Source organism: Triplophysa dalaica, chromosome 11 (genome assembly GCF_015846415.1).
Source record: "Triplophysa dalaica isolate WHDGS20190420 chromosome 11, ASM1584641v1, whole genome shotgun sequence".
In the NCBI taxonomy this organism is placed as follows: domain Eukaryota; kingdom Metazoa; phylum Chordata; class Actinopteri; order Cypriniformes; family Nemacheilidae; genus Triplophysa; species Triplophysa dalaica.
Window position 1 is genome coordinate 23,684,424 of NC_079552.1, and position 66,740 is coordinate 23,751,163.

General features: G+C 42.6%; 1 protein-coding gene across 4 annotated transcripts; it reads right to left on the minus strand.

Annotated features, from left to right (window-relative positions):
* Positions 1-820: 820 nt before the first annotated feature.
* cfap36 (cilia and flagella associated protein 36) lies at positions 821-33,349 on the minus strand. Of its 4 annotated transcripts, none has more exons than XR_008908223.1 (11): positions 32,978-33,343; positions 31,344-31,408; positions 25,957-26,055; positions 22,769-22,880; positions 22,293-22,380; positions 9,347-9,470; positions 9,193-9,259; positions 6,536-6,645; positions 5,601-5,738; positions 1,232-1,454; positions 821-1,096 (listed from the first exon to the last, which is right to left on the minus strand). XR_008908223.1 is itself a non-coding variant. In XM_056760333.1 (11 exons), the coding sequence occupies exons 1-10, from the start codon at positions 33,078-33,080 to the stop codon at positions 1,371-1,373; spliced, it is 990 nt and encodes a 329-aa protein (XP_056616311.1). In that variant the 5' UTR covers positions 33,081-33,345; the 3' UTR covers positions 821-1,096; positions 1,352-1,370. The 4 variants fall into 4 exon arrangements, 3 of the variants coding, with proteins under 3 accessions (XP_056616311.1, XP_056616310.1, XP_056616312.1); XM_056760333.1 differs by having other exon boundaries at positions 1,352-1,454; positions 32,978-33,345; XM_056760332.1 differs by having other exon boundaries at positions 821-1,454.
* Positions 33,350-66,740: the final 33,391 nt, after the last annotated feature.

The following is a 66,740-nucleotide window of genomic DNA, read 5'->3' on the forward strand; positions in this document are numbered from 1 at the left end:
ATTATATAATATTTATCTTTAATGCAGAAGATGTGTGATTCCCAGAATCAACCAAATACAATAACTCTCAGTAGCATTTATTATAGCTTAAGTGTGTGTCGAGAGTTTTGATTAAAAATATTAATCGCAGTAAACGTTTTGACTGAATAATGGCCTTAATGAGAAACCAATAAGAAATAACTTTAGTAAGGAATGATTTTTAATCTTATTAAAATATAGCAAAACATTTTTTATTTTATCTCTGAGATCCACGAAACGTGTCCCATACATTCTCTGAATGGTTGTATGCAAGAATTTCCTGGTGTAGGTAACTCGTGTGGAGAGTGCGGCAAAATATTGTATGGAGGATACAAAGGGGGCGCCCTCGAGCACACTTCTGATCGCTCAAATGACACATCTTACGAACTTGGTGAGCATATGCACAAACCGCAATTTCATGTGAAGTGCATAATTTTGTGACATTTCCGTGTGAATTAGAATGTTGAATGGCCCTATGTCATAATCTGGGAGTCAAAAAGAACTTCTGGTTCACACAGACTCTGAACACTTGTATCCTGACCTCTGAGAGACAATATCAAAAACCGTCATCAGCATTTGCATATATTTCTCAATGTTAAAGGCATAATTCACCGGGTCCCTCGTATCATTCCAAATCTGTATGAACACAAACTCACAGTTCTCAAAATAGAAATCAGAAATAGTAACAGAGTTTGGATTTTTGGATGAACTGGCCCTATGAAGTTCTAGTGTTTTCATAAACAATATCCAATGCTGTGACATAGTTCTGAACATATATCTGGGATAAAGAAACAATTCCTGATGAAAAAAAAAGGTAATTTATTGACATTTTCAAACAAACAGCTGTCAAGGATTCGTGAAATAACAAAATATGCATATAATGTATAAGAAAAGAAAACACTTTTGTCCTGCCAAACAACATCAGTGAACATCAGAGTGCCGTATATGTACAAACACAACAGATCATGCTTTGGTGAACATTATATTCAACAGCTCTGGTCCAAGCCGTTTGATTGAATATAATTTTCAAAGGTGTTATTGCAGAGGTCTCCGGTGTCTGGCAGAGTTTAGCTCCAACCTTAAATAAACACACCAAAACATTATCATCAAGGTCTTCAGGATCATCTCAAATTTCACAGCAGGTGTGTTGTAGTTGTTTTGGAGTTAAAGTCAGCAGGACAACAGCCCTCCAGGAACTGAGTTTGACACCTACCTCTCTATGACTGTAAGTTCTCTTTTACAGGTGTTCATAGAAGATCATGTCAGACCACTGTCTAATACAAGATTTTTTGATAAAAAAATACAAATGAAATCCTATACAAAACTGAGTAACCTCAAGCTCCACAGCATTATTATTTCTTGATGACTTCCTCTTTGAGTTTTTCTGCCAGGTGTTTTCTTTTCTGCAGCTTCTTCTTCTCTTCAACAGAGATTTCCTTAGAGATGAAGGAAACAGATAGTTTCGTGGAGGTGCTCAGCATGTTTCAAACTAACCAAAATGTTCATGTTTACAGTTTTCAATATACCATAACACAATACAATAAACAGCAAAGCAGCTGAATCGAAACTAGTAGCTTATGGCACTTGAAGTACAAAGTATATGTTTCAAGGGAATCATACAAAGCACTGAAAATAGTGGAGGCTAGGGGTATATCGTAATCTTTATAACAAAGAGTCATGGTCCATGAACTGAACTGGAATATAAAGTATATGGACTTCAATATTTAAACAATTTAAAACATTAAACATTAAAATGCACTAAGAAATTCGTTTTCAAAACAGTAATTAAAACACAAGTGTAAAGAGTGATAGTGGGAATCAGCTGAACACACACCGGTTCCACATATCTCACGGAGGAGATCGGGAGCATAAGAGGAGGAGCGAGAGGACTGCTGACGGGATCGGACCGGACATGTGTTAAGTTTGTATTTATGTTCATGTTGCCGGCAGTTGACCGTGAGGTGGCTGCCGGCCTTTTACTTCTGTGTTATTGCTTGTTTCTTTTGATTAAAGTTTGTTTGAATGTTCGCTGGTTCCCGCCTCCTTCCTTCCCTAGGACTTTAAACTTTGCTACAACAAGTTTTTTATCGATTGCTCTGTCCATTTTTAGAAGTGTACATGTGTTTACTTAGTTTAATTAGTTTCTTTATATGAACTACAATTTCACTATGATAAACTATGATAATAGTTGATAACAAATTGCTATAAATCCAACTACATATGATTGCTACACGTTCTATAGATAATTTTATGGGACGCACATGCCTGCCCCCAAGTTTATTTCCTGTCTATGATTATGATATAGCAATTTATTTTAGATTTAATTCATATTACTATTAAGGTATTTTTAATAATATTTTACGGTATTGTATTAAAATAAATTAAAACTATTCAGAAGCTATTGATTCTTTGTGTTAAAGTGCACCCAATATAGAAATTTGACTTTTAAATGTTGTTTGAACATATCTGTGTGTCAGGCGTGTGTGTACAGAACCATCCAAGAACGATAAAAATCCGCACATTCTTTTTTTTTCAATTTTCATCCCCAATAACCCTTGACTGTCCTATTGAAGGAGCTGTTGACGATACTTGTTCACTTATCCCTGTTAACATGACATCACATTGATAGAGCCCTCCCTATGACTGCTGGTGGACTGTATTGTTGTATTGTAAACAAACAAGGTGTTTTGTTGTTGGATGCAAGACTGAAAACAAGTCTTCATTTACTCCCGACATCTGAGCCTCTGAAGATGCTGTGGATTAGTTTTATTTCTCAACGGAATGTGCAGAAGACATCAGGTGAAGTCACTTTAAACCGGGATGCTTCACAAACGAATAGTAGTTAAATGCTTGATTCAAAATGAGTCCTTTTTCACTTTTTAAAAATGAGACAAATCACTCATTTGTCCTGTAAACTTTCACTTCTAGAAAACAATGTGTTTGTATTTTGTTTATCTGTCATTTGAGAGCCATGTGCCCAACACCTGTAAAATTGCATTTTTCCATTTTAAGAATATATCTAAATTACATCATATGCTGTCACTGTCACAGAGAAATTAATTCATGCATTCATGACATCAAGACTAGATTACTGTAATGCACTTTTAGGTGGTTGCCCTGCAGGCTTATTACAAAAACTCCTACTGGTACAAAACGCGGCAGCTCGAGTTCTTACACGTACAATAAAGTATGAGCATATAACCCCGGTTCTGTCAACCTTGCACTAGTTACCTATAAAGCATCGCATTAACTTTAAGATCTTGCTTATTACCTTTAAAGCCCAACATGGTCTAGCGCCGCAGTATTTGAATGAACTTCTATTGTATTACAATCCTCCACGTGCATTACGCTCTCAGGCGTCCTGTCAGTTGGTAATACCTAGAATTTCAAAATCAAATGAAAGTGGGAGGTCCTTTTCTTATCTAGCGCTTAATTTTGGAATATTCTTCCCTGCACTGTCCGGGAGGCAGACACAGTCTGTCAGTTTAAATCTAGACTAAAGACGCATCTTTTCAATCTTACATACACTACACTTCCATAATAATAATCCTCAGAGGATTTAGGCTGCATTATTTAGATCAACTGGAAATAGGAACACTTTCAACAACAACTGATGGACTGGTTGTATCAAAGAGTGCAGAACAGAACTCTACTCTCAGCCAGTCTTGTCTCATTGTTCCGAGGTTACCACAGCGAGCAGGATGCAGTTCATGCCCAGACCTGATGGAAGTGTGGAGAATGGGAAGCGGCGACCTGACAAGAGCTGGATAAAGAAGGACGTGCTGACTTCACTACAACATTTCAAATGCTATTCGACTATTAATGATGATCTTAAATCTTTAATTTACTTTATTAGTACGTTTATTTAGCGCTGTCATGCAAGCACTGTCGAGCTTGTGCAGAGTCATTAGCTTTTGCCAGAGGGGAGATGGAATCCTCTGGTTGGGCCTGGGTTCGCCTGTGGGTTTTTTTCCATTGGATTTTTGGGTTCCTCGCCACCGTTTTGCACTATTTGCCTGGCCGGGGGTGCTGCTTTAGAATTAGAATTTTAAGTTTTACATAATTAATATTACATATAGGAATTTATAGTCTGTTTAATATTTGACCTGTGTTTCTCTCTCCTTTATCTTAAATGTGTGCTTCTTAGTGATAAATGTGTGTGTGCGTGTCTGTGGGTTCCTGTGTGTGCGTGTCTGTGGGTTCCTGTCTGTGCGTGCGAGTGTCTCTGTGCATTTATGTGTGTACACGTTTGTGTGTGTTGGTGCGTGTGCTTATTGTATGAGTCAGAGAGACTTTTTTCCACTCACTGAAAGTTTAAATGACGCTAGTCCCTATTGCTCTCAGAAGTACAAAATTCTGTAAACACCGCACCACTAGTTTGCGTACGCCTGTGTGTGTTTGAGAGCATGCGACGAGAGGGTCTGATTACATACAATCTGAAAGCGCAAACTCGTGTTATTTATACGCAGATTGATGAGAAAGGTTGCATGACAGATGCATGCAGATTCAGATCCACAAACAATGTTACAGCTCGCTGTGTTATAAAAAGTTCATTAAGATTTTCAGTTCGTTTTGAAACTATGGTGAAACAAATGAAGCTGTGGTGGGCAGTCATAGTGGGCTTCTTTATACACACACCCCTGGCTCTGGGCCGCGAGTCTCCGCTGATCCCACATGGTTTTTTTTAAATGGACGAGGCGTTTATGAGTAGCCTTATGAATAAGAAACGTAAGCATCCCTATGATCACGTTCTGATGAAAGGAAATCATTTGATGCTACCAACCACGACAATAAGGGGAATTACAAACTACCCTCATATGTGTGTCTGTTTTCACCTTTCTTGTTTTTTCTTTCATAACTTTAATTGTTTTGCTTATAGTCAATATGTTTCATGAACAGCTGCTTTGTAACAAAAAAAATTGTAAAAGCGCTTTTTAATTAATGCGTTAAAATATTTAACTCATTTTGACGCAGAAGCAGCTGTTTAGTCATGCTTTGTCTAGCGTTACATTATATAATCACGCTCTTATTCATGTAAAGGCCTTTAAACCATTTAAGCATGATTTGAAAGCGTTGCTTTGATGCGTTCAGTGTAGATAGACAGTTTCTAGCTGTGGGATGCTGCACAACACAATGTGACAGCGGTCCCGTCTGGTGTAAGTTATACAGTCACAAGCTTAAGGCTGCGTCAGTGAATCTCTGTCAGACAGCACAGCATCTGTATTAAGTTCTCGTTTGTGCTTAAATGAACAGAACCACACAAGATTATGCATGAAAGCCTGTTTTGTCGTGCATTTTCTTCAGCACAGATTTCAACATGTTAAATTAAATCTTAAATGAATGCAAAGAGTTGTGATCGAAATGTGCTGCAAGTGGCAAAGACGACAACAAAAGTGTTTCCAACTTGATTACTGTCTGTACTTGACTGTCTATACAGACATTCACTCGCTACGTAAATTATGGACATGTTCAAGGTCGATGCAGTATCAGCCAGCCCAGTGAAGAAGTACAAAATAAGTTTCCACAACTGCTCTTCAGGTTTAAATCAGGAATCTGGACACAGAATGAATAAAGGTAAGTACCTGTGTGTGGTGTCTGGGGTCCGGAGCCACAGGAGCTCTTTCTGTGGGGGTCTTTAGTGTCTGATCTCTCTTCAGAGCATGCAATTTATCTCTCTGCTGCTTCAGATACTCAGTGCGCTGCTGTAGACCCTCCTCGTCCTGCACACAATCATATGTGTAGAACACAATCATTAGCTTAAGGCTCAAGTGTACTACAAGTTGTAATTAAACACATTTTAATACAAATGTTAAAAACACGTGTTAGTTCATATTCATGGTGTCTTAAGATCACTCACATGTTCTAAACATTATCTTTTCTTATCTTTTTTCTCTCTGTTTAGAGTTGAGGGACTACATGCATCATAAGTTGAATGATGCAACTAAACAATATTTAGTAGTGCGTAAGTTGTAAGTTAGTGCCTGTTTAAGTTAAAACTAGACTAAGCTGTAACTTACTCACATCTGGTGCAGCCGGGCCCAGGACCTCAGAAGAGTGTGTCAGATAAGTCACATCAAAAATGTCACTTACAGTTTATTAAAGTATATTTAATTTATAATCACGGTTTTCTATCATTCGATAATGCTTGTATATGTCCTGTTTGTGCCCAAATAGATTTTCTGTAAAACTGCTTTGCAACAAAGTCTGTACGGGGAAGTTTCCCCTCCAACAGAGAATCATCAGTCTTGAATGATTAATGATTGGCTGTTTTTACTGGACAAGCTGCACTGAGCGTTGCAATCTTCCCATTCTAAGGTTTTAGAAGAACAGCATCATGTTAATAACCATTAATAAAAATAGTGAAAAATGCAACAGAAAACAAATTATATGAATTACAACACAACTCAAGTTACATTTGTGAGGAACGTATGATAGTATATTATTAGGTGCCCAAAACCATTTTAAGGTTGTGTGGTTATGAAGAGACCGACAGTAAATGATTGGCTGTGGTTCTCACAGTAAGACGTCTGGAGCTGTCACAGTCGCTCATGATCTCTGAAGTCATATGGTCGGCAGGTTCAGAACCCTTCACAGGTGGCCTTACAGCAGGTAGTGTCTTTCTCTCACCTGTACACACACACACAAACAAGCTCATGATCTTAACAGATCTACACAATCATCCACCAACTAAGACAGCAAACTTCTGAAATGATTGATCAAGAGTAAAGTGCAGAACTTGTCTTAATTTTACCACGGCCACTGATAAACAAACCTCCACATTACCAGAGAGATGTCAGTGAAATAGCACTTCTGTCTCTGCTTGAAAGTTTGTTTCTTCATTGTTACTGTGTAAAAATATTAAAATAACATTATGAAATGTACATCCAAAACCCAATTTGTATGGCAGACTTTCCAATTGATGGACAAAAAACAAAAGCGGTTTTCTCACAACAAATGAAACTTTTACTTGTGCAAAAGTATGTGAACACTTTTATTTCATAGCTTTTGCAGCCTTTGGATCTTATTTCTTTTAAGCAAGCGATTCCCAAGCTCGGTCTCAACATTTAAAATGAACCACTTGTGATGATAAATATAATATAATAAATAATGGAAAACTCTGACCTGCTCAAAGGGTTGACAAACTTACAAGCAGCTCTGTTATACGGGCAGCAGGGAGCAAAGAATCAGTTTGTCAACTATGCAATGCGAGTTGTTTGTTACAATACTTTTTGTTAATGTGATCAAGATGATTGTAATTGTCGGTGTCATCACTCAGCACTCAACATCAACCAGTGCAAGAGCAATAACGGTTATGGCTGTAACGGTATGTGCACTCATACCGAACCATCACGGGCAACATTCCAAATATAGTCATCATTCCTATGTCCTACTCGCTTGCAAGGCCAGAGCCCTTGGAGTTTAGACTTTGGAATGAGTAGGGCATGTGCGTGCCATTATGTAGATGTTTGGAATAGGGCTGCAACAAACGATTATTTTGATGGTCGATTAATCTAACGATTATTGGACCGATTAATTGACTAATTGTATATTATTTCAATGACTAATCGGTACATTTTTAATGATTATTCTGCTTTTGCAACTAGTTCAAACATTGAGTTATAAATCATTTACGTAATGAATAAAATCAATTCAGCTTTTGAAATTTGTTTTAATGAACTTGAACCAACTGGTTACTCTCTTTAAGTTTGCTGATTCTGTCCAACTCGAATCACACAAATACTCTTTACAAACTTTTAAATTAAAATAAAAATGAATAAATAAATCAGGTACATTACAAACCATTTTTTTTTTTATTTAAACAAATCTCTTGACAGAAGCATTAAGCAGCATTTCTATGTCAACATTTCAGTTTAACTCTTTCCCCGCCAGACTTGCCAAAATTGCCAGCCTACACCTACAACATTTTAACCCAAATTTAATGGCTCACAGTACATTTTCTATAAAGAATATATGGACAAACAATATGTCACAGTCTCTGCTTTTAAACAAAGGAAACCGTATTCTTCAATCTTGATTTGTTCTTTTTTTATCACTCCTTATATGTGGGTAGGTTTCTTCAAAGATGCATCAATTTGATTAAAAGAAACTTTTGAGATAATTAATTAACTCTCTTATAATCATTTTCCTCTCATGTGATACCTGATAGCATTATAATAATCAAAAAAGGCTTTATACTTCGCAAAACAAATAATAACATTGATCAAATAATAACATTGATGTAGTTATATGATTATTGTTGTTATTATCATTGCTATTATTATTGCATTCTCTCATAAAAAGATGTACCGCTAAGTTAGTTAGTTAGCTCTAGATGGAGAACACTTACCTCTCTCCTGCTCCGGGATGTTTCCTTTTTAAATACTCCAGCATGCAGGTTGTGCTGATGTGAAAGGCAAGTTCCGCCTTGCTTGCACAACCGCATTTGTTGTTTTCAATTTGGTAAATCTTTCCCAAACTTTACTTGTTCACATTCGTTTGTACTCCGCCATAATTCTTGCTGTGTGTCCTTCTACTGCGATAGCATTCAGGAAGACTGCATTACACTCTAGCGCTACAGTGCCGTAGCGGTCAAATTGTGATTAAATGTGCCCTTAAAGTAAGTCATGTAATCAAACGACTACTCGACAACAAGAATATTTGTAGACAATTTTTGTCAGCCCTAGTTTGGAGTGCACTTGGCAAAGGAAGTGATGTCATTTCCTCATTATCTTCAGCTGCCGATGTCGCTGTTTTAATGGCATAATTTAAGCATTTGCAAATAAACATACATTTTATTTTTAAAAAGTTTTTATAATATGCTATATCATATATAAACACTAATATATATCAAACTTTTCAAAATATAAAATGTATTGTTTATCTGCAAGCAGTTTTATACTTAAATTATGCCATTAGAATAGCGACATCTGCTGACACACACAATGCTTCATTCTCACGTGAACATGTCAGCTGAAGATAATGAGGAAATGACCTCACTTTCTTTGCCAAGTGCATACCAAACATCTAGATAATGGCACACACATCCCCTGCTCACTGCAAAGTCTAAACTCCAAGGGCTCTGGCCTTCCAAGGGAGTAGGACAACTCGTGACTGTTTGGTACGAATACGTATACCGCTACACCCCTAATAACAATAGATGAATTTGATTCTCACATGACGGAGGTGAAGTCTTCAGGACTCCATATTCCTTCAGCTCGTTCTCTTGTGAAGTGCCATTGATCTATAAGGGAAGTGAGAGTTTCATCAGCACACTGTCAGTGCATCAGCAGTATGACCCCACACATGCTCAGTCCTCTCAGTGTCTTACACCGTTCACAGAATCACACGCTGTTCCCAGGAGCGCTTCAGATAAACTGCTGGACGTGGAGGCCGTCTCCTCTTTCTCCTCTATCCTTTCTGCTATCTCCAGCTCATACTCCTCCTTTGACCTCCTGCGGAAGTCCAGCACATTACATCTAACATACCGAAATCACCTATCAAATAATAAGTGGGATTACAATGATCCAAAAAGATTATCAACATGATGAATATATAAAAAATGACTATAAAAGTGAACAAGAAAACGTTCTTAGGTAAAATTACCCCTTTCTGTAAGTAAAAATTGTGTCAGGTTTTTGTGGGCGGGGCTCAGCCGGAGACAGCAAGATCCCCCTGACTGCTTTACAAACACTAGCAAGCACATTTTGTTTGGTTGTTTTTTATGACAATGACTGGAAAAATGAGGATTTAATTTGAATATGTAAGGTCATTCACTGTCTGAGACGGCAATTGTTTTTGAAAAAGTCAACTTTAACGGAAGGAACCAGATTGGCCGACCCATACATGCTCACTCAATGGATGGATGAACCAGTTAAGTGGTCTGCCAGATAGAGAAACCAGGTGTGTATAGTAAAGATGCTTTTGTTATGCTTTTGTTGTACTTTTGTTGTACTTATGCTGTCCCAAATGCTTCCATTGCTTACCCCACCTGTAAGTCACTTTGGATAAAAGCGTCTGCTAAATGACTAAATGTAAAGAGAAGCAGTAGCAACATTAGCAAGAGCATTCTCACTGTTCCCTCTCTCTTTCTACTAATCCACTTAAGGCAACTGAAGAAAAAGGGATTACGAACGTTTTATGTTTAGTTTATGGTTTGATAGATCTGGATAGAAACATACATTGTTTCTTGTTTATTTCATTTTATTATTCTATTTCATTTATCCCATTTATTACAATATTCATCATATGTATTCATTCATTTATTTTATTATTCACTTCTATTCATATTATTTGCTCTTTACTTTCCTGTTGTTTAACCTCATTGGGAGTTGTATTGTGTCTTATGCTGATATGAGTATCCGTTGGTCTCCATCTCAAGGTTCATAATAATGTCATGAGACAATGTTTTGATACTGTAATCTTGAATGTTAAAAACACATATTGAATCTGTTTCTAGTCAGACGAAGTTTGGCAGAGCTTGACTGAGCATCAACACACAACTGAGATTATTCAATAAATCATTTGTCTGTCTATTTAACATCACTTCGTCTCCTGCCTGTTGTTCTTCCCTTTAGCTCTATATCTCCCTGTTGTTTGGGTTAAAGGATTGACTCACAACGGAGTTGATATCTCCAGGTGTAATTTGTTCCTGACGGAGAGAGATCTAGTGAACCTGGACTCAAAGTTTAGATCTATAAGATCTACAAGCCATATCTCATAGTTGGATATATCAGGTTGCTAGCTAACTGCTAGATATATAGCTAACAAAGTTATGTAGTTGCCAATGCGCTAAAGTTAATGTTATGTGAAAATAACTTCCCCAGTTTCTTCCCCAGCACACATGAGATATTTTTAGACATGCAACCAAATCATTATCGATTATGACAAAAGACAGTTGATTTAATCTTGAGTGATGCGCTGCAAACGCAAGCATTTCTGATGATAGTTTCTGTCCAGTCCTCTCGTTTTATTGGGTTAACCGACAGCTGTTGGCAGCATGTGTGTGTTAACATTTCAAATTGTAGCCAGTAGTCCAGGGGTGTCCAATGTTGGTCCTGGTGTGCCACAGTCCTGCAGAGTTTAGCTCCAACTTGGCTCAACACACCTGTTTGGAAGTTTCTATTCTGCTTTGTGAGACCTTGATCAGCTGTTCAGGTGTGTTTGATTAGGGTTGAAGCCAAACTTTGCAGGACACAGGCCCTTCAGGACTGATTTTGGACACCCCTGCTGTATTCCATTGACTTTGGCACTCAAGATATAAAATATCATCTTTTTGTGTTGTCATGTAGCTGACTTTGTTCTGGTTTCGCCAGTTTTCATTTAGTTTTGCCTCCAGCTAATGCCGTGACATAATCATTGTAGTAGAGTAGGCGGGGCGAGACCGTGGTTCGAGTCCGGTGAGTAATTGTGAATTAGCGCCAGCTGTGCGCACACCGGGCTCGAATCACGTAGGAGATGGGAGCATAAAAGGAACGAGCGACCGGACCGTCGAAGAGAGAGGACCGGGCCCGAACTTATGTTATGTTTGTATTTATATTATGTTTTGTTCGCCGGCGGTCGTCCGTGAGGGGCCGCCGCCTGTTATATTACTTTATTAAATGTTTAAATGTTTGCCGGTTCCCGCCTCCTTCCTTCCATTTTATTGAGATTTGTTACAATCATGATGAAGTAGACACTAAAACAGCTGAACGTAAATGAATGAATGTGGTGAACTCAGTGCTTGACATGTTAGATTTCATTGCAATTTCATTACATTTAGATGTATTCTTTAGCAGATGTTTTAATTCAAAGCGACTTGCAGATAAAAGAACATTTAACATTTTATGAGTGCGAGTGAATCTGCTCTACTTCTCTTTCACCTTCGCTTTTTTTTTTACAAGAGTTTCTCAGGTCAAGTGAGCTGTGTCTGCATGTAAACAAAGTGCATTCTCATATATTTCTGAACACAGAACTGAACTGAACTGAACTTCTTCTTTGGCCAGACACCAGACAATGCGCATGAGGTTAAGCCAGTCCTGAGAATTGTGAATGCCAGGAAGGCAACTGAACAAGATGGCATCCCAGGCAGTGATCATTTATTGTTTTTGTTAACGACATGTTTTAAATGACTACCATGAAGAAAATAGTCATAAAAATAAACTGACACTTTCATCAACTAATGAAACGAGAGGAAATATATCCCAGCAAGCAGTTTGCGGAGTAAGCGAAGTCGGAGGCTTCTGTGAATTTTGTTCGAGATGAAACATAAGGTTACACATTCTCTCTAGGGGTCTCAGTATTATCTGGAGACCTCCTGTGATTTATAAGTGACCTCCACACATCAGTATTTCATGTGACGCATTCGTAAGATTTACTCAAATTTACTGACTTATTTCCTGGATGTGATGTTAAGGCTTTGTGTATAGTTTGTATAGCCTATAGTTGTATAGTGTTTAATGATATATAACTTTACCTGTCAGCATTTGAGACCAGTGACCGCAAACTGGACAAAAGATCACGGCGGTTTAGACGCGAAATGTGAATCGGGACTTATGCAGGGGATCGATCTGAACTTTTTTTCAATATGTGGTATTTGAACATCATTTATTAATAGGCTTTATATCACATTGGAAAATCTGTTATTATTGTTCTCTCTCTGATTAATAACAGATAAATATTTCCTGCAGTCTCTGTGACAAAGTTTATTTGTACCATAAAATGCTGTAGTGAAATTTTCTTTGATCACCATTTCTTATGTATTCAATGCATTATGATTTTTCCTTAAAATAAAATTGTTCTTTAAAAAGGATTCTAATGTTATGTGAATTACAATCTAAGCATAATACATAGACTGGACATATATTGAGCTACATTTTGAGGTCATTTTACACAGTAATGTTGATATGGCACAGTGTTTACAGTGGAGCTGGAAATTGAAATAATTATTTTATATAAGATATAACTATGTTTGACTGAATTACAGTGATAGTTCACCCAAAATGGACAATTCTGTCATCATTTACTCGCCCTCTTCTCCTTTCATGACTATTTCTTCCACAGAACACAAAAGAAAATATTTTAAAGAGTGTTGGTCACTGAAAACATCACTGGACCCCATTCACTTCTATTGTATAGACACAAAACCAATGCAAGTCAATGGGGGTCAGAAACAATCCATCCATCCATCCATCCATCCATCCATCCATCTTCTTCCGCTTATCCGTGGCCGGGTCGCGGGGGCAGCAGTCTAAGCAGGGATGCCCAGACTTCCCTCTCCCTAGACACTTCCTCCAGCTCTTCAGGGGGGACACCGAGGCGTTGCCAGGCCAGCCGGGAGACATAGTCCCTCCAGCGTGTCCTAGGTCTTCCCCGGGTGGGACATGCCCGGAACACCTTCCCGGGCAGACGTCCAGGGGGCATCCGGAAAAGATGCCCGAGCCACCTCAGCTGGCCCCTCTTGATGTGGAGGAGCAGCGGATCTACTCTGAGCTCCTCCCGATTGACCGAACTTCTCACCCTATCTCTAAGGGATCGCCCGGCCACCCTGCGGAGAAAGCTCATTTCGGCCCCCTGTATCCGGGATCTTGTCCTTTCGGTCATGACCCACAGCTCATGACCATAGGTAAGAGTAGGAACGTAGATTGACCGGTAAATCGAGAGCTTCGCCTTGCGGCTCAGCTCCTTCTTCACCACGACAGACCGGTACAGCGACCGCATTACTGCAGAAGCTGCCCCGATCCGTCTGTCAATCTCCCGTTCCATCCTTCCCTTACTCGTGAACAAGACCCCCAGATACTTGAACTCCTCCACTTGAGGCAGGAACTCTCCACCTACCTGAAGTGAGCAAGCCACCCTTTTCCGACTGAGAACCATGGCCTCAGATTTGGAGTAAACAACATTCTTTAAAATATCTTGAACTCATACATGTTTGAATTGACAAGAGGGTGAGTAAATGATGACGGAATTGTTATTTTGGGCTGATCCATCATTGTAGAGGACTGTAGGCCCCTGGGCTTGAGTTTATGACTGGGCCCTACTACACTACTCATGACCTTAACTAGAGCATACGGTTATAACAGAGAAAAACCCTAGCCTGGTCTTAGTTAAGGGGGGATATTAATTAGTTACATTGACGTATGGTCTCTCATATTAGAGAGAAGATAAAAACCATGAAAAAATGACAGAGCAACAAAACGAGAGACAAAGTTTTGTCCTATCTGGGTTCTCTTATATGATATTCTTAAATGTAATCAATAAATTCAATCAGAAAAAAAGACTGTATGTCTATATAATCAGTTCAACAAAATCATTCTCTGGATTTACACATACTGATAGGGTTGACCCCTGTCCCCTAAAATACGTCATTGTCCCGTATTTGAGAATGAAATAGCACCTCCCGTTTTGAATCAATACTAAAATTAGCATCCCATTCAAATCATCTCACTCGCATTCTGTGAAGAAGACTCCTGATTGGGTAATACTTGCTGCCATCATTGGTTTTAGGGCCAATCAGAGTTAATGGAAAGCGGTATCTTGGCACAGAGAGTCGAATTAAAACAATAGAGGAGGCAGCTCCAGACACCCATCGCATCCAGGTCTGAAAGTTTTGGAGCTGAAACGAAAGTGGATGCAAAAGTAACTATGAGAATTGGAGGAATGAAATATTTGGGTGTCAACAGCAATGTTCTCTGTCACGCAGAGTGTCGACTCCCAATCCTTCACACCCCAAGCATCTCCTGAGGCAGGTCATGTAATGACAGTAATCACCTCAATGATTTTCACTTTGATTTCGTTGCATGTCATATGCTGTCGATCTTTCACATTAACATTTTGTCAAAGACCTAAACAATAATTGTAGGATATACCAATGTTATAGTATTATCTGTTTCTGAAAGTTGAGGCATACATATTTAAAAGGATTAACTTATTAAGAGACAGTGCCCCATATATAGTGCTATTATGTGAAGAACTTAAAACAGCTGTGTTTTGCTAAACCAATCTAAAAAATTGCACCCTTCAATACTATAGAATAGGCAGAAAGCTATCTAAAAACTGAATAAATACATAACTAGAAATGGTGAAATGTAATGCATGGATTGAACTGATTTTTTATAAGGTAAAGGACTCATTAATCAACAGTACAATACTGCAAATGTTGGTTTGCTTTTAACCATATTTTCAATTTACGTTTGAATGTTAAGTAGTTTGAGCATGCTCTTATTTCAACTGACAAAGTGTTACAGTAATGAATCGCTCCACTTGAAAAAACTGATTAAAACCAAACTTACTGCCTACGTCTCCTTGGTTTAACACAATCATTGAGAAATTGGTATCAATTTGGTATCAATTTACTGAAAATACACTACTAGTACACAATACACATTTCTTAAGCTTAAACCTATATGTGTTTAAATGTCACTTTTGATAAGGATTGTAATGTCAATTGTATTTATATAGCACTAATGAACACAACAATGCGTTAATCAATGTCCTGCACAGTTAAAACAGTTCAAATAATACAATACAAAATAATTACTAAAAGAAAACAAGACAATAAAAGTAGTCAATGATAAAACTCCAGATCAAAAAGGTAAGTTTTTAACATGGATTTAGAAACAGATATTGAAGATGCAAATCTAATACAGAGTGCAGAGCATTCAGAAGTCTAGGTGCAGAAACTGAGAAAGCGTTGTCACCCCTGCATGTCAACTTGGACTTTGGGATGCATAAGAATCTCTGGGTGGACAAACAAAGAGACAAGAGGGGCCGATGTTCAATCAATAGATCATATAGATGGGCAGGGGCCAAACCGTTTAATGATGTAAACACTAAGAGAGGAATTTTTAAATTAACTCGATAGCGCACATGCAACCAGTGTAGAGAACATAGAATATGATCTTGTTGTTTGGTACTTGTTAAAAGCCTTGCAGCTGCATTTTGGACTATCTGCAGACGGGATAGGGCTGATTGACTAATCCAAAAATACAGCGAGTTGCAGTAGTCTAATCTAGAAGTGATAAAAGCATCAATTACTGTGTCACATTTTTTCTAGACAGGATAGGTTTTACTTTCGCTAGAAGTCGAAGCTGAAAAAAGCAGGACTTTTAAGTCCTTTTAAAGATTTTTTAGCCAAGGCTTCACAGAAGAGGTTAAATCGCCAAGGAATTTTGGGCCCAATGACAAAAAATCGAATTGGACCCCTCTGCGCAGCTGTTGTCACAACATCTCAGGACCTAATTGTCCCATCAAAAAAAAATTAAGGATTTGCAACTGTCTTGCTTCTTGTAGTTCAATACTAATACTAGCACAATATTAACAGCCTGTGATTTGTACATGCATGCAAGTCTAGTATGCAGTTCACTATTTGATGCAAGATTAAAAGCAACCATGAAATTGTGCTGAAGGCCATCTTTCACAGTCTCAATGTTTTTCTATTGTAAAATTTAACAAAATGGAAAATTCTCTTAACAAAATTATTATTAATTATTCTTAACAATTATTTTTATAATAATTAATGAAAGATTTTAAAAAAGAAGAAAGAACAATCTTAAATGTATATTTACTTTTCAATCAAAATAAATTAGCATTATCCACTCAAAACAATGAAAAAAGCAGATTTTTTTATTTAGCTGCACATACTGTATATGCCAACAAGAAAATAAAGTGGACATGCAAAATGGAATTTCCACACCAGGGTTATTATACTGTAGTGCTAAACGTTTCCCTGCGCTGATTAAATGGTGATTAAATGTAGGCTAACACTACACTGTTAGATGTCGCTGTAGATTTAGCAGTACATTACTGTAAAAATCCACAGTACAATACTGTATTTATATAATACAGTAAACTACTGCAGTTCATAATGCACTCTGGGTAATTTTGATTGAGCGGGAAACTTTTACAGTATATTTTTGACCTCGCTGTAACCACTGTAGACTTGCTGTAATGTGCCAGGCAAAAAGTGCGCCACAACGTCAAATCACGTCAAATCACACAGAGCACAACCCTGTTTTCAGCAAGAGGAGGATATTCAATTCGATTTCGGGCAGTTCGGTAAGTTTGCAGTCTGATTTATTTTATGTGTTTCATGCAAAGCTATTATTTAGTTTTAGTATTTTGCATTACAGTTTGTCACAATGTTATTTTAAACGTGGAATGAGAGAGAGAAATGTTCTCTCAGAAATTAAACTAGATGTCCACCAACTGCTTAAACCCGATTTACACAACCCACTTAATTAATCATGAGGGTTTTGTCTATCAAAGTCTATCGAAATGTTGAAGTTCGTTTACAATGGCAAGGTAGGGTATGACTTGTATTTGGCAATAGATAAACTCCCGTTAACCAATTTACTCCCGTTAACCCATTGAACCAAGACTCCTCGCGAGCACGGTCTTGGTGTCCCAGCTTAGGGTCGCTTATCTTGGCTTTCCTCTGTTCATTCACGGGCAGGGAGAAGCAGTAGCAGTATTCAGTTCGATCGTATGACAGGCTGACTCGTGAATTAGCTGTGCACGTGCAAAATACAACATTTTCATATCAATCACTAATCGGTATTTGTGTCTTCTTTTAAATGTAAAAATACTATTTGGATATATGAATATCAACATAGTTTGTCTGTTAATAGACCAGACTCGACACACGCTTTCAGGTTCTATCTCACGCTCTCACTCGGCCCAACTCGCATGTGAAATAACAAAGGCACTGTAAGTAGCCTACACAGCACCAAACTGCTCCACACGAAGTGAAACGTAATATTTAACTGAGATGAGTGCGATCTATACAGATTACTGCTGTTTTCATTAAGGTACAATGTGAATAAATGGGTTTGTGGTGTTATTAGTGTTTACTTATTACGGTATCACCAAAAGTAGAGATGATGTTCTTTCGAGTGTTTTACATTCAGTTGGCCAATAAGTATTATATGGTAGCATATTTGTAGCAATGTTGCTTACAACACTTAAAACAAGTTTTCAAAGACTCAAATCATTGCACGTACACTTTGGTAAGGAGCGATGCTGGCTCCTCCTTTACGTAATGACACTTTACGTCGGAAAGAGGAGCGCAATCAGCTTGAAAATGCATTTTCAAAACCACATTGAATTTCGCTACACCCATACTATTTCGCTATGTAACCAAAAATGCAATCCCAAATATCTTTGAAAACTCTTAATATTAATGCATAAAGGGAAAACATTTAAATGATAATTTTGCTTCATTTTTGCTTGGCTATCTTAAATGTATTTAATAAACAGAATGGTTTCAGCAAGTGACATATTTTTTTTCTTACAGCTCTAACGTGACAGTTTGGTCCACTTTTGCATCCTGGATGTATGGGTTTTCTGTAAGTATTGACCATAATAATATAACTTTTAATTCAAATTTGTTTTTGGTTTTACTACTGACTTTTTAGTAACACTTACAATAAGGTTATATTTGTTAACATAGGGTGTTAATACATTTTAACATTTGGCAATACACTTTTAAATCAATCAATTTATCTCTGTTCACATTCATATTTTTTATTATTTATATTATTTGATAACGCATTATGAATTAACTAATGTTGAAAGAGATATTGTTCATTGTTAGTTCATATTAGCTAAACAATTAATACATCTTATGGAACAAAACCTTAAAGCTTTCCTGTAGCTCAGTGGTAAGAGCAAGGTTGTGGGTTCGATCCCAGGGGATTGCAAATACCTATGTAAAATGTATAGGATAAAGCAATGTAAGTCGCTTTGGATAAAAGCGTCTGCCAAATGCCTAAATGTAAAATGTAAATGTTATAGTAAAGTGTTACTGAATTCTCCTTCACCATTTAGTTCACAATTTGTACTTATTTCTATGGCTTACAGGTAAATACCTCTCATAGACTACAGGCTACCCACTTTTCTTGCTTAAAAACTGGGTTGCAGTTTGACACCCTTTCCTTTGTCGTTCCTCTCTCTCTTTTCTTTCTTCCCTTTTTTGAAAACCAGATTTTGATTTAACCTTACAGGGCAACATTGTGGTCACTATAGTTCTGGCGCATCTACTGACTGCAACTAAACAGCGTCACTGAGAGCGCTAAGGCAGGACCAAACCATTTCATGCAGATACTCACTTTTGCGGATGTTCACTTTTTGGTCAATGGGGATTTTTATCTTTTAATGCCAAAAACAAAGAGATCATCAATTTTATTATTATATAAATATATATACTGAATGATGATGGTTTAATAATTTATATTAGTTTTTACCGATTTTTGAGGCCCGTCAGTCATTGGCCCTTGGAATTGTCCTAACTTTCCCCACCTATATGGCGCCCCTGGCTACTTGTATGATTTATGAATAAGATCATCTTTTAATGATACCTGACATACACTTGCAATAGTTTCACTTTAGCACAATCAAATTGCAGTATGCTTAGCATGAAATGAATGTATTTTAGATGAAATTTTAGTAGAAATCGGACATTTGGTCCTTGTGGCCCCCGCTGAGGCAGGCGTGACTTAGTTTTCTGTTTAGAATGTGAAAAGTATAAACAAAGTCGGCACAACAAATTTTTCAGTTTATTAGTTTTTGGTTGAGCACTCTTTTCAAGTTGATTTGTGTGACATCTGTTTAGGTGGCAACCCTACATACTGATCAAAGCAGCTCAGGCATGACATAAATTGATTTACACAGCAATTATATCTGCACACATTAGTTGAGGGGACTCAACTGTTTTAATCTAGAGATGTTAACTGATTGTATAATAGACAACTTTTTAAATATGAAACTAAAACCACCAGTACGTGGAGGCAAGTCACCACATTAATGAATCTAATTCCACATTAAGCCCATTGGTTCAACATGTGGGGACCCTGGCAATTCTATTCAATTCTATTGACACAGCGGGAGGAAGACTGGTTTTCTATCTTGATTGATGCAGACACTTACATAAGTGCTTTGTGTGTTAACACCGTCTTCTCTTGAGAGTGGCTGTTGGACAGTATAAGACCTTACTGACTTTCTCTTTTTGTTTCTTTGCATTGCATATATCATGTTGTTAAAATTATCTTATATCTATTATTTCTTTAATATCCCTAGACTTTTGTTCATCCTGATTATTTTCGCTGTTGTTTAAATTTAGATTAATAAAATAATTTCTATTTATAAGACCTCGTTGTCTAATCCATCTTTTATGTTGCGAATTTGAACAAGCTGTTCGAAACAAGCATGAAAAGTTATTTCATTTCGCCAACACAATGGGTAGCCAAAGTAAATCATTCAAACAGATGCATAGTGATAAAACAAAACATTGCTTAGAGACGCAGTGGTTCTGCTATTCATACTCTTTTTTTCTTTGAAAGACGAAAATAATAACTTTACCCGCTAAATTATTTATTTAACAGTTGTATTAATTACAATTGCGCGTAAGCAATTGTGCAGATGTTCAAAAAAATAGCACTTGTGACAATACCAGTTTTATTTTTCATGTATAAAAATACAGTTTTTTTTTTAAATCATTTTGGTGACATTTCTGCTCTAAAGAGGTGGTCATTCTTAAGATTGCATAATTTAGTAGGAAAATAAAAAGGAATGATTGTACTCTGTAAAAGAAATGATGGACGAACATGACATGCAAAGGAGACTCTAGACGTGTCTCTATCATGTCATAAATTCAAAATAATTTGAATGTTTAGACTAACAAGACTTAAATCAGACTTTTATATGAGCCTAGCACACTGAAAGCATGAGATTCTGGTCGCATTTAATGCTGCTTTCTAGATAACAAGCATCAAAATGACTAAAAGCACAATCTCTCTCAACATCTTGAGCTGAAATATTGAAATGTGTTATTTGGCATTGGGCACTGGGGCCATGGTGGGCCGAGCATCTGATTCCCAGGAGCCGAGCCTGGCGGAGAGCAACATACAAACTGTCTCTTAATATATAAACTCCCTCTTTTTAAAGTTGACCTTAAGGTCTCTGAGTCCTTGTCTACAGAATGAGATGCGGTGGGCAGTTCATGGAGAAGTTGTGTTTGTTGTCATGTTCACAAACGAGACACGTTTATTTATTTTATTGTTTTAATTACCTTGTATGTCCAAAACTGTCACTTAAAGGAATGAAATGAATAATAAACAACCAGCCTGAACAACAATCCCCCCCCCAAAAACACTTTCTCATCAGATCTGCACGAATCTCTTGGGTGAGTTTTCACGGAAGGCTAATGTTTTGTTCCCACCACACGCAAATGAAGCGTTAAGCGTGAGTGATTTACATGTTAAGTCAATGCAAAGACGCGATAGGACATCCTGCGGCACGTTTCGCGCGAATGAGGCGCTGCGAATGACGCAATTCGTGCAAATTGAGCGTTTTGAGCGTAACCAATCATAAACTTGCTCTCGTAGTGACGTGATTATGATGTAGGGAGCGGATGCCGAAATCCAAAACAACAATGGAGGACAAAATCATCGTTGCTGTAAGTGAATACCTGGAGCTGTACAATAGATCTTCTGACTTTTATCGAACTGGAATAAAAAGGATCTTGCTTGGAAGAATGTGAGTGTGGAGGTCGGAAAATCTGATAAGTTGTAAAAAACGATCTTTACTCAATTTGACCTATATTATTTTATATATACAGTATATACGCGAGACTGAAGCCGCCTGGCAGGATCCCCTCACATGACGCAAATTTGGGTCTGTTGTGTAGTGAATTTCACGCGCGAATGAAGCATGTACACTCAAAATGTTCAAGCGCCCAATTACGGGCGAATAGTCCGATTTAGTCGCGCAAGTCTCGTTTGGTGGGACCGCTCCACCAAAGTTTGCATGATTATACACTGTGCAAAAATTTTCTCCTAGTTCTTTGTAAAGATGTTTAACATTGCACTGCAGTGGATGTGTCACGTTTGTATGTTATGTTTGGTTTTTTCCTCCCCTGAATTGTCTCATTATTAGTTAATTGTTTCCTTGCCTGTTTTCACTTGTTTCATTATTAGTTCATTGTTGTCACCTGTCCCTCATCTTTGTTAATAAGTCCCGCACCTCATCCTGTTCTCCCTGAGTGTCTTCCTTTTGTATTTAAGCCCTGTGTGTTCCTTAGTTCCTTGACTAGTATTATTAATGTTGACGTGTTCTACTCCTGTTTGCTGGTTCCTAGTTTTGTTTGTTTTATATTAAAGTCTCTATTGTTTGGAAATCCCTTGTTTGGCTACTTCTGTCCTCTACACGTGACAGGATGAGCCACAGTCTGTCACCGGTCATGCTGCCCTGCATCTGCTCTCAGTAAACCAGTAGATCTGACGTCATAAAAACATTAAAATTACCTAAGAACCTCCTGAAGAATGTTCATTTCCTTCTTCTCCAGTTCACTCATGACATCCACACCATCTGTCAGACACTCGGGCAGACCACCTTCAACAAACAATATCCACTGTAAGCCAGCTATACTTTGTAGACAAAAATAAGGCCAATATTTCACAGTTTTTAAATGCTACTGCATTTTTTATCCTTCTCAAGCTAATACTGAAACAACAATGCAACTAGCCAACGTTTCATGCTATTCAAAGAGGTACTCAAGTTAGTTATGCACATTTGCTGTGTAAAACACTCTACTAACAACATTTTCTAATGACTGAAACATAGATGCCGTAGCACTGAGAACATAAAGGCTTATAGAGTATATATCAGCACATGAAAATATCCAATGCTAGTATGATATAAAAAACACACACACACACACACAGTCACGCACACACACACAGATACAGACTTATAACAATGAATGTTCAGAAAGGGGTACCGTGTAATTTAATGACGTGTAAAGCCTGCAGCTGTAATTCCATGTTCTTCTGAACCATCAGAGAGCGAAACATCTGAAAATCATCTGTAGCAAGAACCGGCTGGAAAACCGCCTGTAAAACAATAGTTGACAGTCTAAGAACCAATAAAGAATTAAAGGGATAGGTCACAGTAGAAAGAAAATTCTGTATTTAATTACTTACCTTCATGTCGTTACACAGCCGTAAAATCCTTGTTTAACTTCGGAACACAATTTCAGATAGTGCTGAAGAGGTCTGGGGGCTTGCTTATCCCCTTGTAGACAGCAATGCAATGTACAGTGAGGGAAATAAATATTTGATCCCCTGCTGATATTGTAAGTTTGCTTACAAAAAATTAAGGTATATCATTTTTAGGGTAAGTTTATTTTAACTGATACAGACAAAATATGTTTTTTAAATCAGGTTAAATGTATATAATGGTTATAAATTGATTTGCATTTCATTCAGTGAAATAAGTCTTTCATCCCCTACCAAACAGAAAGAATTCTGGCTCCACAGATTGGTTTTGTGCCTAAATGGACCACAGATTAGTCCTGTCACTTTAAGACAGTACTCCTAAATCAGCTTGTTCAGTCTATTAAAGATGCCTGCCAACAGATTCTGTGTCTTCCATTCAACCTCTCCACCACCATGGTCAAGACCAAATAGGTTTCAGATGATGTCAGGGACAAGATTGTAGACCTGCACATACCTTGAATAGGCTACAGACAGAAGCTCGCTGAGAAGGAGGCAACTGTTGGTGTGATTATTTGGTAATAGAAGAAATACCAAATAACTATCAAATAACTAATGGTCTGGAGCTCCCTGCAAGATTTCCCCAATGGAGTAAAGATGATCATGAGAAAGGTTAAAGATCAGCCCAGAACTACATGTAAGAAGCTTGTTCATGATTTCAAGAAAGCTGGGACCACAGTTTGCAAGCAAACCATTGAGCACACACAATGACACAATAGATTGAAATCCTGAAGCACCCGCAATGTCCTCCTGCCCAAGAAGACCCGTCTGTCTCCTGTGAAGTTTGACCATGAACATCAAGATGATTCAGAAATGTTTGAGAAAGTGATGTGAGACCAAAATTGACTCCTGTGTTTAAAGTTAGAGAAATGTTGACTACGACCCCAAGAACACCATCTCTACAGAGAAGAACAGTGTTTGAAACATTCTGCTTTAGGGCTTTTTATCTGCTAGAGGTACAGGAAGACTTCACCTCATTGAGGGGCTGAGGGACGGGCCAGTGTACAGTAAAATCTTGGACGAGAACCTCCTCCCTTAACTAGATCACTGAAGATGGGTTGTGATAGTGCCTTAACATGACAAAGAGCCAAAACATATTGCAAGGGAAACCAAAGAGTGGCTTAAGGAGAAGCACATTAAATGTCCTCGCAAGTCTTTAGACCCTATAGACCTGTAGAACATCTGTGAAGGAGGAGAAAACTCTTTAAAGAAACCTTAAAGATTGACAGAGGAGTGGACTAAATGTCTCCTGACACATGTGCAAATCTGCTGACCAACTATCAGAAATGTTTTACCCCCGTTCCTTCCACAAAGTACAATGTTATGTTTTGCTCAGGGATCAAATTCTTATTTCACTGACTGAAATGCAAATCGATTTATAACCTTTATATTATTTTTTCCCTCATTTAAAAAAAAAATTGTCTCTTTCAGTTGAAATTAACCTAGCCTAAAAATTATAGACCTTCATTCCTTTGCAAGCAGGCAAATTTACAAAATCAGCAGGGGATCAAATCATGATTTCCCTCACTGTACACTCTAATCACAAAAACATCCTTAGTATATTTCATGTGACTCCAGCTGGTTAACCTTAAATTTATGAAGCAATGAGAATACTATAGCGTCCAATAAAAAAAATGCTTTTTTTGATCTATAACCAGCCAGCACAGGTACGTCTGCAAGACTTCTGCTAAAGATCTGGATACAATCTAATGTGTGAAAACATCTGGAAAGCATCTTAGAAAGAACAGCTTTACATCCATTTTAAATAATAAACATATTAAAGATGCCACCTAGAGGTCTAAATGACATCTTACAGCATTGCAGATGAGCAAACAATGTCTTGCAGATGTAAATGAAGACATCAAATAGATGTCTGCCAGATGTTTGTGTGCAATTCCGAAAATTTACCATGGTTTTACTACAGTTAAAACAAAAAAAAACATGGTTACTGTTTTAACACCATGGTTTTGCCTTAAGTAATCAAGGCCCCAAAAAACCATGACATGTACCACAAAAATAAACATGGTTAATTTTCGTAAGTATCAGCTTACAATGTGCGTCCACCTGCATGGTGCAGATGCAGGAACCAGAACTAACGAAGCATGAAATCTTCATTTGTGTTTCGAAGATAAGCAAAGGTCTTACAGGTGTGGAAAGGCTCAAGAACCAGTAATTAATGACACAATTTCCCTCTGTCTGTCTCCATGTAAAAAGAGAGAATAACCAACATGAGGAAAGATCTTTACATTATCTCACTTATCTTCACAGTTACAGAATATTACACAGGATCCTGACAGCTGTGCATTGAAACATAATAAAAATCAACTATAATGTTGGATAAGCTCAGGATCACAGGACGAAGGACTGGCTTTAACACAGCGCTGAGATTTCTCTCCGGCCTCAGACCTGCAGATTGTACATCTGTGAGACGTATGTCAATCGTCTGACTAACCCAGTTTGCTAATGCGCTTTTAACTCGCACGCTAACTTTAGCAGCATTTATACACATAGGATTTACTTCAGCAGATGCTATTGCTGAGGTGAAGCGTCTCTTGATTTAAACGCAGTCTCATTGTTAGACACAAATCTGCTCTGTGATCAGTCTGTGATTTGACACACACACATGGATTTGCTTTTACTGTGAGATGGAGTCCTTGAACCACCAAATCTGTTTCATTAACAACTAAAGATCTAAATCCATAATAAAGCCGGAAAAGCACATGATGTTAAGATCAAGAAACGAACAGATGAGTTACTTTTACTGAACATGTTGCAGTGAGGTTATCAGCACATCACGAGCACAGCATTGAGGAATAAATGTGTTCCCAATAACAGAACGAAATGGATAACGATTCCATATGACTGTTTTCAGATGTCTTGAAGTGGCTGTTTGGGGAATAAAACATGATGTTACCTGTAAAGTTTTATTAGCTGTAAGAGCGGATGAAGCTTCTAGAAACTGCTCCTCTGTAATCCCCACCTCCTGCATGTAGTTGTCCAGTAACCTCTCCACCTCAATATCACAACAAACAGGGTTACTGAACAGTGTCAGTGTTTCCCACAAGCTACTTAACATACTAGTGTTTGTGTGCCACTTCACAATCGTTTCTCTCTTCTACTCTCTGAACATTCTGTATTGTAATACAGTCTTGTTGAAAAAAACATTATTCAAGCATATGCTGGGTTAGGTATGTGTTGATGCTGGTTTGCTGGTATGTTGTTTGTTTAAACTGGTCATGTGTTGTTTTAAACTGGTCATATGCTGCTTTAAGCTGGTGAGGGTCCAGCACATGACCAGCTTAAACCAGCACAAACCAGCAAACCAGCATCAAAACATAGCTAACTCAGCATACGCTGTTTTTTTCAACAGGGAGATTCTTGGCCAAATTAAGCCACTCTCACTTATGTTTTGTTTCTGTTGACAGTTCAGATTTATAACCACAACACCGTTTGACAGAATCACCATACACCCTGAAGAGTGGTAATTTTGGCTATAGTCTCTGACACAGCGTAGTCTCTGTCCGGGCAACAAGGTGCATGTTTACAAATGTTCAGGGTTAACATGTCTATATTTGTTAACAGTAAGTTACAGCGACAGGTTTTACAACAAATTGTTTAGTACTCATTCAATCACGATTCAATGTCCCACTTTACCATGCACTCGTGGGGTAGTATTGGCAACATTTAAACCACACCTGCGTGTGCTGACTGTGAATGGAAGATGCCTTGCCAAAACATCGTTTTATGAGAGTGTAGAATATTTTTAGTTTGTTTTGAAACAAAGGCAAGACAAAGTAATGAATGGGAAACACTTTATTTTTGTTCAGTTCAGTTGGATTTAATAAACAGTTGAAGTTCTGCAGCCGGTTGAATGAAAGTGACAATACTTAACTACTTCCCTGAGAGCAGTTTTGATCATTTTCACAACACTTTCAAATTTGAGGTTTTCTGTATATGCTGTTCTCTTTTAGAATATGTCTAACAGCATGCCCTACTGTTTAACAGTCAAACATACAGATGGTACTGAAACAGAATAATCCTTCCGCCCTCGCCGTCTTGTGTTTGCTATTGTTTACCGCTGAGTGGCAGTCTATCACTGATCTTAACTGTACACGAGTTCAAGCGTCAAGCTCATTGTCTTAACTGCGCCTCACTCAGTCGACAAGCTAGAGTTGAGAGATTCAGGCGTAAAAAGACAAAGATAATACAATTGAAACAATTCAAACACATTTTTGGCACAAACAATAAAACTAAAAACTCTTCAGGATTGGAATAATACTATGAAAAAGGGCACTTTTGCCTCCCACTACCAGAAGCTTACATTCCGGATACAGAAAAAAACAGTTGTATTCATTAAAGCAGAAGATAAAGAAAAAGCGGTGGTGGAATCTACTTGCTGCACAAACTGCCACAGACTTCTACAAAGGATTAGGTTCTTGAAGCTAAGTTACTTACTGGACTTCCAAAACAGGCTGAACACTCAACAGACCATTGTCACGGAGAACCTTGTCAGACAACCGGTGAGTCCTCGTGAATTTAGAGAATCTCAACAGGAACAAGCCAAAACTGATCGACACATTAATCCATGGCACAAACAGGGAGCCAGACGCAAAGGCACTCTGGACATCAGATTGTCACATGTATCTCATATTGCATCCTCTACCCCATATATGGCTTTAACAAGGCTTGCAAACACTGGTATTTTACCATTGAACCTGAATTATATCAGCCTGCAACTAACAGAGATACAAGCAGGCACACAAGGTCGAGCAGACAGCGGCATTCAGCTCAGAGCACAGCCGAGCCCAGGACTCTTATATTGGGTGACTCTATTATCAGAAGCATCAAGAGCAGGAATACAACTATATGCTGCTTACTCAAGCAACCGTCTCTGATGTGAACAGGGAACTTCAGAATATTTCAATGAAGCACTAGACTGCAAATCAAATCATAATCCATGTCGGGAGGACAGCAGTCTGAACTCCTTAAAACAGATTTCAGTGAACTCATTGAAACGCTTCAAAGACTTAAAGTGCAGTCGTTCATCATTGGATCACTCCCAGCAAGGGGAACTAACATGTTTTCACAGTTGCTTGCATGGGCTGAATAAATGGCTACAAAGAAGCTGCCATATAAAAGGAGTCAACTTTCTGGACAACAGTTCCATAGACATAGACAACAGTTTAAACCGGATGGCCTCCACCCAAACAAACTTGGTGCAAGAATGCTGAAGGACAAAATCTACTTCTCCCTCCATCATCCTCCACTCAACATGACTGGCACAGTATGAGGGACCACAGGCCTTTACAACAGTTTCCGAGTCATCATGTGGTTGACTTATCCCAAAAAGACATTGATAACACCATGTAGCCACAACAAGTACTGCTCATGGACACCATCCTGGAAGAGCCTTACCCACAGAGCACATTACAGACTGGCTGTGATGCAATAGAACAGCTTTACTTTCTGGAAAAAAGCCAGGGAAGCCAGGACAACATATTTCAGCCACCGGAAACACCAGAGCCACAGCCGCTCTCACCAGACAAATCATCCCTCTCTCCAGCTTCTCCACTTCTAAGCTTCTCACAGAAAATTGAGGAACTGGTAAATGCTGGGACCAAACTCTCCCACTCTTTCGCTGAAAGCACCCAGACGTCAACCACTTAATCCTGTCGGCCCAGCTCGCCATCTTCCTACAGTGAGAGTTCTCTTTACTTTCATGAGTGTCTGCAGAGCAGTAAGGTTAGGTTGAGGTGTAGCTGCTCTTTCACCGCCATCGATAAGTTATCTCGTCATTTAAAAAAAAAAACGGTTCCCCGCCAAAGACGAGTTATTATGGCAATCAGTGTTTGTACTGTTGTACAGCAGGCGGCGCTATTACACACCACTGGGAAAAAGTGGTACAAAATCTCAGAACCTAGAACATATATTTTTTAGCGGTTTTAAATGATTGTTCTGAGTGGAATCTGGGCGGAATCTGTGACAAAAAAACTTTAATTATCTCAGCTGTTTAATCAAAGTGATGCATTTTTGAAGAAACCTACCCACATCTACGGAGTGATAAAAAACGAATAAATGAAGATAGAATACGGTTTCTTTTGTTTAAAAGCTGAGACTCTGTTCTTTCATTTGACATATTGTTTGTCCATATATTCTTTACAGAAAATTTACTGTGAGCCATTAAAGTTTGGTAAAAATGTTAAAAACGCTGGTGTAGGCTGGCAACCTTTTTTAAGAGGCTGGCGGCGAACGAGTTAAAGATCCAAGCCATGTGTCATTTGGTCATTTCTTGTCATTAGGATATCTAGGTGTTGTGCTGATAGGTGCACCACACATTTTATTTATAATTATTTACAGGCCTCCAAAATATTCTCCAGCCTTCGTTGAAGAGTTTACAGAACTGTTATCAATCACTTTTTCAGAGTTTGACATTGCAGGGGATTTTAATATTCACATAAATCAGTGGTTCTCAAACTGTGGTACTTGAAGAGACCCCTGGTGGTACGTAACACGACAGAAACTAAAATCTTTCATTACATCAATTAACATTTCCCTTTGCCACTTCAAGTTTTAACAGGTTAGATTGGCAACACTTTAACTTACATTTACAATATACTGATAGAAAGATAGCATAACTAAACAGTCTTAGTTTGTGATAACTCCTCATTAATGCAACATAATTCAGAAGAGAGGAAACGAAGCACAAAATCATTAATCGAGTGACATACCCAATGCAAGGTTTATCAGAAAGAGAATCCAGCTTTGTGGCTAGCACTTAGCATGTGAGACCGGACAGTGTTGATCACCATCGAGGCTACGCTAATCACCTTCAGACACACAGAGCAGTACACCTCAAAGTTATTCCTAGAGACGGTCTTCAGCCATGGATCCAACTCCTTACCCTACAACTATTTGCATGAAAACTTTCATGAAATTTCCCTATCAGTCAACCATGTTGTTTAATAAGTGGGAGTAAATGGACCGCCCACTATTCGCCTATGCAATGATTACATTCAGGTAAACTTTAGCATATGACCTCTTTGGACAAATATGAAGAGATTATACGAAATTTAATACCTTGGAAAATTACTTTTAAGACTTTTTAATACTCCTACCTCATCACAGCTCAGTGACAGTGCTCATAAAGTGATATTTACTGTGGGTAATATTTGAAATTTACTGTGGCAAAAAATCATTTCGGCCTTTCTGGGACGGGCCTCAAATGGTTCCGGTCATACTTAGATGGGAGAGGTAATTATGTCAGTATAGGAGAGCAGTAGTCTAAGTGGACGTCAATGACATGAGGAGTCCCACAAGGCTACATTCTTGTGCCACTCTTGTGCCACTCTTGTTTGGCCTGTATATGCTCCAACTGAGTCTACTAATGAAAAAGAACCAAATTGCAAATCACAGCTATGCATATGACAACAAGATTTACCTAGCCTTATGGCCAAATGACTACAGGGCTGTCACTGACTCCCTCTGCCAATGATTTGAATAAACTAAGAGTTGGATGTCCAAAAACTTGACAAGGAGAAAACTGAAGTCATTGCATTTGGAAACAAAGATGAAGTTCTCAAGGTGAATGCATACCTTGACTCTAGGGGTCAAACAACTAAAAATCAAGTCAAGGATGTTCTGGAGTCAGACCTTAGTTTCAGTAATCATGTTAAAGGGATTTTTCCCCATGTTTTACCTCGCCCCTCAAGGCATCCTCACTGAATATGACTTTCTTCTTGAAGAATAATGACATCGGAGTTATAACACCACGTATACATTTCCTTCCAAGCGGTAGAATGGGAGTGAATGGGGGGCAATTTTTGAAGCTCCACAAAGTGCCTCCAACGATCAAAGAACTGCTCGACATGGGTCCGTGGTCTTAACAAAGGTCTTCTTTAGTCTGAACAGCCCGTCTGTGACTAACAACAGCCTTAAACAAAGATACTTTAAATATATCCACTCTTATCCTCGCTTCCAGGACGTTATATTATGAACGTCAATAACTCTTGTTTTGATTTTTGATGTGTTGTCTCCTGTCATGTAACAAGGAGTTTATCGCAAACTCGCCCTTTGCTCCTCCTGGCCGAAATTTTGCGAACTAGTTTCACAGGTAAATGCTTTTTAATTGCATGGCCTTTTATCAGTGGCACTCAACGCGGCGGTAGTAGGAATTCTGTTTGACTACCTACTGTATGTTGCCCAAAATTTCTGTCAATGGCGAAAAAGCATTATCTTATAAAGGAGAATGGCAGGGAAACTTTTTTAACTGGCTAATATGGAAGTGGACACTAGATCTCTTACCAGTTGTTTATATTGCTGATGGATCTCTGTGTAAGTCAGTTTATTCTCGTCTTCATCATCAAACACTGAAATCAAATGACAGGTTAATATACATCTTGCTATAACATAACACATATTCATGAACAAGGCTCCAGAGTAAAGAAGAGGAAGCAAAAAACAGACACCAAACGTTCAGGTAATCCAATCAATCATTGTGAGAAGAGGTCTGCATATATAGCTGTTTCCTTACCTCTCGCTGCGTTCAAGACCTAAGGTGGGAATATCCCAGTTGAAATATCCTACCTTTGACCTCAGTCTTTCACAAAGCGCCAACACAATACTTAGTGTCTGTAAATATCGCCTCACTCTTGACTGATTCATTTCCAAGTCTGAGCTTAAAGCCCCGCGTTTTTGTGTGTTGATCATTATTTTTCTGGAGAAATAATTAAATCATGAAGGCAGGTAAAATATTAAATGTTATGGACATTTTTTTATTATTTATTTCACATTGAAATCTTATCTCTGAGTTTGGACCTTATTAATAAAGAAGATAAAAAACACACTTGTTAAGAAACAGTATCTAAAGCGATACAAAGATGAATTCAATACATCTTGAGTGACAGATTTGCAGACTTGCAGTATTTTTTAACTGTCACTATTGCCATACCCAGCTGGGACAGTTAGGTCTGTTAGACGTCTGCTTAAGATTTGGAGATCTGGGAAACATCTATTAAACATATTAGAATGAGCAGCTTTATATCCACTCTAAATCATAAACATTTTACAGACATCATCTTGATGTCTAAATCCCAACAGACACCAGACGTCACAGAGACATCTTCCAGATGAGCAAACAAGTACAAAAATGTCTAGCAGATGAAAATGCATACATCAAATATGTGTGACAGATGCGTGTGTGCTACAAAGGGATACAACGCAATAAGGATTGCTTAAGTAAACAGTTTCTACTTGTCATCTTTCAGCCCCTGGAATCTGGTTCCAAATCTTGAAGAAATTAAATGTTGACCCCGTCAACAAAATAGTGTATATATTAAATATTCTATCTTGACATTTAAGATTTTCTCTTCATCATTTAACAGTTTATTTTTTCAGAAAAAAATAATGATCATATATTTTTTGGCCACAAATGAATGCAGCTCTGTTGCTCACAAAACACATACATTAAAAGTCATAATGTATACATTTATATTGTCGTCAGCGCCGATCAACTCAAAAATATAAGTTGCAAATTGACATCCCTCATTTAAGGTGCACACTGGAGGCTTCGCAAACTTGATTTAAGAGCATGAAAATCCTTTAATGTTGCAGGATTGATATTCCACATAAGCGCGAGATCAACAGCATTGTGTAAGTAATGTACGTCTTACATTATTCTCTTTTATAACTTTTGTTTTTGTTATAATATTTATTTGTTAAAAGTATCGACAATTATAAGTTGTTATTATTTTTTACCTCAGCTGTTATTTGTGATATATAAGGAAAGATTTAAGTGTTTTTAAACAGGCGCCGTGCTGTAATGATGACGATTGTAATGCCTGTATCTGCTTGAATTCTTCTGTGATTATAGTGTTCGTGTTCCTGAGGTCGCCTTTGTTTATATTACCAGCGAGTTCGATCGCTTGCTTTTATATTACCTGAGCAATTATTTTCCGTGAAGTCCCCGATGGGAATGATCCAGTCCGGGCTGCTCAGATATCCTGCGATGCTTTCAAGCACCCACTCACCATCATCCGCCATGATGTCACCTCACAGAATTACACAAACATCACATTACTGTGCACGAAACTTCGTTTATGTACATACTATAAGATGCTGTGGGAGTTAATTCGCTTTCCATTCCTGGATAGAGAACTGTGATAAACAAACACGATCTGGGAATTTGGGGCCACCCCGGATGTGTTCAACAAAATCTACAACCATAGCAACCGGTGACGTCGCCACTGGCGTCACAGTTTACGTAAACATTCATATATGGAAAGCCAACAGGTACAAAACGTTGAGTTACCCATATTACTACTGTTCCCAGAAGGAGAGAAAGGGGGTATGTCGCTCCCCGATCCGTCCCGGAAACACGATTTGTTCCGCGCATGCGCGAAAGTGCGTCTACTTCCGGCCGAAATAATTTTCGGCAAACACGATTTGTTCCGCGCATGCGTGAAACTCCGTCTACTTCTGTTCGAAACAATTTACGGCAGTTTTAATAAAAAAGTTGTTTGTCCATACCGGAAATATTTTTTAAATAAACTCTGTATAAAAAAAGAGCAATTAACACCAAAAGACATCAAACATATTACAAATGATAATGGTTTGGTGAAACGTACGGAGGGATACACAAGGAATCCTGTAAAGAGTGAAAAGTAGTTTTTCTCTAATAATCTTTATGTTGCTTTTTATTATATTTTTTGATTCCAAGAAAATACAATATGACAAAATATTATATGTCAGGAGTGAGAAACTGATTTTTATATACAAATACTTCTTTATTTATAGAAAAACTATAAAACTTAAAATGAATATGTTTATTAGTGATTCTCTTAAAACCTTTTTTGGCAAAGTATGTCAAGGTTAATATGTGGCACAAATTGATAACCTAATTAAATAATTGAAATCCTTACCTGGTTACCCTTGACAAGCAGGGTTTTCAGAATTCATCCAATTTATATATACATTTGTTCCTTATTTTCTTTAGTAATTCACTAAATCTCACCCCCCCCCCCACCCAGCCTCTCTCAATCACACAATCAAACACCTATTAATCTACTTAAATTGCTGATTGAGGAACAGGACATTGACCTAACATTTCTAATATTTTAGAAAGCAGTCAACCATTTTTGTACTCTCCAATATCACCACTAACAGACTGTCGTAAAACGTCTGCGATAACAGGAAGTGGTGCCAATTGATGGCCATGCCAAAAGATGAGACAACTAAAAACGAACGGTTACATTTTATTCACAACACTGTTCCAGAAAAGTACAATCCATATGTTCAAGTTTGTTCAAAGCATTTTACAGACGATTGCTTCACGAATGTGGGAGAGAAATTAGGAACGGCTATTCGCGAAAGCTTTGATTAAAAAGTGGGGCCATTCCAACCATTAAAACTTCGCATGACAGGTGCTTTAGATTCGCAGCCTGTAATTTGTATTGTCATTGTAAAATGCCAGCTTGTTTCTATCTCATACAAAGTCTGTGTATATGTATATGGTTGTCTATTCATAGTCTTTATAACGTTGTATATAAAAGGTAAAACAGTAAGATATAGTTCCCTTTCTGTCGGTCTCTCGACGTTGTGTCGAGCCAACAGGTGGGGTTCGCCCTTGAGAACATATCAACTCTGACTACTATAGAAAAGGCTAATGAAATTTGGCTCATGAAATTTGCATGCCGGTCTCCGCCCCCGGATATCCGGTATAAAATACTCCGAGCTCCCCCTCAAGGGGGTTCGAGCTCATGAGGAAGCAGAGGTTGAGATGTCAACCATGCTAACCCGGCCAGCCGCGAGCATTTGGTTACAGTGCACACCACTGCCTCCTCCCAAATACTCGCGGCTGGATAAACCACCCTTGGTGCCATTCATCACGGAGGTGTATGAAGAGCTGTGCAAAATTTGGAGCACTCCACTCACGGCTCTCTCCATTCAAACCGGTTCTAGCTCCCTCACTTCCCTCTATGGTGGGGCGACCCTGGGTTCGGACGATGTCCATGCTTGTGGTCCAAAAGGGACACCTCTGGCTAAACCTTGCCCAGATGAGTGACACCGAGAAAGTCCGCTTTCTCGATGCACCCATCTCGCAGGTGGGCTGTTAGGTGACACCGTCGAGGACTTCGCTCAGCAGTTCTCGACGGTGAAGAAGCAGACAGAGGCTATTAGACACATTCAACCTCGCCGCAACTCGGCCGCCCAGAGGCATCCGAGAACTCGTGCGACGTATGCTTCCCAGCAGCCCAGGCCTCCTTCGACATCGCCTCCGGCTCCTGTACTCCCAGCTCAGGCTGCACCCCGGAACAGGACGCCGAGTGCGGGTACTGAACTATCTCGACGACTGGCTTATCTTGGCACACTCCCAAGAACTGTTGTGTACACAAAGAGACCTTGTGCTCCGGCACCTAGATAGATTGGGACTACAGGTCAACCGAGAAAAGAGCAAGCTCTCCGCGGTGCAGAGCATCTTTCTCAGCATGGAACTCAACTCTCTCACCATGTCGGCGCGACTGTCCCCAGTACGTGCCCAATCGGTGTTGAACTGCCTACATTGGCTACAGAGTCGAGTTGCGAGGAGAGCGTGGCACAACGGCAGCAGGCGCATGGTGATAACGCCCCTTTGGCGACGCACCCTAACCCCCTGGTCTTCCATGACCTTTCTCCGGACTGGGGTCCCTCTTGGCAGGTTACAAGGCACGTCGTGGTGACGACGGATGCCTCCCTGCAATTGTGGGTCACAGTGTGCAACGGGGACGCAGCAGCAGAGCGTTGGACGGGCCCCCGCCTGCGCTGGCATATCAATAGCCTAGAGTTGTGGGCTGTGCTTCTTGCGCTGAGGAGGCTACGGCCTCTCGTGCAGGACAAGCACGTGCTGGTCCGTCTGGACAGCACTACAACCATGGCGTACATCAATCGTCAGGGTGGCGTACGCTCACGACAGCTAACTAGACTTGCCTGACTCCTTCTCCTGTGGAGTCAACTGGTGATCCGCTCACTGCGGGCCACACACATCCCAGGCAACCTGAACAGGCCCAGGTAGACCTGTTCGCCTCCCGCGACACCACCCATTGCCCGCTCTGGTACTCCCTGTCCAAGGCCCCCCTCGGCACGGATGCCCTTGCACACAGCTGGCCGTGGGACAAGCGGAAGAACGCCTTCCCCCCAGTGAGCCTCATTGTACAGACACTGTGCAAGGTCAGGGAAGAGGAGCACCAAGTGTTACTGGTTGCACCGCATTGGCCCAACCGCACTTGGTTCTCAGAGCTGATGCTCTTGACAACGACTCCCCCCTGGCCCATTCCCCTGACGGAGGACCTGCTTTCAGGGGAAGGGTACGTTCTGGCATCCCAGACCAGACCTCTTGAACCTCCATGTCTGGTCTATAGATGGGACGAGGAGATCCTGAGTAGGCTACCCCCCTCTGTGGCCGAGACCCAGACTAGGGCCCCATCTTCTAGGCAGTTATACACCTATAAATGGCGCTTCTTCTCGTCCAGTTGTCTCTCTCAACGAGAAGACCCACGGAGGTGCTTGATCGGGATCGTGTTGTCCTTCTTACAAGAGAGAATGGAGACTAACACATCCGCCTCCACACTGAAGGTGTATGTAAGCGCGATCGCCACTCATCATGACTCAGTTGTAGGAAAGGCAGCACGACCTTGTCACCAGGTTCCTAAGTGGCACGAAAAGGCGGAAACCGCCTCGTCTCCGCTCCATACCCTCTTGGGACCTTAACGTGGTCCTGATGGCGCTCGCTTACTTCAAGAGGGTAGAGGACCTTCAAGCACTCTCCGTGTCCCCGGATTGCCTTGAATTCGGTCCTGGCAACTCTCACGTTATCCTGTGATCCAGGCCCGGATATGTGCCCAAAGTTCCCATGACTCCCTGCCGGGACCAAGGAGGGGAAAGACCCAACCCCATCCGTGTTGTGTCCAGTACACGCACTGCCCTTCTACTTGGACCGCACGCAGAGCTTTAGGGGCTCTGATCAGCTCTTTGTCTGTTTCAGAGGACAGCAGAAGGGGAGGGCTATCACCAAGCAGAGACTGGCGCACTGGATCTTGGATTACGTCACGGCGGCATACCGATCAAAAGATATCCGTGCCCATTTGCAGTGCGGGCTCACTCCTCACTCAACATAATATTTTTTTTATAAAACCTTACCAATCTTTTACATCCTGCTCAAGTCGCGCTGGCAAAATTGTTTCGGCTTGATCATCTTCATTTTCCGTATCAGATTCGGGCTCGATCTGATATGGGGAAGTACCGATGACATTTATCACCTGTCTGTTAGTACAATTGCTTGTGAGCATGACTGTAAACACGTTCTTTGTTTTGGAAAGAAGGAGATGAGGTCGGCATGGCTGATAAAGGCTTTTATTCAGCAGTCTCAACAAAACATAAAGCAAAAGTAAATAATAGGGAACTATGGCCTCCTGGCACATATACATTCACGATTCTCCTCGTGCTCACAATCGTACGTCTCGGCTTCTCGCCCAGACTCTCTTTCCCCCATCTCTCCTTGTGTTGGCTTTTGTACTCTTCTCGCCAATCACTGAAATTACAGACAGGTGTTTACAATTGGGCTCTGACCTACTTACTTCCCGTTGATTCCCCGTCCCTCTCTCCCCAGACTGCGTTATACCACGCCCCCCTTGCCACATACCCCTACCGCCCGACTCAGGCCGGGAGAGGAAGTCAGCCACCACCATCTGGGTCCCCGGTCTGTGGACCACCTGGAATTTGAAGGGTTGTAAGGCCAGGTACCAACGGGTGATCCGAGCGTTGGTATCATTCATGCGGTGGAGCCATTGGAGGGGTGCGTGTTCCGAATGGAGCGTGAATTCGCGCCCCAGGAGATAATAGCGGAGGGTGAGGATGGCCCACCTGATCGCCAGGCACTCTTTCTCAATGGTGCTGTACTTCGTCTCTCTCCTCGAGAGCTTTCGACTGAGGTACAGCACCGGCCGTTCCACACCCCCCGTCTCCTGGGACAAAACCGCCCCCACGCCCCGATCCGACGCGTCGAGCGTGCAATAACGGGCCACCACACAGAGCCGCTTTAACTTGGGTGAAAGCCTGCTGGCACAGCTCCAACCATTGGACGGGATCTGGTGCCTCCTTTTTAGTGAGGTCCGTCAGGGGGCTGGTGAGGGTCGAATAGTCAGGAACAAACCTTCTGTAATAACCCGCCAACCCCAGGAATAGCCTCACCTCCATTTTGGTCTCGGGTCTCGGTGCGGTTGCAACTGCTGCCGTCTTATTAATTTGGGGACGCACCTGACCATGACCCAAGTGGAAGCCCAGATACCTGACCTCCACCCGCCCAATTGCACACTTCTTTGGGTTAGCCGTCAACCCGGCCCCTCTCAGCGATCTCAGGACCGCCCTCAGATGTTGCTGTAGATCACGATATCGTCGAGATATGCCGCCGCATACCCCGCATGTGGTCGCAGCAGGCGGTCCATGAGGCGCTGGAAGGTGGCCGGAGCTCCGAATAAGCCAAATGGAAGTGTTACAAACTGGTGTAATCCAAACGGCGTGGTGAAGGCGGTTTTCTCTTTGGATAGGGGAGATAAGGGGATCTGCCAGTATCCTTTAGTTAAATCCAGTGTCGAAAAAAAACGAGCCGAGCCGAGTCGATCCAGCAACTCGTCAATCCGTGGCATCGTATATGCATCGAACTTCGACACAGCATTCACCCTTCTATAATCCACACAGAAACGGACAGAGCCGTCGGTTTTAGGGACCAACACTATCGGGCTCGCCCAATCACTATGGGACTCTTCTATTACCCCCATCTCGAGCATTGCCTTTAATTCTTCCTGAACTACCTTTTTCTTGTGTTCAGGTAATCTATAGGGCCGGCTGCGAATCACCACGTCCGGTTTAGTCTCAATATGGTGCTCGATGAGATTGGTGCGGCCGGGTAGAGGTGAGAACACATCCGCAAAATCTGCCTGCAACTTGGCCACCTCGGTGAGCTGGGAGGGTGAGAGGTGATCCCCCCCGGGGCCAGAGCAAGGGATTGAACTGGGTAGCTCGCTTCTGGTCCGAGATCATCCTCTCTGCTCACTACCGTCGCCAGCATCACCGGGCTCACCTCATTCCATTTCTTTAGGAGGTTGAGGTGGTATATCTGATGTGCTCCGCTCCTATCCGACCGCACTACCTCATAATTGAGATCGCTTATTTGCTGTGTGACCTCAAAGGGCCCTTGCCACTTTGCGAGTAACTTGGAACTCGAGGTGGGGAGCAATACAAGCACTTTATCTCCCGGTGCAAATTTACGTAAGTTAGTACCCCTGTTATACTGCCGGCTCTGCCTATCCTGGGCCTGTAGCAAATTCTCCATGGAGAGCCGCCCCAGTGCATCGAGTTTTGCTCTCAGGTCCAGGATATACTGAATTTGGTTTTTGCTATCCGAGGGTCCGTCCTCCCAAGCTTCCCTTAGGACGTCCAACACCCCACGGGGCTGACGTCCATAGAGTAACTCGAAGGGGGAAAACCCCGTGGAGGCTTGGGGGACCTCTCGTACCGCGAATAACAGGGGTTCTAGCCACCGATCCCAATTTTTGGCGTCTTCGTGTACGAACTTCCGGATCATTGTCTTCAAGGTGCGATTAAAGCGTTCGACCAACCCGTCCGTCTGTGGGTGGTAGACGCTGGTACGAACTGCTTTAATGCCCAATAACCCGTATAGTTCGCGGAGGGTCCGTGACATAAACGCCGTGCCTTGGTCTGTGAGAACCTCTTTAGGGATTCCCACACGGGAGATAATACGAAACAGGGCGTCCGCAACACTTTTAGCTGAAATGCTGCGGAGAGCCACCGCCTCGGGATATCGAGTTGCATAGTCTACTATGAACAATGCGAAACGATGTCCTCGTGCCGACCGCTCTAATGGCCCGATCAGGTCCATACCAATTCTCTCAAAGGGGACCTGAACCAACGGAAGGGGGCACAATGGTGCTTTAGGAATGGCCGGTGGGTTTACCAGCTGGCATTCAGGACAAGACGCGCACCATCTGCGCACGTTCTCATGAATGCCCGGCCAAAAGAAGCGGGCCATTAGGCGGTTTAATGTTGCTGTTTGTCCTAAGTGACCAGCCACTGGATTACGGTGAGCCGTCTGGAAAAGCATTTCCCGGCGGCTCCTTGGGACAACTAACTGTGTTGTATCATTTGATTGAGTGTCTCGGGTCACTCGATACAACCTGTCCTTTAAAATGGCAAAATACGGATAGACCAGCGGCTGTGCAGGGTTGAGACGCTGTCCGTCGATGGTACGAACCTGGTCAAACGCATTTTTGAGCGAGTCATCGAGAGACTGCTCCAGGGGAAAGTCATCGCACCGAGAGAGATGTTGTCTCTCCACAGTACTCCGTTCCCCTGGGTCAGTCGCCCGAGGTTCCGGCTCAGCTTCCCCTGCCTGCACAATCGCAGCCTTCCGTCGCCCTCGACTTCCCGAGGAAACATCCGCGCACAATTTCCCCAATAATACAGAAAACATCGGCCAATTCGTCCCCAAAATTAGCGGATGTTTGAGATGAGGATTAACCGCCACCTCTACTCTATGTTTTTGACCCCTAAATTGTATGGGCATCGCCACTAGAGGATAGTTCACCACGTCCCCGTGTACACACCGTACCTTAACCATACGGCTCTTATCCTTTGCCACGGACCGAATCAGGCGTTGGTGGATGGAGGTTTGGTTACAACCCGAATCCACCAAGGCCTGATATGTAATCCCCTTAATACTCACAGGTATTTGATACAGGCCGGCCGGATCGAGGGCAACCTGTGGGTCGTCGGGGACCCGGATCACCGTCCCGACCTCCATCACTGGACAGCGGTCGATCGTGTGACCCGGCTCCCCGCAGCGCCAACAGGTCGGCCCAGACCTTTCCGCCGCCCTAGCGGCAGGAAATGGGCCGAAGGATTGACGAGGAGAGACTTGTGGTGGCAGAGAGGCCGCAGGCTGGTTGTAACGCCCGGGTCCCCTAAAGAACTGTCATCCATTTCCCCCTGCATCTCTGGTCCTTGGAGCGGGCTTGGGGCCGAAGGACGCCGGAGACCTGGGAAGGGGTAAAGGTCGGGGAGAGAGAGGGGGAGAAACAATAGGTGGGAGAGAGAGAGATGTTCGGGGTACGCCGACCCCAGGGCACGCCACCATCTGGTCCTCAGCCAGCTGGATGGCCTCCGTCAGCGACGCCGGCCGGTGGCACTGGACCCACTGGGCGGTCTTCGGCGGAAGCCGCGCCACGAACTGTTCCAGTGTCACCCGGTCAATGATCTTCTTGACGTCGCCTCCGTCGGCCATCAGCCACTTGCAGCAGGCGTCTCGGAGCTGCTGGGCCAGGGCGAAGGGTTGGCCAGCTTCCCCCAGGTCCAGGGACCGGAATCGCAGCCGCTGTTGCTCGGGGCTCAGGCCGACCCGCTGGAGGATGGCTTTCTTGAGGTCTGCGTAGATCAGGAGATTATGGACTGGCAACTGCTGGGCGGCCAGCTGTGCCTCCCCCGTCAGCAGGGGGATCAGGCGGGCTGACCAAACGTCCCTCGGCCATGCCGAAATCTCCGCAGACCTCTCGAAAAGCTCCAAAAATGCCTCCGGGTCGTCCTGAGGCCCCATTTTGTGCAGCGACAGACTTGCTGCTGGTGAGCTGCCCGATAGTCCCCTGTTGGTGGCTTCCTGGTCCAGCCAGCCCCGGAACGCTTCGCGGTCTGCTTGCTGGGCCTGGACAAGGGCTTGGAAACGCCGTTCCTGGTCTTCACGAAGGCCCAGCAGCGCTTGATGGTGCTCTCTGTGAAGACCGGCGAGGGACTGGATCACCTCTGCAAATGGCGAACCTGGCAGGGACATGGCGGCGGCACTGGTCCTTCCTTCCCGGGTTTCGGCACCAGTGTAGTGAATGTTCGTGAGTGTAAGGAAGGAAGGAGGCGGGGTCGGCGTGGACTGAGAGACAGATTCTTTTATTTTAGAATCCAAACAAAACTTTGCGCCACTGCGCACTTTAACTGCTTCCAAATAACAAACAACTCTTGTTCAGCTTTTACAGATACTTCCGGGTCACAATCACTTCCGGGTTACGATCGCTCTCGATCTCTCCACGTCTCTCAGTCCGTGTCTCTCTCTTCTTCTCCTCTGAGTCTGCCAGCCTTTAAGCAGTCTCCTCGCCAATCACTGAAACAAGACGCAGGTGAACTTAATCTGTAATCGACCCATTTGTCTACCGTTGTTCCCGTGTCTCTCCCAGGTCCGGTTCAGACGTCACTAAACCACGCCCCCATTGCCACACTGATCTTTCGGACGATAACCTTTAGATGTGCGTCTAACCAGCATAGCCTGGTTGACGTCAGTCGTTCTTTTTGCTAACAATCGGTTCCTTTGGTTGTAAAGGAAGTAACAGATCTTTTAACACATCCGACCACACACTGCAACATGCATGGCAAAAATAATAACAAGGCTAAGATGGTCATCACACCTGGAATTACTGTACCGGTTATCCAATATCCCCATCCCCCGGATAGGCTGTCCAACCATTGAAACCATGTTGCATCTACCGGTGTGGGTTCACGAACTGATTCTCTCATGTGCTTCACAACGTCGGTGATATTGTCTGCATAATCTGGAATTGAAAAACAACAAGATACTCCTAGCATTTTGCACACTCCTCCTTTCTCTGCTGTTAATATATCCAAAGCAAGTCTATGTTGCACAACGGCAACTCTCATTTTCTTTAATTCGTAGAGATTAAGTTTAAAGCTTGTGCTGTGTCATTTTCCAAAGAAAGAACTTGCCATGCCAGACCATTAATTTTGTTCAGAGCAACAGTAGTACCGGTTCCTGTAAACAAACCTGCTAGGGACCATCCCCATCCCACGTTTTCCCAAGGAGTAGTCCATGGATCACTAATCTTATGGCCTGCATAATAATTTGGCAGTTTTACTTCCTTTTTATGTCTATTCAAAGATGTGGCCAGATTTGTCTTTTCCATTATGCTAGTTCCTGTGGACATAATAGCAGCATAACAACAACCTTTCCATTCCCCTGCATCTAAATGGTAATATGCAGTTTCACCACAAACCCACACCATTCCTGGTGAACTGTCTAAGTGTGAAAATGGACATTCAAATCCCTCAGTAGTTTTATTGAGATATTGTATGGTGCAATTATGACGTCCGTTATTTGATTGAGACAAAGTAATTTCATTTCTACAATCGGACATTCCTACTATATGTCTGCCTGATTTGGAACACACACATAATTCTGTGGGACGAGCATTTACATAAAATGCAGGACCTTGAAAAGGTTCTCCTGTATACGAACAGTTATAGTCTCGCATTACGGATGTTGGTGGTCTTCCTTCTCGAATATTCAGAGTCATTTGTACAATTAAAGACATTTGTTTTGGCATATTGCAGTCACCCGTATCATTTACTTGCATGTCTGCTGTAAGCTCCAGCGTTCTCCACATTAATTGGAGCTGTATACATACCCATGATTAGGATAATTTCAATGATTCAATTTGGCCCTCAATGCACCTCAGGGGAAGCTACGGAGTCAGCACTGTTGGCTCAATGGGCCTCCTATCTTCTTGCTTTGGGTGGCCCCCACCTCACAAAAGGTAGTTCTGTCCTCAGCTTAGTCAGTGCTTTCTCTACCCTGAGATGTATTAAGTTGAATCCCCTGTTGAGATTCTATGTTAAATTGGAGCTTGCCTGCTCTCCTGAAGAACACAACTTCAGTCTGGAAGCGTGTATCCACTGTGGCTGGTAGTCCGTCAGAACTCCTGTCCGTGTGACGGCAATCACAGTTGCTGGTCCGTGGTACTATGGTTCTCCAACCTTTGTTGGCTTCAGACTCCTCACAAAAACTTTTTGTCCTGGAACAAAGTTATGAGTAGGGTTTTCTGAGGGAAGAGGAAGGCACAAAGAAACATCAGCACATATTGAATTTAACTTTTCGACTAGGGAGGTCACGTAGTCTTCCTGGATCACCTGAAGATCACCTAAACAAGAAATACCAGACCGGCCTTTGACCCACGGGGTCGGGAAAGGTTAACCCATTAGTACCTCGAACGGTGACAATTTTGTCGTGGAAGATGGGGTCATTCTTATTTCTGCCAAGACTGCGGGCAATAAATCAACCCACTTTCTTCCTGTATCGAGTACAGCTTTTGTTAGTCGTGTTTTCAGTGTTCGATTACATCTCTCCACGACTGCTGCACTTTGCGGATGATAAGGAATATTAAAATGCCAATCAATAGACAATGTTTTTGCTAAGAGCTGTGTTACCTTTGACGTGAAACTCGTCCCGTTATCCGATTCCAATCTGGCCGGTACGCCCCATCTTGGCACAATCTCCTTCGTTAAGATTTTACCACTGTTTTAGCATCTTCCTTTGCGCATGGAAATGCTTCAGGCCACTTTGAGAATCGATCAACAATTACCAAAATATATTTTAAGTTACCTATTGGCGGCATGTGCGTAAAATCAATTTGTAAATGTTGAAAAGGAGCTTCCGGATGTGTCAATGCATCGTGCTTAGCTGATTTGTGCGGATTTACCTGAGCACATGTTAAGCATGCATCCAAAACAAGCTTTGCTGTTCTATGAACATCGGCTATACAGTACAATTGATTAATTGCTTGAACTACTTTTGCACAACTGGTGTGAGATAACCCATGGTAATGTCTAACTAGGATGATTAACCCTAATTTCGGTAGTGCTTTTCTACCCTGTCCATCTCTTATAATCCCTTCCCTATCAGGAGTGCAAACATTTTTTCTCCAATGCTCTAAGTCTCCCTGTGTTGGTTGACTTTGCAGGAATTTGATATCAATGTCAGATACATTCGTTATGTGCACCGTCATTGCTACCTTTGATTCATTTTTTGGATGAAATGGTGATTTAATCTGAGCTTGGGCTGCTGCCTTTTCGGCGTTTCATCAGCCCTTCTGTTGCCTATAGTCTGTTCATCCTCCCCCGAAGCGTGACCCTTGACCTTTACTATGGCCACTTCGAGTGGAAGCTGAACTGCTTCAGTTAACTGTCCTATCAGATTTGCATGTGCTATTGGCTTTCTATCAGCAGTTTTAAAACTTCTTGCTTCCCACATTCTGGCATAATGGTGAAGAACTAAATTGTTACTCTCTTTCCTGTCATCAGCTCACAGGCCCGTATTAATGCTATCAACTCTGCAGCTTGAGCCGATTTGTAATCTAGAGCAAAAGCTTCTTTTACCTCTCCTGACTCGGAAACCACATCATAGCCACAGAGGTAGACACCGTCAGATGGCTTTGAACAAGACCCATCAACATAAATGTGTTCTCCCCCCTCTAGGGGCGTATCCAACAGATCAAACCTAGAAGAGTAAGAGGTGGTCAGTTCAAAGATGCAATCATGTTCAACATTAAAATCTGCCATGTCTACCATACCCAAAATACCCAGCAAAGCAGGATTAATGTTTGCTGAAGTTTGAATGCTAAGATTTTTTGTTGCCAACAGAGTAGCCTCGTAACCTGAGCGTCGTTGCGCTGTCATGTATTGTGTTTGCATGTTGTGTAAAATTACACCTACCTGATGGGATGCATATTATATTAAAGGGTGTGACAGCACAGTTTTCTCAGCCATCTGTACAATCAGAGCAGCTGCAGCCACCGCACGAAGACATGCTGGCATACCTGTGACTATGTTATCTAACTTTTTAGACAGATATGCAACTGGCCTATATGTTGAGCCATGAAGTTGCAATAGGACCCCTAGAGCTGCACCCACTGTCTCCCTAACATGCAAGTGAAAAGGCTTGGTGTAGTCCGGCAGGCCCAATGCTGGTGCTGTCGTGATGGCTGCTTTCAAAGCATTGAAATGTTCATCAGCTTCCGCAGTCCACTCCAATGCTGTGTTTGGCGGAGCTTTGTGATCTATCAGACCCCTCAGGTGCCTATCGTGAATCGCACAGTCAGGTATCCACTGTCTACAATAGTTAATTAGTCCCAGCAAATCAGTCATTTTGGCCAAAGTTCTGTGCACTGCTGCAGAAAAGACAGCGGGTGAGTCTACATAGCCCTGAGCAAGGCGTTTCCATGAATATTGCTGCCCCTTAAACGTAAATGCTAACAAAGGCAAAGTATCTGGGTGTACAGGTACAGAGAAAAAGGCTGCACACAAATCAATTACTGTGAAATACTTGTGCGAATGTGGCACTGAATTCATAACAGTCAAAACATCAGGCACAATTGGTGCGAGTGGTATGATTAACTGATTAACTGCCCTTAAATCTTGAGTTAATCTCCAAGTTTTCCCATCCGCTTTTAAAACAGGATTTATTGGTGTGTTATATGGTGAGTGTGTTTGTTCGAGGACACCCTGCTTGACAAAGTTTTCAATCAAATGTTGAATGCCTTGTTCCTTATCTTTAGACAAAGAGTATTGTTTAATGTAGACAGGTTTATTTTTTTTAAGTTTAGCCCTGTAAGGTTCCATGTCAATGAAACCAGTTTCATCCCTGAACTGAGACCATAACAAAGGGTTAATCATGGTGTTCACCCCTGTTGGCATGTTGCCACCGGAGGCATATGAAGCACCCTTGTTCTCGTGTCTGCTCTGTGGTGTGTGCGAAACTTGTGCAACTGTCTGCACTCTCGTTTGTAATGGCCCCTCCTTCGCAATGAAAGCAGATTATTTCTGACTTCTTCCTTTGGCTAGGATGCAGCAATTGCGGATTTACAGACGTTAGTTCAATGTTTCTTTTTCCTAGATAGCCTATAAACATGACATTCTATAAAGTCATATCATGCAAGTTTTAAATCGTTATTCTTATCAATTGCGCTTGTTTATGATTCATGTTATTTAACAGAGTGCTAAAAAAACAGAGGCTTTATGTCATTATTTAATGGCAATTTAGAATCTTCAATCCATGCTTTCTTAAAACGCACAAAAAATTGCGCAGCTGAGTCTCTCTTGCTGCCTGTTTCAAAAGATAAGACCTGTTGACTCCCTAGAAATTTATCAAGAAACACTTTTATCTTTCTAAAAAAATATTTCAACATCTGTAAAAGTTTCCCAAACAACGCATGTTGGTTTGATGTTTGTGATTTTATCATTTTCAATTGATAATTGTGGGGAAGGCAAACTTTTCTTAACGGTCTATCATTTAGCGTGTTTCCAGCTCTTACCCAAACCACTGAATTTTGAGGTTTTGTAGTTACATTAGGTTTATCAATTAATTTTTCCGGTTTCATCTCTTTTGGTTTTATCGACAGTGATGGTGCAGAGGGAGAAGTCTGTTTTTGGCAAAAGGCAGTTTTGATTTGCATACGCAACAATTTTTGTTTATTCCGGACCTTGTTTCCAAAACCTTTTTCATGTCTTTCATGTCACGAAGAAAAACCCTCGTGTTCAATCGACCAAACGTTTCAACAATGCTGCATGTATTATATTGTGTTCAGAGGGGGATATTATATTCACCGTCCTTTTCTGACACCAATATTTCAATACATGCAGTAACAGTGATATCAATAATATTTTCAATTTTAACTGTAAGAATGTTATCTTTTAGAATAAACATTAAACAGATTTTATTTATTTTTATGTTTTCGTGAGTAACAAAGCCTCCTCAAAGCTAACACTTCGATCCCAAATTACAGTGTGATCAAGACTGCATTAACCATTCATATTCGTGTGTTAATAATTATTTGATTAATTACTGTCGCCAGCCTCGCTGTCACAACAATGGGAAGTCGAATCCCACTAACATGAATTGAAACCTATTCATATTCGTTAATAATTATTTTATTAATTACTGTCGCCAGCCTCGCTGTCACAACAATGGGAGAATCAACTCCCACTTACATGAATTTAAACACACAAGAATCCTACAGGGTAAGCGTTAGATTTCTGTAAGTCATAAAGAACTGTATAGAAAAACACTTACCCCTTTTAATGTAGGTCTGTGACCGATCGTCAGAGCGCCCCACAGGTCTTTGTTCTCTTTGGTTCAATGAGAGAAGAGTCTCCCCTCAGACGAGCCCCCAACTGAAAGAATGTAAACTTCTTATGTCCCCTTGTCTAACAATATTCTACGGTTGAAGAGTCTAGTCGACGGAACACACAGAGTTTCTGGATCCAGGAGACAAAGTTTGACACAGACACAAGTGCTTGTTCAATCAGAGTCCAAAGTTTATTATTTTAGGACTAATACTTATAAGTTTGCATCAGGAGGCGTCATATGAAACCACCAAAACAGTGGAAAATCACCAGACTTTCTGTTTAGTCTTTCCTCCTAAACAATCAGATATGATTACATATTCAATATTACAATAATAAAACAATTGTCCATAGGCATCATTAGGAACCTTGATATGGTGAACAACAGATGCTTATATCAACATAAGACAGCATAAGACATAATACAACTTTCAACGAGGTTAAACAACAAGAAAGTAAGGAGCAAATAATATGAATAGAGTGAATAATAAGATAAAGGAATGAATACATATGATGAATATTGGAATAAACACAGATGCAGTATTTGTGGAGGACAGGACGAAATCCAGATTCTCACACAGATTAAAGGCTGGAACATTTTGAAGTGGCCATCGCAGTCACCAGACTTAAATCCGAGTGAGAATCTCTGGTGGGACTTAAAGAAAGCAGTTGCAGTGCGCAGGCCTAAGAATGTGGCTGAACTGGACTCCGTTATACCACGCCCCCCTTGCAACAATGACGTTCAGAATATGGTAAGAAGCGTTACATTTAGACATTTGGCAGACGCTTTTAACCAAGGTGATCGCTTTACATTTCCCTTACACTCTTGCAGTATTCTACTAATCACTACGCACTGGTTAACTGGCCAATCATAGCACACCTTGTTTTTCCAAGCGATGAGCTTCGTAAAAAATCAGGGCGTTTCAGAGATGCACTGTGTGTGGAAACTACAGTGTTTTTTAACCTTCAATCGTGAATTCACATTACATTACATCTAAAACAAATGATTATTTTCGTTTTAGCTGTGTCATTTGACCCCTTTAAAAGGCAAATGACGCATGACAATGTGGGTGGGATTGCCTGCCCACAGCATATAAATGCAGTGGCATGTGTCATTCCCTTTGTTAAGTCGTTTCCCTCCTTCTGGTAACAGTAGTTATATGTATGCATAACTCAACATTCCCATTCAGTCAGTCCACTCGGTACCAAACATGACTATGGGACTTGTATTCACGCCTCGCCAAGTCACCGAACTAAACGTAAGGTAACAGGTCCAAACCCCTGCTCTTGTATGCAATATATATTGCCCCACGATCCAGTGTGAAAGGCGCTGGTTGGACAGCGGCTTCCACCGAACTGCATTGGCTAAACATACGAATAGCTGATCTGTGGAATGCGTGGCATGCGTCTGCTCCACATACCTACCCGGACACAAAGCATGAAGTTTTTCATCCTCCCCAGAAACAGTTTACTGAGCGGGCAGCTCAAAGGGGACGCAGCGCCACCTTCTACACATCAAGAGCAAACTGCATACACGAGGGATGCACTGACAGTGCTTGTGTGACGATCACACAAGTATGTTAATTGTACTTTAGGTATATTTAAAAATTTTGGTTTCATTTTGAAAATGTTATTGTGTTATTTTGAAAAAAAGAAACATTCAGAAGGGTTTTATTTTAATGTGATTCCTTGTAATCAGTAGTGTGCAATGCTACTCCTGACCGTTAGGGGCAGAGTCGAGCGAACGGTGTTAAGCTGTGCGAGTCGTGAGTTTGTCATTACTCCAGAGAGCTTGAACGTGACACACTGTCTCCTCGTTTCTCTCCTGTGTGTTACAGGTGGGTAAATGTATAAAAGCACTTAAAAGTTTAATTTAACCATGCTGAAATGTGTTTAGACAATAAGTGAATTGTTTTAGAGAAGTGATGTTCGTCAGAGGTTGTTTTTGAGTTGATTGAAGCGAGAGAGAAAAGCTCGACTGATTAGCAGCCTGCTGAAAACGCACATGTAACGTTGGTGAGCAACGTCAGTTAAAAAAATACATTTTTCCTTATGCAAATGCACATGAAGGTATTCTATAAGCTATAAAGGTGAATAAGTATTGTTTAATGTACTATACATGTATATTGAATGTCGATTGATAATGGTTAATGTGTTAAATAAGGTTTAAAGTTATATATTAAGTATATTAATAATTCTGAGAGTGATTTGCAGCATTGTATCAATGTGATACTGGTAAATATTGTGAATAGAAATGTTTAATCATTTAATAGGAGTAATTGAGGTATATTACTATGGTTTTTGTATTTCTTTTTTGATGAATAGAGTGAAATATAAAAATACAAAGTCAGTGAACATAAATGTGAAATAGAAAAGTTTATTTTATTGCAGAATTTGAATTGACATGAACACTGAAAGTCATTATAATGTTAAGAAGACATTGAAAAAGTGATATGTGAAGCATAATGTGACTTTGAGAGACAGATATTTGTTTAATGATATTGTGAATAAATTACTCCAGAGAGCTTGAACGTGACACACTGTCTCCTCGTTTCTCTCCTGTGTGTTACAGGAGAATAATCTGTCCCTTCCGGGTGCCGTTGCCACGGTACCCGTTACAGATTTTTGGTGGCCCGTACGGGGAATGACAGTAGATGCGCAGGCTACAAGCACGACCAGAATCAGCAGTTGACATGTTCCAGGAGCTGACGTCTCTTCAGGCTTGAAACCAGCAGAGGCAAGTGAAAGCGTGACCAAGACGAGCAACCGACAGTGGGGAAGAGAGAAAAGCAGTCATGGCGGATGGTGAGAGAAAAGGCTTGGTGTGGAGCATCAAGAAAAGTCTACTCATGCTGACGGCCGATGAACTTTTCCAACTAGCCCAGAGAGTTGGTCCGGTGCCAGGGAAGGACTCATCCAAACTTCAGGTTGGCGAAGAAGAGAGTTGCTTTGAGTACATTCTAACTTTTATGAACAGTGACATGTTGGTGGAATCTGAGGATTCAGGTATGGCAGTGCTGTTAGAGCTTAATGATACTGTGAATAATCTCATTCAGATGCGTTACGCTCAACCTAAACTAGGTAAAGGGGAGAATGTGAACGAGACAATGTCAATTCCAGTACTGAGTGAGAACAGGACAGTAGGTCAACTAGCGACAGATACTGATAACTTTACAACCATTAACGTGACAGCCAGTGGTTCGGATATTACTCACACAGCTGCAGTTAGTGTGCACAACCCCCCACTCACACCTACTGAAGTCAAAAGCACACAGAACGCTGACACAGAGTTACAGAGAGTGCTTTCTAGTTACGCTGAGCTTAGCAATAAAGTCATGCAATACATAAACAGCCCCACATCCTCACTCACACCCACACCTCCACCATTAAAACCTACTCAACAATATGACAACACTCCCACACCAGAACAGCAGCCACATGGAAGACACGACCGAATAATTCCCCTTCGAGACCTCTCACTGCTTTGTCGTGAGTTCAAGATCCAAGGTGGACAGATTTGCGACCAGGGCTCAGATTTAAGCTACAATAGCATATGCAGACAAATCGATGAGGGTGTTAAAGAGCAATTCAGCGAGACTGAAATATTGAGAGGCGTTCTCAGAGCCATTAAACCGGGAAACTTTAAAGACATGCTAATACACAAAGACGATCTGACGATAGACGAGCTGAAAGGCTTTCTCCAATCCCATTTAGGTGGGCGAAGCAACACCGAACTTTTCCAAGAGCTCATGTGCACAAAACAGAACGACAGTGAGACTCCACAACAATTCTTGTATCGAGTGATAGGCCTCAAACAAAAGATCCTGTTCGCTTCAAAATACGCTGACACAGAAGTGAAGTATAATGCGAACACAGTTCAAGACGTTTTCCTTCACGCCGTGTATCAGGGTCTCAGCCATAAGCATAACGACGTACGTCGAGAACTGAAACCATTTCTCTCAGATAGCAGCGTGTCTGACGAGACGATCTTAAAGCAAATGATGAAGATAACAAACATTGAGAATGAGAGACAGAGACGTTTGGGGTCGGTTGTGAAGCAGAAACAAATAAGTGTGAATAGCACAGAGCTTGAAGCGGCAGCAGTACAAGGCAGTAGTACTAGTACAAAGAAAGATGTTCCAGACAAACAGTCAAAGACTGATGTACTCCAGCAGTTAACTGAGAAAGTAGAGGAGTTAATGAATAAAGTTGAACTACTGCAAAGACCCCAGCAGATTCAAAACCCAGAATGTTGCCATCATTGCCGAGTTAAAGTGGATCAAAGGAAAATCAGACCAAATAGCTGTGCTAATTGCCTCGAACAGAACTGCCCAGGTTGCCCTCATTGTTTCTACTGTGGTGAGGACGGTCACAGAGCAGTAGGCTGTTTGAAAAAACCCAAGCGTCCGGAAAACTGGAGCCGGTTTCTGCCACGGGACGAGCAGTGACCGGGCTTCACGTTCAGTCCCACAGTGCTGAGGGTAGCGTACGGAGCTCTGAGAGTCGTTCAGAGACAAGTTCAGTTAATCAGAGACCAAAAGAAATCAATGAACAAGTCAATAACCAACTTTCTCTCCCTTTACCCACTCAAACCAGTAGACGTCTGGCCAAGTTCATAGGAGCCAAAGCCCTCGCACGATGTGACCTCAATGGGTTGACAGTCAATGCCTTACTGGACACTGGAGCCCAGGTGAGCATGATAGATAAAAGCTGGAAAGAGAAGTATCTACCAAACATACCCATTAGGCCGCTTAGTGAAATCTTTGATGAGAGAGAAGAGCTGGAAGTGCACGCGGTGAATGGAGAAATCCTCCCTTTTGATGGCTGGGTCCTTATTGCAGTCAGTTTCAGTGGAAATGGTGCACTTAGCCAGTCGATCATGGTGCCTTTTCTCATCTGTAGCATTCCGCTTGCACAGCCACTACTTGGATTTAATGTCCTAGAGGAAGTGATTCAGAATCGAACGAAAGAACTTGTTCCAGCACTTACCATGCTTCTATTTGACGCAATATCGGTTCCTGCTGAGAAAGTTGAGCTGCTGATGAACTTCATTCAGACTGACAAACCCTCCATGTATCAGAGATTGATAAGAACTGGTAATTATGAGACTACAGTCCCAGCCGGACAAGTAGCCTGGGTGAAGTGTCAGGTCCCATCCGCTGTAGACCAGTCAGACCCGCTTCTCTTGTTTGAACCTAACGAGAACAGTGGCCATCTCACCGAGCTTGAGATTGAGGAGGGCTTACTAGAACTACAGACCGCAAAGAGACCTTATGTCATAATACCAGTGAGAAATAACACGAAGCATCCTGTTACAATACCAAGGAAGACAGCCGTTGGTAGCGTTCAGACGGTGGCTAGGGTGATTGAGAATAATCCATTAGAGAGCCCCAGGCCCAGAGTAACAGTCGTCAAAGCAGCAACAGCCCCAGTTAAACCGAGTGTTCCAGCGTTATGGCAGCCCCGTGTGGACCTCAGCCACCTTAGTGATGAGGAACAAGAGAAAGTCGAGAAAATGCTGTGGGAAGAATCGGCTGCTTTTGCAAAAGACAGTCATGATATTGGATGTATTCCTAGTCTACAGATGTCTATCTCACTCAAAGACGAGATTCCAGTGCAGAGAGCTTACTCTTCGGTGCCCAAACCACTGTTCAAAGAGGTGAAGGAGTATGTTCAAGATCTGCTCATGAAAGGTTGGATTGTGAAGTCAAAGTCCTCTTATGCTGCTCCAGTGGTCTGTGTCCGAAAGAAAGATGGTACACTCCGCCTCTGTATCGATTATCGTCTCTTGAATCAGAAGACCATCCCTGATCGACATCCCCTACCTAGGATTACAAGACCTGACTGATAGCCTCGGTGGTTATTCCTGGTTCAGCATCCTCGACCAAGGAAAGGCTTATCATCAGGGCTTTATCGCCAAGGACTCCCAGCACCTCACTGCTTTCATTACCCCCTGGGGGCTGTATGAATGGGTCCGTATCCCTTTTGGCCTCTCCAATGCCCCAGCAGCTTTCCAGAGGAGTATGGAAGAGATGTTGAGTTCCTTGAGAGATGATTGCTGTCTTCCGTACCTTGATGACGTGCTCTGCTACGCAAAAACCTTTGATGAGCATGTGGAAGGGGTCCGTAAAGTACTCCAAGCTCTTCAGCGACATGGAGTGAAATTGAGACCTGAAAAATGTGAGTTATTCCAACGAGAAGTAAGATATGTGGGTCGTCTTGTGTCAGCTCAGGGAGTGAGAATTGATCCCAAAGACCTGGATGCAGTGCGGTCGTTAGCCAGCAGGACACCACAGACAGTGGGAGATGTAAGAAAGCTCACCGGGTTCCTGGGCTATTACCGTTCCTACATTCAGGACTTCTCAGGGATAGCAAAGCCCATCTATGAGCTACTACAAGTCAAGCCAGGACAAGCAGCTGTAGCACGTGGGAAAAGTAAAGGTCCACAACTACCATCCGGAACACCTGTGGAGTGGGCCACCGAGCATCAAAAAGCCCTCGACCGACTCATATCTCTCCTCGTTAGCCCTCCCGTGCTAGCATACCCCATCTTCGACTCACCCTTTGTATTACATACCGATGCTTCAGACCAGGGGCTCGGTGCGATTCTTTATCAATATCAGAATGGCAAGTTAAGAGTCATTGGTTACGGGTCTAGGACTTTGACTGCAGCTGAGCGAAACTACCACCTGCATAGTGGAAAACTAGAGTTCCTAGCCTTGAAGTGGGCCGTGTGTGAAAAGTTTAGGGATTACTTATTCTATGCACCCCATTTCACTATATTCACCGATAACAATCCCCTGACCTACGTTATGACTACAGCCAAGCTAAATGCAGTAGGCCATCGGTGGGTAGGAGAACTCTCCGATTTCAGATTCGACATAAAGTACAGACCAGGAAAGGCTAACATCGATGCCAATACGCTGTCGCGTCTTCCTTTAAACATTGAGGCCTATGCTGAGTCCTGTACCAAAGAGTGTACCGAAGACGTGGTTCGTGCGATATGGGATGGAAGTAAAGTAGCCAAACTGAAAGATGTACCGTGGGTGGCGGCTCTCAACATCTCTTCCCAAGCTGATACATCCCCCTCATCTGATCACTTGACTGCAATCAGCCACGATGAGCTTGTGGAGGCACAACATGCAGATGAAGCCATCGGTGAAATGATCAAGTTAAAAGAGGCGGGTACACCTTTAACTGACGAGATACGGAGAGCGGCTAGTGGAGCCACTAGAAGACTATTTCATGAATGGGGAAAGTTAGTTTTGGAGAATGGTCTCTTGTACAGGCGTGCTAATGAAAGAAGGCAGTTGGTGCTCCCTGCTAAGTACAAAGACATTGTCTTGAAGAAACTCCATAATGAAATGGCCCATGTCGGCACAGAAAGAGTCCTCAATCTTGCCAGAGAGAGATTTTATTGGCCCTTCATGGCTAGAGAGATCGAAGAACATATCACAAGAAAATGCCCATGCATAAAATCGAAGAAGCCAGTTACTCATGTTCGTGCCCCAATGGGTAGTATCACATCAAGCTCGCCACTGGAGTTGGTGTGTATCGACTATCTACACCTAGAGACCAGCCGTGGAGGTTACGAATATATCCTTGTGGTCGTCAATCATTTTACAAGATTCGCCCTCTTTCGTACGTTGCAACAGTTGTCAGGTATTCGTCATTCGAGAACATCACCATACCATCCCCAGGGGAACCCGGCGGAACGGTTTAATCGGACGATACTCCAGATGCTAACAACGTTGTCAGAGAAAGAAAAGGAACGATGGAAAGATCAAATTCCACAAGTCATTCATGCGTACAACTGTACTCGGCACGAGTCGACAGGCTACTCACCTTTCTTCCTTCTTTATGGTCGTCATCCTCGCCTTACCGTTGACTTACTGTTTGGGTTGGTTGGAGAAACAGAGCCTGACTCGCCAAAGGGATATGCGCAGAAGTGGGCAAAGCAGATGTCCGAGGCTTATCGAATCGCTAACGAGAGTAGTAAACAGGCCAGTGCCAAGGGCAAAGTGCTTTACGATAAGAAAGCAAGGGGAGTGGTACTACAGTCTGGCGATAGAGTCTTGGTCAGGAACCTTGGTGAGCGTGGTGGACCAGGAAAACTACGGTCGTATTGGGAGAAATCGATCTACATTGTGAAAGAACAGTTTGCTGATAACCCAGTATACGTAGTCTACCCTGAGTTTGGAGACAAGAGAAAGACAAGGACATTACATCGTAATCTGTTGTTATTAGCAAATGACCTTCCAGTTGAAGCTCTTCCATGCCAAGATGCTCCTGAAAAGAGAACACAGAAAAGGAAACACCAGACTCGACGCACCAATGTCTCAGAACGTACAAGTCTACAGGAAGTATCAGGTTCAGACTCAGATTCTGGAGATGACTCAGATGGTCCTCGTTATTGGTTGAGGGTACCAGTAGAAAAGATAAAGGAGATACCCGTGGTAGCCCCGCCACAACGACCAGTAACCTCTCTGAGCCAACCAACTCCAATACCTGCTGAAGAAGAGGAGGAATTTAGGATGCACCACTTACCTGAAACGGATTTGTTACCTGAGGGAAACGTAGAGATGCAGGAACCCGGAGAAGATGAAGATCAGTTTGTTGTTGCGGGGCCTGAGGAACAAGATGGATATGATGAGGATCCAGAGTTCAATCATGAGGAACAGTTTCCAGTCAGTGCAGTGCCAGATAACCAGACTCGGGTCAGAAGGTCAAGTCGGGAGCGACGACCTAAACAGATTTTCACATATGAGAACTTTGGCCAGCCTACACAGACAACACAGGCGACAGTTAATGTGACAAACACACACTTACAATCACCTGTTTACCCTGTACCTCAGACTACTCAACCTTTGCACCCATTTATGCCTTATTCAACCCCAACATGTCCACTTAACCCTTATTCTCTTTACCCCCTATTTACATACATGCCTTATACGGTACCAGCCACACCATATATAATGCCAGTTCCGGTTGCTTGTTAAAAGAGGCTTTGAGTTAGATAAGTAGAGAAGAAAATGGTGGGACCCATTTCTTTTTGCTGGGAAGTGTGTGACGATCACACAAGTATGTTAATTGTACTTTAGGTATATTTAAAATTTTTGGTTTCATTTTGAAAATGTTATTGTGTTATTTTGAAAAAAAGAAACATTCAGAAGGGTTTTATTTTAATGTGATTCCTTGTAATCAGTAGTGTGCAATGCTACTCCTGACCGTTAGGGGCAGAGTCGAGCGAACGGTGTTAAGCTGTGCGAGTCGTGAGTTTGTCATTACTCCAGAGAGCTTGAACGTGACACACTGTCTCCTCGTTTCTCTCCTGTGTGTTACAGGTGGGTAAATGTATAAAAGCACTTAAAAGTTTAATTTAACCATGCTGAAATGTGTTTAGACAATAAGTGAATTGTTTTAGAGAAGTGATGTTCGTCAGAGGTTGTTTTTGAGTTGATTGAAGCGAGAGAGAAAAGCTCGACTGATTAGCAGCCTGCTGAAAACGCACATGTAACGTTGGTGAGCACGTCAGTTAAAAAAATACATTTTTCCTTATGCAAATGCACATGAAGGTATTCTATAAGCTATAAAGGTGAATAAGTATTGTTTAATGTACTATACATGTGTATTGAATGTCGATTGATAATGGTTAATGTGTTAATTAAGGTTTAAAGTTATATATTAAGTATATTAATAATTCTGAGAGTGATTTGCAGCATTGTATCAATGTGATACTGGTAAATATTGTGAATAGAAATGTTTATTCATTTAATAGGAGTAATTGAGGTATATTACTATGGTTTTTGTATTTCTTTTTTGATGAATAGAGTGAAATATAAAAATACAAAGTCAGTGAACATAAATGTGAAATAGAAAAGTTTATTTTATTGCAGAATTTGAATTGACATGAACACTGAAAGTCATTATAATGTTAAGAAGACATTGAAAAAGTGATATGTGAAGCATAATGTGACTTTGAGAGACAGATATTTGTTTAATGATATTGTGAATAAATTACTCCAGAGAGCTTGAACGTGACACACTGTCTCCTCGTTTCTCTCCTGTGTGTTACAGGAGAATAATCTGTCCCTTCCGGGTGCCGTTGCCACGGTACCCGTTACACTTGCAGATAGCTCACACGTTATGCCAGTGCCAGCAGCAGCGGCGTTTTATATGACAGCATTCTTACATCTAAAGAATCCAAGGGTTCATAAGGGGGTCAACACATAGCCTTCAGAACTGAGACCAGGTCCCATGTCCAAATACTTTATGTTGTTTTATTTAATTTTTTTTAATTAATGAAAAGAGCCGTTTCATGTCTATCCTTGAATCATTTAACTAATCAAGGTCGATGTATGTTATAGAAAGTAATTAGTAATAAGTATTTCAATACTTTCTGAAAAGAGTAATTTGTGCAGTAATCTAATTACACTATTGAATATGTCATTAGTAACAAGTAATTAATGAGATTGCGTCGCTCTGCCGCTGCTAGTTTCTGGATGTCTGAATGGGGCTTAACGCATTAACACGTTTTATGTTGGATTCACACGAGCAGTGGAATTGCCATGCGGCAGCCAATAGGAAGATGGTGGAGCTAACGTGACCAGTAGAGAGCCAGTAGGAAGATGGTAGAGCTAACATGATCAGTGGATGTTGTCACTCAGGCAACCACTAGTGGGAATGTCCTTTGGTAACTTCCAGCAACAAAGTTGCTTATAATCTAAACGCAGCTTAAGCTGATGTGGCGGCTGCTACTGTTTACAGCTGTGCATGCCGCAAACCCTAAAATTACGGGTTAACGCATGGTTTTGGGCATGCACATTGGACTACAGAGCTTTACCATAACCTACTGCTGTGTCGGTATTGCTCGAACAAACAGAATGTTTAAGGTTCTGACTGAGTGGCAAGTTAAGGAGTTGTGTTTCAATCTTTTAAGCTTGGAACTTTGTATGCATACTTGGTCTTATTTTAAGATTTAAAGTATTTCACTTGCTTGTGTGCTTTTATCCAAAGCGACTAACAAATAAGGCACACAATGGCAGCAATTGGAACAACATAAGGACAACAAAAAGCAGAAGTGTAGTAAAACTGGTCTCATATGGCCTACCACAGTATAAGGCTAATTTTTTTTATGGATAAAGAGTAGAAAAGAGATAGAAGTCAGAACTGATTGGTTAGGTGTTTACGGAAGAGATGTGTTTTCAGCTGATTCTTAAAGATGGACATAGAATCTGCTGATCTTGTAGCAGTGGGCTGATCATTCCACAAATGGGGACCGATCCAAAGAAGGTGCGTGAGAGAGATTTTTCTCCCCTTCGAAATGGTACTGTAAGACGTCATTCGTTTGCAGAGAGTAGGGGTCTGGCGGTTACATTTTCCTTTAAATGGAAAAAAACCCAATTAGAGGTCTTTAAAATTGCATGGAACTTCACCTGACCTGTCTTTTCCGCCGCATCTTGGTAGTAATGAATTCATGAATTATTTTACAGAGAAAATCGAAAACAAACGAGACGACCCAACCTCCAAGTGTGTCAATATATGCTATCCATCCATTCATTTTCTTCCGCTTTTTCCGGGTCGGGTCGCGGGGGCAGCAGTCTAAGCAGGGATGCCCAGATTTCCCTCTCCCTAGACACTTCCTCCAGCTCTTCCGGGGGGACACCGAGGTTTTTCCAGGCCACCCGGGAGACATAGTCCCTCCAGCGAGTCCTAGGTCTTCCCCGGGGTCTCCTCCCGGTGGAAATGCCCGGAACGCCTTCCCGGGAAGGCGTCCAGTGGGCATCTGGAAAAGATGCCCGAGCCACCTCAGCTGGCCCCTCTTGATGTGGAGGAGCAGCGGATCTACTCTGAGCTCCTCCCGATTGACCGAACTTCTCACCCTATCTCTAAGGGATCGCCCGGCCACCCTGCGGAGAAAGCTCATTTCGGCCCCCTGTATCCGGGATCTTGTCCTTTCGGTCATGACCCACAGCTCATGACCATAGGTAAGAGTAGGAACGTAGATTGACCGGTAAATCGAGAGCTTCGCCTTGCGGCTCAGCTCCTTCTTCACCACGACGGACCGGTACAGCGACCGCATTACTGCAGAAGCTGCACCGATCCGTCTGCCAATCTCCCGTTCCATCCTTCCCTTACTCGTGAACAAGACCCCAAGATACTTGAACTCCTCCACTTGAGGCAGGAACTCTCCACCAACCTGAAGTGAGCAAGCCACCCTTTTCCGACTGAGAACCATGGCCTCGGATTTGGAGGTGCTGATTCTCATACCAGCCGCTTCACACTCGGCTGCAAACTGTCCCAGTGCATGCTGAAGGTCATGGTCTGATGGGGTCAGCACGACAACATCATCCGCAAAGAGCAGAGATGAAATCGTGTGGTCCCAAAACCCGACACCCTCCGGCCCCTGGCTGCGCCTAGAAATTCTGTCCATAAAAATTATGAACAGAACCGGCGACAAAGGGCAGCCCTGCCGGAGTCCAACCCGCACCGGGAATAAGTCTGACTTATTGCCGGCAATGCGAACCAAGCTCCTGCTCCGGTCGTAGAGGGATCGGATAGCCGGGTCCCGAATCCCATACTCCAGGAGCACCCTCCACTTGATGCCGCGAGGGACACAGTCGAATGCCTTTTTCAAATCCACAAAACACATGTGGATTGGTTGGACAAACTCCCATGCACCCTCCAGCACCCTGTAGAGGGTATAGAGCTGGTCCAGTGTTCCACGACCGGGACGAAAACCACACTGTTCCTCCTGAATCCGAGGTTCTACCATCGGCCGGATTCTCTTCTCCAGTACCCTTGCGTAGACTTTCCCGGGGAGGCTGAGAAGTGTGATCCTCCGTGTAGTAGAGTAGGCGGGGCGAGACCGTGGTTCGAGTCCGGTGAGTAATTGTGAATTAGCGCCAGCTGTGCGCACACCGGGCTCGAATCACATAGGAGATAGGGAGCATATAAAAGGAACGAGCAACCGGACCGTCGAAGAGAGAGGACCGGGCCCGAACATATGTTAAGTTTGTATTTGTATTTATGTTTATGTTTTGTTCGCCGACGGTCGTCCGTGAGGGGCCGCCGGCTGTTACTATTTCTATTAAAACTTGTTTAAATGTTTGCCGGTTCCCGACTCCTTCCTTCCATTTCATGGAGATGTATTACATTGGTGCCGGAACCCGGGAGGAAGGAGAGAAATGCTGTCGGAGAGTCCTCGCCGCCGAGGGGCCTTGCGGTGCCGGAGAGTTCGGGCAGCGGGGACGAAGGGCGTCCGCCAGTGGCTGCCCGACGCGGTGGCTCTCGGGAAACGGAAGTGCAGAGTGCGACCACCGTCAAAGCTTCGGTGGATCGGCGACCTTTGCTGCCGCACCCCTGGGTCGAGGTGGGGTGGCTTTCGTCCAAGCGAGAGCTGGGGAGTTGCCGCTGTCCGCCAGAGGCCGGAGCCTGCGTCCGTCCCCCGAGGGGGAGGAGCAGGGGGCGGAAGTGCCGAGTGCGGCCACCGCCTGCCAGAGGCCGGAGCCTGCGTCCGTCCGGCCAAGGGGGAGGAGCGGGGGACGGGGAACCCGCCCCGACTCCCAGATAAGGGAAGAGCCACCGCCGGCCGCCAGGGGGCGGACGGTCGAGCTGTCCACCGAAGCCCCAGGGCCACCGCAAGACACCGCGAAAGAGTTTCCCGGCTGGTTGAGGAACGAGCGGCAGCATGTCGGGGAACCGGACTATAATGTTTTTTTTTCCTCTCTCCCCTCTCTCTTTCCGGTCGCTCCGAGGGCTCCCGAATCCGTTGTCTCGTCTCGTCGCTGCATACCCCCCCCGAGGGAGGGGGAGGAGCTTGCATAGTCGCGGGGGTACCCCCCGGCCTGGGAGGGGTGATGGGGGTATGTAGTAGAGTAGGCGGGGCGAGACCGTGGTTCAAGTCCGGTGAGTAATTGTGAATTAGCGCCAGCTGTGCGGACACCGGGCTCGAATCACGTAGGAGATAGGGAGCATATAAAAGGAACGAGCGACCGGACCGTCGAAGAGAGAGGACCGGGCCCGAACTTGTGTTATGTTTGTATTTATATTTATGTTTTGTTCGCCGGCGGTCGTCCGTGAGGGGCCGCCGGCTGTTATATTACTTTATTAAATGTTTTGAATGTCTTCCGGTTCCCGACTCCTTCCTTCCCATCTTATGGAGATATATTACACTCTGATAGTTGGAGCACACCCCCCGGCCCCCCTTTTTAAAAAGAGGGACCACCACCCCGGTCTGCCAGTCCAAAGGCACTGTCCCCAACCGCCACGCGATGCTGCAGAGGCGTGTCAGCCAAGACAGCCCCACAACATCCAGAGACTTGAGGTACTCAGGGCGGATCTCATCCACCCCCGGTGCCCTGCCACCGAGGAGTTTCTTGACTACCTCGGTGACTTCAGCCTAGGAGATGGACGAGTCCGCCTCTGAGCCCTCAGCCTCTGCTTCCTCAATGGAAGACGTGACGGCAGGATTGAGGAGATCCTCGAAGTATTCCTTCCACCACCTGATGATATCCCCAGTCAACAGCTCCCCACCTCCACTGTAAACAGGATTGGTAGGGTACTGCTTCCCCCTCCTGAGGCGCTGGACGGTTTGCCAGAAACTCTTCTAGGCCAACCGATAGTCCTTCTCCATGGCCTCGCCGAATCCCTCCCTGGCCCGAGTTTTTGCCTCCACAACCACCCGGGCTTCAATCTGCTTGGCCTGTCCGAACCCATCAGCTGCCTCGGGAGTCCCACAAGCCAGCCATGCCCTATAGCTGGGGTTCCCAAACTTTTCAGACCACGACCCCCAATATTAGACTGCTGACGACCCGCGAAACCCAGAACTCATCCAGCGTCTTGCTGTCAAATGCCGTCCTCAGGATTTGATCGGATGAAAGTTCTATCAGCGCATCTTCCATATCTGACGCGAGATTATTTTCCGTGGTTACATTAAATGGTGACCTTATCCATTCATATTGGTCGGGAAGTTTTATTTCCAGTTTATTTTAATTATCCTAAATTTATACTCGCATCATTACAACCTTTTTTAATATATACAAATTTTTTTTTTAATTAAGTTTCTGTAAATCATCTCGCGACCCCCCGCCCCCACTACGCGACCCCCCGGGGGGTCGCGACCCCCACTTTGGGAACCAATGCCCTATAGGACTCTATTTGTGTTTGTATTTGTTTTATGTTCGCCGGCGGTCGGCCGTGAGGGGCCGCCGGCTATTATTACTTTATTAAATGTTTGTTTAAATGTTTGCCGGTTCCCGCCTCCGTCCTTCCATGTCTGAATCTTATTACATTGGTGCCGAAACCCGGGAGGAAGGAGAGACATGCTGTCGGAGAGCTCTCGCCGCTGAGGGACATTGCGGTGCTGAGGAATTCGGGCAGCGAGGACGAGGGAAGTCCACGAGCGGCTGCCCGAGGCGGTGGTGCTGGAACAAGTATTCGTATGGGACGGACGGCTCGCTGACGTGCTCCTGGGTCAAGGTGGGGTGGCTGCCATCCAGGAGGGAGCGAATGAGTCGTTGCCTTTGGCCAGAGCCTGCTGCCATCCGCCGTGAACAGGAGCAGCAGGAAACGGGAGACTCGTTGCTGGCTGCCCTCAGCTGGAGGAGCCATCGCCGGCCGCCAGAGGGCGGAGGATCGAGGCGTCCACCGAGCGTCCAGTACCACCACATGGCACTGCAAGGAAGAGCCTTTCGGCTGGCTGAGGACCGAGCGGCAGCATGTCGGGGAACCGGACTAGATTGTATTTTGGTTTTTTTCCCTCTCTCCCCTCTCTCGTCCCTGTCGCTCCTGGTGCTTCCGTCTCTGTTCTCTCGTCTCGTCGGTGCATACCCCCAGGGGCGGCGGACGCCGAGACTGGCTCCCCGGGGGGGGAGTAAGCACAGTCTCGGTGGTACCCCCCGGCCTGTGAAGGGCGATGGGGGTATGTAGCGAGGAAGGCGTGGCGAGAGCCATCAGACAAAGGGGCGGGGCCGGTGGCGTGAGTGATAATGGCTATCAGATGTGCGCACACCGGCTCCGCATTTCTGACGGTGGAGATCGGAAGCATAAAAGAACGAGCTGACAGAAGGTACGAGGAGAGAGGACCGGGCCTGAACATATTTGTGTTTGAATTTGTGTTATGTTCGCTATTATTACTTTATTAAATGTTTGTTTAAATGTTTGCCGGTTCCCGCCTCCTTCCTTCCATGTCTGAATCTTATTACAGCCTCCTTCTTCAGGTTTACGGCATCCCTTACTTCCGGTGTCCACCACCGGGTTCGGGGATAGCCACCTCGACAGGCACCGGAGACCTTACTGCCACAGCTCCACTCGGACTCAATATCTCCAGACTCCCTCGGGATCTGGTCGAAGCTCTGCCGGAGGTGGAAGTTGAAGATCTCTCTGACAGGGGATTCGGCCAAACGTTCCCAATAGACCTTCACAGTATGTTTGGGTCTGCTGAGTCTGTCCAGCTTCCTCCCCCGCCATCGGATCAAACTCACCACCAGGTGGTGATCAGTTGACAGCTCCGCCCCTCTCTTCACCCAAGTGTCCAAGACATACGGCCGGAGGTCAGATGAAACAACCAAAAAAGTCGATCATCGACCTCCGGCCTAGGGTGTCCCGGTGCCATGTGCACTGATGGATACCCTTATGCTTGAACATGGTGTTCGTTATGGACAAGCTGTAACTAGCACAGAAGTCCAATAACAGAACACCACTCGGGTTCAGATCAGGGGGGCCGTTCCTCCCAATCACGCCCCTCCAGGTGTCATTGTCGCTACTATAGACCTATTTAAAATATCTCTCTTACTTGTCTAAAATACTAGAAAAAGTAGAGTCCACTCAGTTGTGGTCTTTCTTACAAAATAATGACATACACGAAAAGTTTCAGTCTGGTTTAGATCGTATCATAGCACTGAAACTGCGCTCGTTAAAATTACAAACGACCTTCTTATTGCATCAGATCAAGGTGCTTAGTGCTGCTTTCGATTCAATAGATAATAAAATGCTTTTAGATCGTTTACACAATTATACTGGTATTCAGGAACAGGCCATACAAGGGTTCAGATCTTACTTATCAGACAGATATCAATATGTCCATTTAAATGGGGAATCGTCAAATCTAACACAAGTAAATTATGGTTGATCTCAGGGATCGGTTTTAGGACCATTGCTATGCTCCATATACATGCTGCCCCTTGGCAACATTATTAGAAAAAATGGAATTAGCCTTCACTGTTATGCAGATGATACTGAGCTATATTTCTCATCAAGACCAGATTTTTCATTCCAGCTAAACAAATAAGCAGAGTGCCTCGAAGATATAAAACATTGGATGACTAGTAATTTCCTTCTTTTAAACTCTAACAAAACAGAAATATTACTTATCGAACCAAAGACACGTAAACAGAATATTTCAGATTACAACCTACAAATTGAAGGCTGCACTTTTACCCCAACAAACACAGTTAAAGACCTATGTGTTATATTAGACGGCAAACTGTCATTTGAAAATCACATCTCAAATGTCACAAAAACAAGAATAGATGAGAGACATACAGACATACGAAGCTCCGGATCCACCCTTCTTGGACCTTCTCTGTACTTAGGTATTTGTTATGTACTATATGTCAGGCTTGAAAAAGTAAAATAGGTTGTTGAGAAGGGCGTTAGAACTGCAAGAGCACTGTTGGCAACAGCTGAATATTCTTTCTCCACAGTTATTCAAAAAACTGTCCAAAGTCATTACTTGAAATATAATATTTTTAAGTGTGATCTTCTCTTATCTCTGCAAGTTGATTAGTACTTTCAGTGGCATGCCGTTTGAACTTTCTAGACCTGATGAACTCCAAGGATCAAGGACCCAGTCAAATTCTGCATAAGACTCAGCTGGAAAAAAATGTAACCTCTCTTCAAAGGATGACTACAGGTAGATTATTGTTGTTTAATGTGCATTGCACAAGAGGAAATTATCAAGTTGGCCCTGTTACATTTATGCATTTGGCAGACGCTTTTATCCAAAGCGAACTGACATAACAATGTACTATACATTTTTTACTGACTATGTGCAATCCCCTGGAATTGAACCTATGACCTTGGCCATTGAAACGCCATGCTCTTACCACTGAGCCACAGAAAAGCTGTTCAACCAATGCATGCCATAGAGACAAGCTTGGACCTGAAGCCAAGCAATTTGTCGGCAGAAGTGAGAACATTTCAATTCATTGTATTCAGGTCATTGAGATGCTTAAAAATGTCAGCAAAATCATTCCTCATCTGCAATTCTGCATATCCTGAATTTTCCTGAAGGAGAAACATGTTTAACTCTTCCCTCAGTTCATGAAGTCATGCTAAAACCTTTCCATGTAATAGCCACACCATGGCCATATGTCATAACAGGGTCTGATCCTCCGCTCCCATTTCCTCAAATAAAACCGACAATAGACGGCTCTTAAATGAGCGCGCTTCGATGAAATTAACTTTGTCTACTGCTCTGTCCAGTACGTCAGAGAGTTCCTTTGGGAGAGTCTTCAATAACAGTCCTCCCTATGTAAAATGCATGTGCCTTTTGAGCTCTGAATCTGCTAATAAAGCCTTTCGAAATCCGCGTCATGGCAGCGACTCCATCAGCACGTAAGGGACACAGTTCAAACTCGCGGGGTTCTCGGTGCATCGAGCGGACCGAACGAAAGACCTCTGGGGGAAAAGTAGAGGAGG

Coding starts and splice junctions, on each gene's coding strand:
- cfap36 (XM_056760333.1), bottom strand. CDS start 33,080: ATGGCGGATGATGGTGAGTGGGTGCTTGAAAGCATCGCAGGATATCTG. Junction 22,381..22,768: donor ACACGTCATTAAATTACACG/GTACCCCTTTCT, acceptor TGTTTGTTGAAG/GTGGTCTGCCCGAGTGTCTG. Junction 5,739..6,535: donor ACAGCTCCAGACGTCTTACT/GTGAGAACCACA, acceptor GATTGTGTGCAG/GACGAGGAGGGTCTACAGCA.